This window comes from Apium graveolens, chromosome 5, assembly GCF_009905375.1.
Source record: "Apium graveolens cultivar Ventura chromosome 5, ASM990537v1, whole genome shotgun sequence".
Lineage (NCBI taxonomy): Eukaryota > Viridiplantae > Streptophyta > Magnoliopsida > Apiales > Apiaceae > Apium > Apium graveolens.
The window spans coordinates 104,459,857-104,531,945 of NC_133651.1; the positions used below are offsets into that span (position 1 = coordinate 104,459,857).

The window sequence follows — 72,089 nt, forward strand, 5'->3', positions numbered from 1 at the left end:
GGAGGACAATACATCTCGGTGAAGATTGAGAACCACATGATAATATTGAGCCAGAGTTGGAACAAGATTATGATGTACATCAAAATGTTGAAAGTAATCCTGTTCAGGAAATATAGATTGTTCGCACATCAAGTAGAATTCACCATGAGCCCGGGAAAAAATATGGATGTCTCTTGACTCAAGATGGTGATGTGATGCTTATGGATAATGATAAGCCTCTCACCTACCAAGTAGCTACGAACAATCCATACTCCAAGAGATGGCTGAAGGCCATGAAATATGATATGGAATCCATGTATCAAAATAAAGTATTGACTTTAGTTAATCTACTTGAAGGGGTAAAAGCTATAGGGTGCAAGAGAAGAAAACTGACATGGATGGTAAAGTACAGACCTATAAGGTGTGACTAGTGGTAAAAGGTTTCAAACAAATTCATGGTGCATACTATGATGAGACTTTTACACCAGTTGCTATGGTCAAGTCCATCAGGATTTTGCTAGCAATAACTGCTTACGTTGATTATGAGATTTGGCAAATGGATGTCAAAACCGCTTTCTTATATGGGAGCTTTGAAGAGAATGTAGGATTTTATCTATCACGGAAGCATGGTAAAACAATTTTACACATATAAAATCCATATAATATGCATACAGATCGTAAATAAAATCGAGGGATCGATTTCTAACCTTTAAAAGCGATCCAAGAACAACGAGCGGAGATCCTTAGCAGCTGCTCCTCAAGTGTGAAGCACTCCACCGGTATCCCCCAAGAAAACGATGTAATGAAGGAGGAGGAGGTGGAGAGAATTAGGGTTTTGTAAATCTCTGGGTTGAGGCGAAAATAGGGTTTATAATAGTATATATAGGCAAAATTTTCAGCTGAAAATTTTCCCATAAAATATTTATTATTATTAACCCTTTATTATTCTCATTAATAATTAAAACACCTTTTAATTATTAATCATTTTCCTAAATACTTTAGAAATAATTCTCTCACTTGATTTAATTTCCAAAAATTAAATTCTTAATTAATAATATTAAGAACTTTTTCTTAATTAATTTATAATCAATTAAATCTCATTTAATCAATTATTAAATTTTCCAATTAATTATTTATTTCATAAATAAATAATTATCAACCATTATTAATTAATTCCTCCACCATTAAATCATTCTCTTTTATGGTGTGACCCTGTAGGTTCAATATTAAGTCGGTAGTAGAAATAAATAATAATAAAACTATTTTATCATTATTTATATAAATTCTCTAATTCATTAAATATGATTAATTAATTAATCATATTTATTCTACATCGTGAGAGATACTTCTCAGCATATCGCGACTATCCGGATAATACAAATTCACTGCTTAGAATACCAAGAACCTATTCAGTGAATAGTTACCGTACAATTAATTCCTTCTACCCTGCAATGTCACGATTAAATATAAGGAATGAAACTTGTGTCAAGCCTATCTTATTTAATCACTTACTTTCCCATTCACTATGCTTAGTTCTATTTAATGTAAATCAGAAACTCCTTTCTAATTTCATTCACTCTGGCCAGAGATTTCTGAACTAACATAAGTGGATCAGCATTGAACATTCTCTTCCTTCACTGGAAGGGGTAGATCCTCTATTGATCATACACTATCTTCGTGTACAAATTCCTATACCCAGTAGAGCCCTTATTATTATCCCTGGAGACTATGAACTAAACCAAAGCATAGTTCAGTGTACACAAGATGACTATGATGACCTCAAGTCTAAGGATACTTGTACAACTATCACTATGTGAATAACTGCTGACACGTGAGTGAACTCCATCAGTTGTTCAGCTGTGTGAGTCATGTTCAGTGAACTTATTCTATAATAAGCACCTACATACCAACTATAGTGTCACCACACAAATGTCTATGAGAACAGACATCCTTCATAATGAAGCAAGCATAGTATGTACCGATCTTTGCGGATTATTAATTACCAGTTAGTAATCCTACGACCAGGAACTATTTAAGTTTAGAGTTATCATCTTTTAGGTCTCATTATTATGATCTCATCACAATCCATCAAAAAGCTTTACTCTAAACTGTGGTATATCTTATTTAAACACTTAAAATAGATAGAGCCCGCAATAAAAAACAAAACAAGTCTTTTATTAATAGCAATGAAATCAAAATAGATTACATAAAAGTTATTCCTAAATCCTCATACATGACTGGACTTAGGACATATCTCTTTCAATCTCCCACTTGTACTAAAGCCAATCACTCTGGTATCTAATACCCATCTTGTCTTTATGACGATCAAAGTGACTTTGAGAAAGTGGCTTTGTTAAAGGGTCTGCTATGTTGTTATATGTGTCAACTCTCTCGACGTTGACATCTCCTCTTTCAACAATCTCCCTAATCAGATGAAAGCGCCGCAGGACATGTTTGGAACTTTTATGAGACCTAGGTTCCTTGGCTTGTGCTATTGCTGCGTTGTTATCACAATACAACACAATAGGCTCTTCAACGCTAGGAACAACTCCCAGCTCAGAAACAAATTTCCTCATCTAAACGGCTTCTTTTGCAGCCTCACTTGCAGCTATATATTCTGCTTCCGATGTGGAGTCAACCGTTGTAGACTGTTTGGAACTCTTCCAACTAATCGCACCACCATTCAGAGTAAACACGTACCCTGACATGGATTTTCTATCACTTTTGGATTGAAAACTAGAGTCAGTATAACCCTCTATTTTCAACTCAGATTCACCACCAAAAACAATAAAAATGTCCTGAGTCCTTCGCAAGTACTTAAGGATGTTTTTCACTGCTTTTCTGTGGCCTTCACCTGGATTGGACTGATATCTGCTCGTCACACTAATTGAATAAGCAACATCAGGCCTTGTACACAACATCGCATACATGATAGATCCTATTGCTGAAGCATAAGGAATCTTTATCATACGCTCTCTTTCCTCAGGTGTCTTAGGAGACATTTTTTCGGAAAGGGACACTCTATGGCTCATCGGTATGAGACCTCTTTTGGAGTTTTCCATGCTAAACCTTTTAAGCACTTTCTGGATGTATGTACCCTGGGTAAGACCTATCATTCTTCTAGATCTATCTCTATAGATCTTCATATCGAGAATGTAGGATGCTTCTCCCAAGTCCTTCATGGTGAAGTTCTTTGATAGCCATACTTTGACTGATTGTAGCATCGGTATATCATTTCCTATAAGAAGTATGTCATCCACATACAATACAAGAAATGTTACCGCACTCCCACTAACCTTCTTGTAGACACATGGTTCATCTATGTTTTTGATAAAACCAAACTCTTTGATTGTCTCATCAAAACGGATGTTCCATCTACGAGAAGCTTGCCTTAAACCATATATGGTTCGCAGCAGCTTACACACTAGGTGTTCATTTCCCTTGGAAAGAAAACCCTCTGGTTGTGTCATATACACTTCCTCCTCAAGTTCCCCATTGAGGAAGGCCGTTTTAATGTCCATTTGTCAGATCTCATAGTCGTAGTAAGCAGCAATCGCAAGCAAAATCCGAATTGATTTTAACAGGGCTACAGGCGAAAAAGTTTCATCAAAGTCAATCCCTTGCCTTTGTTTGAATCCTTTTGCCACGAGCCTGGCCTTATAGGTCTCCACCTGGCCATCTGCTCCAATCTTTCTTTTGTATACCCACTTGTACCCAATAGGCTTAACACCTTCAGGCACTTCAACCAGAGTCCATACTTGGTTGGTATACATAGATTCCATTTCGGATTTCATGGCACTATGCCATTTCTCTGAGTCAACACTGCTCATAGCCTCATTATAGGTCACAGGGTCGTCATCATCAATGATTGACAACTCATTGCCATTCTCAATGACAAGGCCATAATACCTCTCATGTTGGCGAGACACTCTCCCTGTCCAACGAATGGGCTGTTCCACAAAAGGTTGTTCAGTCTGAACATGTGTTTCCACTTGATCCGTAGTAGTTTGTGCTTCTTGAACTTCATTAAGTTCAATTTTGCTCCCACTATTTCCTTCAAGGATAAACTCCTTTTCCAAGAAGGTAGCATGTCTGGAGACAAACACCCGATGATCGGTGTAAAAGTAATACCCCAAAGTCTCTTTAGGATATCCCACAAAATTACATTTTACGAATCGAGATTCCAGCTTATCTGGGTCAAATTTCTTGACAAAAGCTGGACATCCCCAAATCTTAACGTGTTTAAGACTCGGTTTCCTTTCTTTCCATATCTCATATGGAGTTTGAGGAACAGATTTGGAAGGCACCTTATTCAGTAAATATGTTGAGGTTTCCAATGCATAACCCCATAGGGATACTGGAAGATTCGCATAGCTCATCATGGACCGAACCATGTCTAACAAAGTTCGATTTCTCCTTTCAGATACCCCATTTAACTGTGGAGTATATGGAGGAGTCCACTGGGAGTCTATACCATTTTCTTTGAGATAATCTAGAAACTCTCCATTTAAGTATTCACCACCTCGATCTGATCGAAGAGTTATAATACTGTGTTTGGTTTGTTTCTCCACTTCATGTTTCTTTGAACTTTTCAAAGGCTTCAGACTTGTGTTTCATCAAATACACATATCCGAATCTAGATCTATCATTAATGAAAGTAATGAAGTACGAAAATTCACCCATGGCTTGCGTAGACATTGGTCCACATACATCTGTGTGTACCAATCCTAGCAAATCTGCAGCCCTCTCTCCATGTCCACTAAATGGAGATTTGGTCATTTTACCCAATAAACAAGACTCACATGTAGGATATGATTCAAAATCAAAGGGGTCAAGTAACCCTTCCTTATGCAATGTCCGCAGTCTATTTTCACTAATATGACCTAGCCTACAGTGCCATAAATAGGTCAGATTTTCATCATCTCGTTTTCTTTTATTAGTTTGTTCAATCTGAAGTAAATCAAGCTCTACGTCACATACATACAGACCATTATTTAAAATATCACGTCCATAAAGAACATTATCTCTAAGGATAGAGCATTCATTATTCTTAATAATAAATGAAAAACCATCCAAATCCAACATAGGAATAGAAACAATATTCCTCACAATAGAGGGAACATAATAACAATTATTCAAAATAATAGTCTCACCCGTAGGCATATGTAAACTAAATGATCCTACAGATATGGCCGCAACCCTTGCTCCATTTCCCATACGTAGAATCACCTCATCTTTTTCAAGAATCCTACTTCCCTTTAGTCCTTGCAACGAATTGCAAATATGAGAACCACATGTGGTATCTAATACCCAAGTAGAAATTTGACCTAGTGACATATTAACTTCGATCATGAACATGCCTGAATCAGAAGTGATAGTCGTACTACCCTTCTTCTTCTTCTTCAATTCTGCAAGGTAAACCTTGTAGTTCCTCTTCCAGTGCCCCAACTTGTTACAGTGAAAACAAACAGCTAAATTAGGACCAGTCAACTTGTGAGCATCTAGTATGCTCCGGAGTGATAGTACAGAAGACATGACGAATATAGTAAATCTGTAAATGATAAACACATAACAACACTTAGCAAATATTCAATTTCATTTCAAAACACTATATGAATCAGGTCTTTATTCATAAGTGTCTCCCACTAGTTTATCTAATTTATTCAACCCCCTAAGTGAAAATTAAGCATTCATAATGCTAGTGGGAATAAGGATCCTACATTCCATCACACAACCTCGGCTGTGGCACAAAACGTCATGTGATGTTCAATAGGCAGACAACTCTTGTCAATTACATCTTATGTTATTCCCTAATATAACTTTAGCCTCTTGAATAATTGAGTCATGGCTGTGGCACGACAAACTCAATATTCTAAGTCAAGTCTAACCCAACATTTCGTACAATTGAATCAGTCTCCAACGGCCCACGGCTGTAGCACGTACCGACCTTTAGATTCTAATTCAACGTACACATCTCTATGTAATAGACAAGTATTTCTTATTTCGAAATCAAAGCCCTCGGCTGTAGCACGAAACGACAATGATTTAAAAATAAGAACCACTTTCTACCATGTTGGAAGGCTATGACCGACACAAGCCCGTTGTGTCATTGGCCAATTACAACTTGATATTATTTAATTTTAGAGGGATTATATTACGTTACAATCATAATCATATTATAAAGAGAATCTTCCTTTTAAATTAAATATTTCAAATAAATAATCGATAATCAGATGATTCCTAGATCGGGTGGAGCATTGTCAAGAGGCGTCACTTAATAACACTTTCTTACAGATAGAAATCTGTTGTTGACGGAATCATCCTTTCTCTCAATATTAAAAATTCATATTCAATTACGTGTTTCATAAACACAAGAATCTCATGATCGTATTCATAATATTTATAATAAGGCAAGAAATGATTCCTATTCTAGATTTTCTAGAGCACGCCTTATATTGATTTAAGTTCACCTAAATCTATCATCGCATGGTAAACATAGGCATATATCTCATATATAAAAATAAATAAACAAGTAAGCATGCAAGCATTTATCATGTCACACATTGATATAATGATGTACTAATTTATTATAGCATTTAAAAGCAATTAAAACAATTAAAACATGCTTTAAAACACTATCAGTAATATAAACAGTTCAAAACTATTATATAAAAAATATTTGACAACTCCATTAGATCCGTCTCGGAAAAACGAATCCAACGATATATTGTACGCCCAAAACGGAGTTACAAAACTCCCAGAAATCAAATTAAAATAAAACAGATGGGCTGTAACGCATTACAGGAACGCGTTACAAGCCCTGTAACGCATTCCGGTAATGCGTTACAACCCTTTTAAGCCATTAAAAGGTGTAACACATTCCGTGAATGCGCCACAGGGTGTAACGCATTCCCGGAATGCGCGACACCCTCTCTTCTGCGTTCGCTGCACGCGCCTGTTCCTTTTCCTGCCTGTCAGCTTCTGCGCCGCCGTACTGCTTTTGCCGTTTTCTTTTTCCGTGCCACCACGATAACAGACTAGCAGTGCTCTTTAATTTTAAAAACACAGCAGCAAAAACCATATACATATACTAATATATTGTATATATATATATATATATATATTTAATTAACCCTCATAAATTTAGGAGTGATATTATTAGCCTCTTGTGTGAGCTAGACTATGAAATGCGTGGCCGCACTCAAATGTTGATTTGATGTGATAGTCTACTCATTGATCAAGAAAACCTGGATTAAACTATGATGAGGATGACATATTACATGCCTCTAGTTTAATCTATAATATGTGGTTAAAGAGATTATATTACATTATACATTATTCACGAAAGGTTTAATCGATCATCGATTTAATTATTATTACTTGGGTAGAAGTGATGTATTACTAGATCCCACTCATTGTTTAAGATTTTAAATTAGATTTAAAATTTGTTGCCAACGTAATAATAACATATAGGTTCACACACAAAAATGCTTGAAGGATTATTTATTTTAAATTGAATTTAAATTAAATTAAATTAAAGTAATTCGAATTATTTATAATATTAATTAAGTTTGACTTAGTTAATTAAATAAATAATGATATTCAAATTTACTAATATTGATTATGAAATTTATTTGTTAAATAATTAAGTTAGACTTAATTATAATATAAATAGGAATTTCGAATTAATAATAACTCCTAATTAGTTAAGAGTTATATATAATTCATTTTTCCACCCTCTATATAATATCTCTTGTGTGGCTGATTTTGTATGCAAGACTTTTACTAAAATCGTAGCCACCAAGAGAGAAGATGGAGAGAGAGTAAGAAAAATAATTTTGTGCCAGTACACATTCAATCCTTGCGTTCAAGCATTCGTGTGGAAACTGATAGAGCATAGATCGTGAGAGCGGGGTGCATGGTGATTGAACAAGCTTTGGATCTTCATTAGTCAACTAATTTTTAAAGCCTCTTAAGGTAAATAATCTGATCTATAAATTAAATATTTATTCTTCGCATGGATCCAATGACGGGTTTTAAAAATTCTGGGTTTTCACATTTTTTTAATTATAGTTTTCGTTGCGTTTTATACCTCGAACAAGTTTATCACCAGTGCGTCATTATGTGGATGATGCACCCACCTCGACTCCATCTCTCTGAAAGTGATATCAGCGGATTCTCCCTTAAATATCTCTGGTGGCCTATCCTCTAGGCTATGAATATTGGTGAGTGGTTGATATCTCGCTTCCCTAGCATGCCTCTCCAATGCTCAATTACTATCGCCAACTAACGGATGTCCTCCAAAGATTGCTCTAATACTCTCAGCTCTTTTTAATTTCACATCTGCTGGTTTCTCATCAACGTCTACTCTTGGGTGACGCCCTTCATCCTTCCCTTTGTCATAGTTTCCCCTGTGTCCCTTTACTCTGTCAATCCATTCTCCTAGGTAGCTAGCCTTGAATAATTCTTCAATCTCATCCTTCAAGTTACGACATTCATGGGTATCATGCCCAGTAGACTCATGGTATTATCAATATTTTTTCTTGTCTTTACTTTTCCATGAAATCAAACGTTCCGGCTTCTTGAAGAGTGCCCTCTCTTTGTTAACCTCAAAAATGTGATCAATAGATGCAGCTAAGGGAGTATAGTTGCTCACCCTTTTTTCATAATTCGATGGTGGGCTCCATTCTTTCTGTGTATTAGTAGCATTCACTCGATAGAGACTTCGAGTGTTCCGTCGAAACTCCGGGGTTGCAGATCTATCTCTTTTTTTAGCTCGCCCCTTCGGATTACTCGCATCATCATTCTTTTTAGTTTCATAAAATGATTGTTCAATTGTCTTGAAGGATTCAGCCTGAGTAAGCACATCAGCAAATAACGCCTGATCCTTCCCTTGTAGGTGTTTCCAGAAATTAGTTCCTACGCGCAATCCAGCTATAAGAAAACTTTTCAGCGTTTCATCTATTGCTCCTCTCACCAAGGTATACTTTACATTGAATCTTTAAAGTATGAAGTTAAACTCTTACCCTCCTTATGCTTGACATTCGACAATATAGTGATTGGTGGAGTATACTTCACAGCCGCTTGGAATTGAGTTAGAAATAGAGTTTTCATTTGATCCCACGATGTGATAACTTCAGTACCAAGTTTATGGAACCACTACTGAGCACCTATTGTTTTGAGTTTTCATTTGCTCCCTCGGGATTCTCCATTATTTTGTGGCCTTTCTTGAGTTTGAGCACCATCCTCACCATGAGGACGTGTCCTAGATCCATTTTCGGTTGTACTATGAGAAGCAACATGAACAATGATAGAGACCCCTCCATCCTTTGAGGGCGCGCCCTCTCTCCTTCCATAAGAGGGAATTCTCCTTTGATGATATCCCAATTTCCTCGATCATTCCTTTGATAACCTCGTCCATAACTTCCAATCCAACCACGTGGAGGGGTATGTTCATATTCGCGGTGCCGTATCCTATCATTCCTTTGGAATATAGGGGGCACACGCATTGTGTCACGGTGGCCTCGCTTCTCCATCGTTTCCTTCTTTTGTCATTCCAACAACAACATCCTCAAGTCATCATCTCCCAACTTTATGCCAAGCCTTCTTTTCAAAGTTGAGAAATCTCTCATTTTCTCATCTTGATTCTGAATATTTTCTACACGATGACGCTCGTCCATGGTACGTCCAGATCTTTGAGGATATGGGGTTACCTGATTGTCAATACGAGGCCTTTCTCTCCCATCGGTATCCTTATTAACAAGCTCCACAATAGGCTCAACATTATCAAAATATTCTAACCGTCACAGAGTGATTCGAGAGTTTCCTCCATTAGCTTGACTACAAATATCTTGAGTGTTCCCTTCAACCATATGAGCTTTCCCCACATCATGGACGTAGCGGGGATAATGACGGCCTCTCCTCATCTTGCGACGCTCTGCAATGTTCAACCTTGAATTGAATCTATTCAATGTATCTCCTATGCGATACACCTGCTCTAAGATATCAGCGTTGCTGATGAGTACATGTGGTGTTCCTCCAACATCCGGAGCTCGCGGAGGATCTACCAAGTTTTTGGGCATGTAAGGTTCATGTTGAGTGTAGCCGAGCCCAACATCTCCTTTATAGTCACTATCACTTCCATCATAAGAACTTCCATCACGATTGTAAGATATCTTTTTCTCCTTAAGACTATGAACTTGATCAACACCCCTCCTTCTAGTGCCAATTTTTTGAAGAAGGCATCTAGTAATAACAAAGTTTGAGGATTTACGCCGGAAACAAGATCTACGATGATGGTTTTTCACCGAAAAATCAAGCGGTGTGTGGTCTTTGTGTGTTATTTGGTGGCTGAGATTGATTAGGGTTAGTGGTGGCCCTTTTTAGCTCTCTACTTCCAACCCATTTTAATGTGCCTATGCACCCTTTATATAAGGATCAAGCCTTAGGTAGTTCTTGGGAATAAGAAACCTAATGGGCTTAGACTTCTTGTTCCAAATCTCGGTAAAAATCCTTCCAGAATCCATTTTCCGCTAGCTTTAGGAATGTCCAACTATGAGGCCCAATCGTGAAGGCCTAAGGCTCGTTCGTAATCGCAAGACTTCACGAATAATGCATCTCCCCACGCAAGGATAACATTCTGCTACAACTATATCCCTTGAGTTACTAACGCATATATAGCCACGACTCATCACAAATGTCGGACACGTTCCTGTCCCCCGAATGAGGATAACCCATCAGATAGCAGGACAAGTGATCCCAAGCTCTTGGGGTGCAAAGTGCAGGATAACTTCAAAGTTCTCCAATGAAGACACCCGTTGAATGCAAGAACAGAGCTCCTAAAACACACACTAATTTTAACCCCGCATCCCCAACGAGGACACCCGTTGAATACATGAGGAGGCCTTCAATCACTAGGCATACCCTTGGAGGCCTTCACGAACATCCCCCTCCTTGACCGAATCAAGGAGGGAATTTTTCAAATGGTACCTGCAACAAATATGTTAGTGAAAATAATCCTTCATTATTCCTCCATGCTTGCCTTGTCCTGAACTTACTTTTGTTTACCTTGTTCTGAATGAGGACATACCCAACTATCCCAATGGATCCAGTTTCATGCCAAGGGTCAGGACGCGTCCTCCCTTTGTGGAATGCTCACATTCTCTGTAACACTCCACTTAAACAAGTAGAGGCTACACAAGCTAAGCCTTATTTATTAATGGAAGTAAAAACAAGTTAAACATAATTTATTAAACTAACAAAAGTTCAAAAGATCTAAAATAAAGTTCTCTAACAAGATCCAAAATAATATGGAAATAAAACATGTCCTTGACTTTATTTTCAACTAGATAAACAAGCTAAAATCTGGGCAGCACTCATCACACCCCCGCTTTACCCCTGACTACCTGTGGAAAGAAATAAATACGAGTGAGCCAAATGCCCAGTACGAATATATCATTAAAAGGTAAAGCAAAAGAATATATTTAATTTTAATAATTAGCCAAGAAGATGAGTAATATGACAGTAATTATTTAGAAGTAAGGAACCAACTAATCCAAACAAAATCAAAGAAATGGCCAAGAACAAGGTGGGTACTAATAAGGGTCTCTTATAAAACCTCTGCTCGCTAGTAAACACCATGCAAAGCATAGTGCAAACAGTTCCTTCTCCGGTTATCCACAAGAAGGATAAGATGAAATGTATAAAACATTTCCCCAAACAAACAAAATGATCATGATCTTAATCATGCCTCATACCCCAGAGACATGCTCGTATACTCATAGCACTGATACGAGTTAGTGCCGAGAGCACCAAAGACTGCAAAAAACTCCATGTGTCTCGTCTGTAATTTACCCACACAGATAAGTTTAAGAGCCCATAACAAATGGTTACCAAGTGTTGCCAATAGTATTGAAAATAAAAGTTGCATGTGACAAATCAAGTATACTGATAGGCAACATGGATCAAAAATGGTTAAGTAACAACATGGATCAAAGATGGCTAAGCAAAAATTAACAAGTGTACATATACAAGATGTACAATTTAACAAAATAAAAATATGATAAGATAAATATGATAGGACAATAAGTAGAGAGAAAGAAAAAAAATATATTTTAAATGCAGAGAGAATGGAGGATACTCGTACCTGGAATTAGTCTAAAATATTTAATAATGCTCACACAACTAGCTCCAAATAAACCTCCAAATCAATCTATAATATCAACAGAAATATAATTTATAAACGCCAAATTCTAAAACCCACTAAAAAAGTAATGCTAACAAAATTATAATATTTTATACAACTACCACAACTAATATAGATGATCACCAACTCAAGCTAGAGTAGTATAAATATATAACTAACAAATAATCTTAATAATTTACAAGCTGGTTTATAAAAATATAAAAGATATTTTATTAATTTATAAAAATAATATAGAAATCTTTAAGTATATAACTTTATAAAAGTAGACAAACTTAAATTATACATTCATTTAACACATTAAATTGTAACAACAATTTAAGAAAATGATAAATATAACATTTATGCTCTCTGTTTAGCAACACATACTGACAAGAATTTATCAAATCCACCTCTGGTACTTTAATACTACACACTACTTACAAAATTTAAATTATTATACCCAAGCATTATATACTATAATTAATAACATATTGGTTATAAAAAAACAATGAGACTAAAGTTTCATATATATTATGCATGGGGAAAATATAATAATGTAATATGATTAACAAATATAAATAATTTATAATTTTAGATAAAAACAACTGATTGTTAATTACTTAACTTAATTAACAAAATACTTTGACTACATATCTCCTGTAAAATAAAATACCATACATATCATTAGTCCCACAAATACATATTTTGTCAATTTTAATAAATCTCAATAAACTAAATCTTGTGAAAATAGATTTTATTTTACAAATATTTTTACATATTAACAAACTAGCATAATATAACATGATAATATTGTGAATAACTCACACACATAACTAGTAAATAATAATTAACAAAACTAACCAGACACTAACAATATTAAAATGTACAATATCATCAACTTAATAAAATGTAAAAACCTGAGAATCATATAATTTCTTAAACCAACTTAATGGCATAAAAATTAAAAACAAAAACAACAGGGAACATGACTAATTAGATTACTACTAATTAAACATCTTGTAGTCAGTACAAATAACAATTAATCAAATAATCAATCAAACATGCATTAAACAATAACCTAACATAATATATAAACACATAAACAAATAATATAATAATTTGATAAAACTTACCTGAATTTAGAGCCTGATATAAGTATGTAAAAAAATGTGTACAAATAGTTATAAACCTGAAAATAAAATGACTAATATTAGTATAAAATGACTAATATCACTATACAATATAAATAATAATAATCTTAAATTACCTAATTAAATTTTAAATAAACCTCATTTCTCTGAAAGTTTTGGCCGACTTTAACCTAGCTATCTTTCTCCTCCTCTTGATCTTTAATAACCCAAAAATCTATTTTTCTTAATCTTTAATAATCCAATATTTTAACAGTGACACTCCAGTTAGCTCTTCTCTGATCCAAAACTTCCTTTCTTATGCACCAACTCTTCTATCTCACTCATAAGTTATGTAATACAATTATTTCCATTTTGTTAGCTGAGCTCTAAGATGAGTTTTTGTGTGAAAGCACTAACAGGGTGACTCTATTTATATAATAAGTAGCTCAACAAACTATGAAACTCTTATCACCCGATTTGACTCATATTCAAATTTTAAACAACTAAAAGATAGCTTACAAAATTCAAATTTTTAAGAGCCAATTATCTACATAAAACATTATCCATAATTTTGAATTCTAAAATCAATTAATAAAATATTTACTAAGTTATTGCACCAACAATGTAACAAATAAAATATGAGATATTATATTCTCCCTTACATTGTGACCCAAACATGTAGGTAATTCATATCCTACGCATTTCATCTTACGAGGGCACATCCTATTCCAGGATGCGTCGTCACTTTACGGGGTGCACCCACTTCCTCTTGCATTGTAATATTACTTCCAAACAATTCGTGTTTCACCAAGTGAGGCGCTTCCTCATCTAGAGCACGTCCACCCCTCATACTTTACGATCTAAAACCTAATCCTGTCATCCTTTTACCAAAAATAAAACAAAACCGAATGCCATTTAAAATGTCATCCCAAATATATTTTTTCCCCTTGACGGCGTACTTCTATACTATTGTGGCTATTTGTGTTCGGTTTCCTACCACGAAAAAAGAGCCTCCCGATACTACATAATGATTAGTAACATGCAAACTGTTGACGGAGGAATTTGGTATCAACAAAGTTTGAGGTTCGTAGCCGGAAACAAGATCTATTATGGCGGTTCTTTGTCGGAAACGTGAACAGTAGTCGGTGGATCCGATGAACAGTATTCGTCGGAAAAGATGAACAGTGTTTGGTGGTGTTGATTATTGGGGGCTCAGATTGCTTAGGGTTAGTGGTGGCTCCTTTGCGCTCTCGCTTCTGACCCCTTGCAATTTGCTTACGTATCCCTATTTATAGGGAATCAAGCCCACATAGTTCTTGGGGAACAAGAAACCTAATGGGCTTAGATTTCTTATCCCGAGGCCCAATGGGAAACCCAATGGAAACCGTCTTCTACTATCTTTAGGAATGTCCGCCGATGAGGCCCAACCACAAAGGCCCAAGGCTCGTCCGCAGCTTCGAGACTTCACGGATAAAGCATCTCCCTGGCCAAGGATAACCCTCCGCTACCAGCTGTTTCTCTAGTCCGCGGACGCAGGTATAGCCGTGGTTCACCCCAAATGTTGGACGCATCCTTGTCCCCCGATAAGGAGCCCCTACCAGATTGCAGGACAAGTGATCCCAAGCTTTTGGGTGCAAAGTGTAGGATACTCCAAAGTCTCCCAACGAGGACACCCGTTGACTACAGGGACAGAGCTCCCAAAGCACACACCAGATTTCACCTCACATCCCCAATGAGGACACCCATTGACTACATGAGGAGGCCTTCAGTCCAGGCATACCCCTGGAGATCTCTGACCACGGACACCGCCTTTCCTGTAGATATGCTACAGGAAGGAGTTCTTCAATAGAGTACCTGCACCAAATAAGTTAGTAATAATAATTCTCCATCTTCCTTGAATCATTCAAAGAACCCGTCCAAGTAACCATGTTGAAGTCCCATCCAAGCTATGTTTCTCACTTAGGGCGCGCCCTAATACCTTAGGGGATAGCTCTAAGAATCAGTTGAATTACTTTCTTCATATACCAATAGGGCGCGCCTCCTTCACCAATGAGGGCGCGCCTTGATTATGTAAGGCGTCAGCATTACTCTTCTCGTATGTATAAGGGGGCGCCTCCCCATATCTGTAGGGCGCGCCTTCTTCCTTTGTGATAAAATAGATGCCTTATCTTTCCTTAATTTTAGGCACCAAAATCCCAATTCTGACCAATTGACCCGATTTTGACGCGAACAAAGTTTATACCAAATTTTGGGCATAACAACTACCCCCCAAATTCCATATGCCATTGAAAATGGGATTGGAATTTTCAACCCCCCTAGCAAACTTGAAAAATTTGTATGAGCATCTACAAAATTGAGGGTATGCCCTTACGAACTTATTCATTCCTCTTTCTTCATCCTGCTCTATTTCTTTTTTTGAACATGACAGGGCGCGCCCCAGATAAAGGCGCGCTTCATGAATCTAGACAACAGCTTCACACCACACAACGTAACATCTTTCACTCTCTACCGCTTCTCTTTTTAGTGACTTTAACCTTTGGTTTGACTAGGGAGGTTTACCACTTATGCACCACATCTCTAAGTTTACATGAGCTAACTCGGCGTAAGAAACAAGAGAAATCATACAAAAGAGTGCACCTCGCGTACCTTGGAAAAGAATAATCTATTTAACAAAGGTTTGGGGGTTTCTTCCAACTTTTTCATCCTAATATTGGTTTCCTATAGGCGCACCTTAAACAGAAAGACCAGTTCTCTGATCTTAGAGGGCGCTCTCTAAGGGAAGGCATAACCAGAATAAAAGACCAGTTCTCTGATCTTCAAATAATAAATAATCTTTGATGAAAGGAGGACGTGTTTTGTTGGTTAAAGTGATCCTTCCATGAACAATACAATACCATTCCATGTTTGATTTCTTTCTCCTTGTCAAATCATAACTCTAAATCATTGATCTCGTCTTTTCCACAAATAGTGTGATTCATTTTAACTCAAAGTCAAAACCTTTACGAACTTCTATAATCATATACTTTAGAGGGCGCGCCCTTTATAGTGGCGGCGTCTTCCTCAAATAAAATTATCTGTGAATTAGAGGGCGCGTCCTCTTTACGAGGACCGTTTTGCTCAAAAAAAGGTGTTCATCCTTGGAGGGCATGTCCTTTATATAAGGCGCGTCTACCTTGATAAAGGTAATCATCCTTGGAGGGAGCTTCCTCTGTAAGAGGCGCGTCTACCTCGATAAGGGTATTCATTTTTGGAGGGCACGTCTTCTGGAAGAGGGGCATCTACCTCGACAAAGAAAATCATCTTGTCGAGGGCGCGTTCACTGTAACAGGAGCATCTACCTCGACAAGGGAAATCATCCTTGGAGGGCGCGTCCACTGTAACAGGAGCATCTACCTCGACAAGGGAAAATCATCTTGTCGAGGGCGCGTCCACTGTAACAGGAGCATCTACCTCGACAAGGGAAAATCATCTTGTCGAGGGCGCGTCCACTGTAACAGGAGCATCTACCTCGACAAGGGAAAATCATCTTGTCCAGGGCGCGTCCACTGTAACAGGAGCATCTACCTCGACAAGGGAAATCATCCTTGGAGGGCGCGTCCACTGTAACAGGAGCATCTACCTCGACAAAGAAAATCATCTTGTCGAGGGCGCGTCCACTGTAACAGGAGCATCTACCTCGACAATGGTGTTCTACAAAATCTTCATGTAATTAAACCAAGTCAAAGATCAATATTCTTAGAAGGCTTCTATCTTCTATAAAGCTCAAGGGATGTCGAAACCATCTCATGTAGAAAACATCTCTTGGGCATCTCACGAAGTGTCATCCAATAAATGGCATCTCACTCTCAATATTTTTTGAGGGCGCGCCTTAAAGAAAGGGCGCGTCTTGAAAGACAAGAAATTAGTTCTAGTCGAGCCATTCTTCAAGTACTGACTATGACTCATCTGATCATCAAGACATCTTCATTGAAAACTTCCATTTTTCTTCGGAGGGTGCGCCCTGGGAGGGCAATTTTCCACTGAATGTTTCACATGCAGAGGGCGCGCCTTAATAGATTGTGATACTGTGCTTCGCAAATCATGAGATTTTTTCCAGATAAGATTTCCTACCTGCAAGAAATACAATTAATATGGAACTTTAAATGTTACCTGGAGGACGCGTCCTAGAGGGACGGACGTGTCCAATCAACGAACTCTCCTGAAATATGTTAGAATTCTCCTGGGCCTCAGATGTCTTCATCAAAGCGCGTTCGAAGTGTTTGTGTGGGTCTCCTCCGTGCTAAATCTCTTTCACAATATTCTTCCTGCACAAGTCCTAGAAACAATTAACGGAAAACACAACAAAACTAGTCGAGAGTTACCTCGTGGAATCATCTTAACGACGATGACTAGCTAATGGTAGTAATGCCTTCTTCTTGAAGTGTTCTCCTCCCGATCCTCCTCAGATTTGCTCTTGGTTAAGTACTCTAAACTAAATAGTGTTCTCAAATATTCTAAATCAAATAGGATTCTTCAGCCTTCTTGTTGGAATAAGATTCTCCAATCTCCTTAATGGAATAAGATTCTTCAATCTTCTAACTATAATAGGATTCCCCAATTTTATATATCGAATAGGATTCTTCAATCTTCAAATTAGAATAGGATACTCCAATCTTCTAATTATTATAGGATACTCCAATCTTCAATACCAAATAGGTTTCTCCCAATCTTCCAAACCAAATAGGGTTCTCCCAATCTTCTAAACCAAATAGGGTTCTCCCAATCTTCTAAACCAAATAGGGTTCTCCCAATCTTCTAAACCAAATAGGATTTTTTGGAAAAAGTCGCAGCTACTGTTTTTCTCTGTTTTTAGACTGCTCAACTTTTATTCTCATAATCATATCATCTCCGAATTAAAGAGAATTCAACAAGCTTCGCGTAGACTGTAAGATCTTTCAAATCTGACTTACGGAACTCGAGATACGGCCCAAACAGTGTAAACAAATCGCTTAATCCATCCAATCCGAATTTTCCATCCAACTTCGCTCCTTCGTGGCTATAGCTGCAAACTTCAACCTCCACGGCTGGATATCATCATCCATGGATCTCCCTCGTGGTCGCGAATACTACACCCAAATCTCCTTCGACCCCCCTGCCGAAAACAGTTATTCACGGATCTCGAGTTATTCATGGATCTCCTCTGTGGCCGTTGTATGCAACTCCTCCGTGGCTATCCTTCAATTCTTGCGTCAAAGAACCTTCATCGTGACGAGACATCTCTTCCTCCTGAGATTTTGATCTTGATTAGCCCCTCCTTCTAGCGCCAATTTGTTGACGGATGAATTTGGTATCAACAAAGTTTGAGGTTCGTAGCCGGAAACAAGATCTGTTATGGCGGTTCTTTGTCGGAAATGTGAACAGTAGTCGGTGGATCCGATGAACAGTATTCGTCGGAAAAGATGAACAGTGTTTGGTGGTGTTGATTATTGGGGGCTGCGATTGCTTAGGGTTAGTGGTGGCTCCTTTGCGCTCTCGCTTCTGACCCCTTGCAATTTGCTTATGTATCCCTATTTATAGGGAATCAAGCCCACGTAGTTCTTGGGGAACAAGAAACCTAATGGGCTTAGATTTCTTATCCCGAGGCCCAATGGGAAACCCACTGGAAACCGTCTTCTACTAGCTTTAGGAATGTCCGCCGATGAGGCCCAACCACAAAGGCCCAAGGCTCGTCCGCGGCTTCGAGACTTCACGGATAAAGAATCTCCCTGGTCAAGGATAACCCTCCGCTACCAGCTGTTTCTCTAGTCCGCGGACGCAGGTATAGCCGTGGTTCACCCCAAATGTTGGACGCATCCTTGTCCCCCGATAGGGAGCCCCTACCAGATTGCAGGACAAGTGATCCCAAGCTTTTGGGTGCAAAGTGCAGGATACTCCAAAGTCTCCCAACGAGGACACCCGTTGACTACAGAGACAGAGCTCCCAAAGCACACACCAGATTTCACCTCACATCCCCAATGAGGACACCCATTGACTACAGGAGGAGGCCTTCAGTCCAGGCATACCCCTGGAGGTCTCTGACTACGGACACCGCCTTTCCTGTAGATATGCTACAGGAAGGAGTTCTTCAATAGAGTACCTGCACCAAATAAGCTAGTAATAATAATTCTCCATCTTCCTTGAATCATTCAAAAAACCCGTCCAAGTAACCATGTTGAAGTCCCATCCAAGTTATGTTTCTCACTTAGGGCGCGCCCTAATACCTTAGGGGATAGCTCTAAGAATCAGTTGAATTACTTTCTTCATATACCAATAGGGCGCGCCTCCTTCACCAATGAGGGTGCGCCTTGATTATGTAAGGCGTGAGCATTACTCTTCTCGTATGCATAAGGGCGCGCCTCCCCATATCTGTAGGGCGTGCCTTCTTCCTTTGTGATAAAATAGATGCCTTATCTTTCCTTAATTTTAGGCATCAAAATTTCAATTCTGACCAATTGACCCGGTTTTGACCCGAACAAAGTTTATATCAAATTTTGGGCATAACACAAACTACAACTACAGAAAAGTTTGCAGAATATTTATGTAGGAGGGTTCGTTACATCACAAAAATAGACCATACTTTCTTCTTTTAATTATGTCTTCTAATAGTAATTTTGCCAAAATACAGGACCACATGATTTATTTGGTGCAACTAACATTTTACTATATGCATTGCTTTACATAAATTAAAGTAGAATTAAACAAACAATAATGGGGCGGTTTAGTCTCTTGGTCCTATTTTTTAATAATTTAACATATATGTTTTACAATTAAAATTATATATTTTAACAAAACTTGAATAAACGAAAATTGAACTGGGACAATAAGAAATAACTACTTATATTCTTTGCTTAGCTTTAAACATATAGATAATGCTAACATGTGTTTCTCCACATGACTAATAAAATATCAGATAGGAAAAGGATTATATACTGATATGCTTTAGACAATAGAGTAGAAAAGAATGATTGTAAGCATTACGTTACAAAAAAGCCTCTAATTATTTGGAGTGCTTGATTTATTGTGTGATATTTTTTACTAGAAAAAGAATAAAGTGAGTAACTAGTTAATATTATTAGCCAAGCACCGTGTCTCCTAATTGAGCGCCTTTAGCATATGATTATGCAGAGTAATCCACTATTGACTATTGTGATTAAAGGCATTAAACCGTTACTAAAAATTGCTCATAGAATATCTATATTATACTAAAAAAACTAATGAGTTGGGTAAGTCGATTTATTTAATTTTACATTAAATCGAATTTAAAGTTCTATCCGAACAAATGAGCGGGTCAATTTATCTCGTTTAAACGAGTCGAATCAAGCCGACTCGTTTAATTAAAAGAAATGAGATTTTGTCCGAATATGACTTATCCGGTGCTTGTTTAACTAAATAAGATGAGCCGATTCGAGTAAAATGAGTTCGAGCCGCTTCCCCGTAATTACTCGTTCATAAAATGACAAGAGATAGTAGTAAAAAAAGGTTGGTTTATCAAGGTTTTCATTCCCCAAAAGATAAAATAATAATAATAAAAAACAATATATCCTCCAATAGTTAAATTATTATTCATAAATATAAATAAACAACACTACTACACACACACACTCTAGTTCAGAGTCTGACTTTGACTATAAAAACCCGGGAAGTTCTGCAACCACCAAACACACACTCTCTCCCCCTCCCATCTCTCTCTCCACACACATCTCTCTCAATCTCTCTCCGTTAGTGTAAAAGGGTGAGTTGATTTTTGTGTAATGGCGGCGATAAAGGGCTTATACGGATCAATAGACGAGTTTCTAACACAGTGTAAACAGTCAGGTGACTCTGCATACACTGCGCTCAGATCACTTCTTGAGCGTCTCGAAGATCCCAAGACCCGAATTGAAGCTCGGATCTTCTTCTCGGGGCTCCAGAAACGATTCCCTTCTAAGGAATCTATTGATGAGTGTCTTGATACTTATCATTTTCGAATCCAGGATATTTTCATTGAGCAGCATCAAGAAGGTTATTGTTTTCTTTATTTGTATTGTTAATTTGTGTTTTTGTGATGTTTTTGTGTAAGCCCTCGTTGGGTTTTGTGGTTATGTGTAAACCCATTTGGTGATTTTGTGAGTAATGTTGATTGAATAGGTTTTGGATGTTTCGATAGGGGGGGGAGAGAGAGAGAATAGTTGTGATTGAATACTTTTTGGATTTCTATAGGAAGTGAAAGAGAGAGAGAAAGAGAGAGAGAGGGAGTCTTAATAGGAAGTGAGAGAGACAATAGTTGTGATTTGATACTTTTTGGATTTCTTAATAGGGAGTGAGAGAGAGAGAGAGAGAGAGAGAGAGAGAGAGAGAGAGTTTTAATAGGGAGTGAGACAGGGAGATGATAGAATAGAGGGGGGGGGGAGATGACAGAATTGGTATTGCAGTTTATGAATTTTAAATTGCTATACTAGTGATATGATAATTTAACTGAAAATTGGTGATGTGGCGGTTTGCTAAAAATGAAACCATTACAGGATTAATGAGGATTTATCTCGTTCTATGCCTACATGCCAATTTGAAGTCTGGACCCATTTTACTGTGTCTGAAATTAGAATTGCCTTATCAATGAACCCATTAGGCTATCAGGGAGCATTTGTCGTGTTTCGAGGATGCACTTCATGATCATTGCACATGGTATTGTTGTTATTAGCTTTTTTTTTGGGGGGGGGGGGTGAGGAGACGGTCTTAAGAAAGCGAGAAATTAGTAAGATCATATAAATTTTAACACCAAATTTACTAGATTTCATGTTAAGACCGTCTCCTAATTTACTCAGTTATGGAAAAAACAAATCCAAAGAGATGCATGTTAGCCCAATGATTGAGTTACACTTTGGTTACGGGGTAGAATAGAAAAAACAAATCCGAAGAGATGCATGTTAGCCCAATGATTGAGTTACACTTTGGTTACGGGGTAGAATACTTTGGTACTTGTTCTCTTCTCTAGGAATACCTGTTATAGAACTGAGAACATCAATACAAGGATCCACTTGCTATATTTTTTGTACTTCCACTTTTTCCTGAAATATGTATGTCTTCACTTTCTCATCTTTTCCTCTTCTGAATTGTATGTTACTCCAGAATTTTTTAAAGTTTACAATACACGGATAAACAACAGAACTTTAACTTTATGCCTTACAGACCAAGTATTTAAAATATTTGGACAAATTATGCACACAGGTCCCCACTTAATATCTGTAATATAAAAGAGTACATGATATTTATAAGAATTGCAATTTTTGGCTTCTACTTCTCAAATCACAATTCTTTCTTTTTTCTTTCCCCCACGTAAATTCATTAGAGTAATATCATATCAATGCTTACTTCCTTTATGTCTGTATTATCATATATTTCACTTAAGTAAAATTTATTGGTATCCTTTTCATGCGTTTATATAATGGCGGCTGCCAATAGGTGGTTGGGTGGAAGTTGAATTGCTTACTCGCCGAGGGGTTAGAGGGGTGGGGGATGGCTTCGGTACTTATAGTTTTTACAAAATTTTGTTATTTACTGTTTTGCTAATTACTTATGTCCATTTCCTAGAAATCTAACAGTATTTTAGTTAAAATATCATACACATTTAATTCAAGTTTAATCATATCTAAATATATATATTTATGAGTGTCTGACCCGAATTAAAAGTAAGGGCGGATATGCCACTGACTGCACAGTGAAGCAGATCTTGGTACCTGGTAGATATATGTAAACCTAAATTCGTACTCTTGAACCTCATGGTTCTGTAACTCTATCATTTATATGTTATATTGCTTATTCCTCATTATTCTTGCAGAACTATTTGTCATGAATAATAATTTATGTGGTGGCCAAGTATTCTTCAATTATTTTCTAACCGTATGTGTTCTATTGGCCGCCTTAAGGATTATAGCGTGTATACAGGTTACCAGAAGACTAAAAAATTGACAATGATGGTAATTCCTAGCATCTTTATGCCGGAGGACTGGTCTTTTACTTTTTATGAGGGACTGAATAGACACCCTTCCTCCATGTTTAAAGACAAGACAGTTGCTGAGCTTGGTTGTGGAAATGGATGGATTTCCATTGCTCTTGCTGATAAGTGGTCTCCTTCAAAGGTTTGCAATTCTTCTTATCCCACTTTTTCTGAGTTGATGCTAGTTTTTTTTCCATCACTACAGTCTGAGAATTGATGCTAAACTTGATGCTATTATGTGTCATATAAATTTTAAAGGCATTGTATACTGTTGATTATTTACTAAAATTACAACATCGTTTCTTTAGCCTGGGTATATATTGTTGGCGATAAAAAATTTAGGTGATTGAATGTTCCACATTTATTTCCTACAGGTATACGGTCTTGATATAAATCCAAGGGCAGTCAAAATTTCTTGGATAAACTTATATTTGAATGCTCTGGATGAGAATGGTCAGCCTATTTATGATGATGAGAAGAAAACTTTACTTGACAGAGTCGAGTTTTATGAGTCTGATCTTCTAGGGTACTGCAGAGATAATCACATAGAACTTGAACGCATTGTTGGTTGTATACCACAGGTATCTTTATTAGTGCGGTGGTTTCAAATGTTCTTTTATACGGTTGTAGATATTTTGTAGTGTATAAACTGTTAATGATTCATACACTTGGTAACTATTGATTGAAAGCCTTATGCTTCATTTACATATTGAGGTACTACTGGGATAGGAAGGAATCTTAGCTCAGCCCTTGGCATGACTGAGTTAAATTTTTACCTTTTCTATTGTTATTTTTAACCCATCATCCTCTCTTTCTCTGATACCTTATCTTTATGTACTTTCATTAATATATTATAAATTACTTTAGTAAAAAAAAATTCCTATAGCGATTAGTCCAGATTTAACATTCACTGTATATCTTTAAACTCAGTTGCTTTTTGCAGATTCTTAATCCGAATCCAGATGCAATGTCCAAGTTGATTACAGAAAATGCAAGTGAAGAATTCTTACATTCTTTAAGTAATTATTGCGCCCTTCAGGTTTGTGAAAACAATCACTCTGGGTCTTCTTGGGGGAATTTATCATTTATCTGGAATATAAGGATATTAACTATCACTATCCTCGTATAAATCTAATACTACTGACTCGACGTAGTCTCTTTTTAGTATCTGCAGTCTATATTGCGACATTCCTGCCAATATCATAAATTGATGTAAAGAGATTTTACCGTGTTTCCTTTTTCTTATCAGGGTTTTGTTGAGGATCAATTTGGCTTGGGTTTAATTGCCAGAGCAGTTGAGGAAGGAATTGCTGTAATCAAGCCTATGGGTATAATGATTTTCAATATGGGAGGCCGTCCAGGACAAGCTGTCTGTAAACGCTTGTTTGAGAGGCGAGGTGTCCGTGTCGACAAGCTTTGGCAGACCAAAATTCTTCAGGCAAGTAAAAAGCTTACAGTGAAAAGAAGTTCTTCACTTGAACTGCAAACCTTATTAACTTTTTTATTGCAGGCTGGAGACACAGATATATCAGCTTTAGTTGAGATTGAAAAAAATAGTCCACACCGTTTTGAGTTTTTCATGGGGCTGGTTGGAGATCAGCCTATATGTGCTCGAACAGCATGGGCATACGGAAAGGCTGGTGGCCGGATTTCTCATGCTTTATCAGTTTACAGCTGTCAGCTTCGTCAACCAAATCAGGTATGAATTCAGATTACTTTGGTCACAGGATTGTGGTAACATTCACCTAGCATTAGATGCTGAGTTTTGCATAACTGAATTGACAGGTGAAGAAAATTTTCGAGTTTCTCAAAAATGGCTTCCAAGAGATCAGCAATTCTTTAGATCTATCTTTCGAAGATGATTCTGTTGCCGATGAGAAGATTCCGTTCCTTGCTTATCTTGCCAGTATGCTGAAAGAAAAATCATTTTTCCCGTATGAACCACCTAGCGGAAGCAAACATTTTCGCAGTCTCATTGCTGGATTTTTGAAAGCTTATCACCATGTTCCTCTAAGTGCAGAGGTTAGTACTTTCGAGCCTTGTTTTTTGTTCAATTTTGGCTTTTTGTTACATTAACTACTTTTCATATATTTTTATGTTTTGCGCTTTAAAGTGTTTTTACTTGGTAGTATCCTTCTTTACATAGTTATTGGGAAAGTTCTATTTGTCCAAGAGGAGAACAAGTTAAAAACACAAACCTTTGCGAGCATTTAATATGCCTGTTTTGACGTAATAATATCGTCTGTATTGCGAACAGTGTCCTAATTTTATTATCTTCAACATTTGGCTAGAATGTTGTTGTGTTTCCTTCCAGAGCTGTGGCTATTGAGAATGCTCTTCGATTATTCTCACCGAGGCTTGCAATAGTTGATGAACATCTGACCCGGTATCTGCCTAGGCAGTGGTTAACATCACTGACAATGGAGGTAATATATTTATATCCCACAATTTTGTTGTTCCTTTTTTATATCTTTGTTACATACAACCCGTCTAAAATTTCTATGAGAAATTATCGAATATATACTATATTACGTATGTATATTATAGATATATGAATATCCTCTTCTGTATTTTTCACAAGTACCGTTCTCCTGATTTTTCTGCAGGAAAAAGAGACTGATAAGCCTTCTGTAGATGCAATCACTGTCATTGATGCACCACGCCAATCAGATTTGATGATAGAACTAATAAGGAAGTTGAAGCCCCAGGTGGTAGTTACTGGGATGGCTGAATATGAGTCTGTTACCAGTTCCGCTTTTGAACATCTCTTAGGCACTACTAAGGAAATAGGTGCTCGTCTTTTCATAGACATATCAGATCAATTTGAGTTATCCAGTCTTCCTGGTTCAAATGGTGTATTGAAATACCTTGCTAAGACAGTACTTCCTCCCCATGCTGCAATTATATGTGGCTTGCTGAAAAATCAGGTACTGTTTTTTCAGTAGGATTTCACGTTAGATGTTAATCTGAAAGATATCCAGTGCTTTCAATTGAGTTCATGAGTTATTATGATTAATTTGTATCACTAGTAAACAGTATGCTATGCATACGTGCATCAGTGTAGAAACTGATTTATTTATCTGTTTATGGTTTACAGGTTTATTCAGATTTGGAAGTTGCTTTCGTCATATCAGAGGAGGAGAGCATCTTTAATGCACTATCCAAAACCATGGAATTGTTACAAGGGAATACTGCACCAATTAGGCAGTACTACTACGGTTGCCTATTTAATGAGCTTTTAGCCTTTCAACTTCCTGATCGACATCCACCTGCAGAGGTTTGTAAAAAAAAAAAACTAATCATACAACTCAAATGACATTGGGAAAATGATTCTTGTGTACTGTGTTATGCTGCATAACTTATGCAGAATTGTCACCAATAGTAAAGACCAAAATTAAAAAAAGAGGCAAGGACAAGGGAAGTAATGAAAAAGTTGCATAATGATATATATGCTTATGCTTCTGTTCATGAAAAATAAAGTTGCACGATTTGTCAAAATTTATCTCTCCTTTTGTTTTATAAACACTTTTTGGTTGTGTCCACTCTTTTGAAGAAATTAATCTGTTACAGCAACCGTTTGTTTAATTCTGTGAACCCCTGTTTTCATCTCGACTTAGTTATGACCTCTAGCCAGTACCTGGCTTTGTTTACACATTTTATTAATGATTACTTTAGGCTGTTGCTTATATGGCAACTCGAAGTTACAACAGATGCTTGGTTGTGCATATATCAATTTAAGTTGTAACTGTTAGAACTCTGTTGTTAACCCCAAACCTTGAATCAAGCAAATTATATGGTTGGAACTATGTTGTTTATTGTACCTGGCACTTTCACTTGACAGTTAATCTCCAGTAAACATATATATTTTATTAGAAGTTGTGTGTTTTGTTATGTAATGAATTTGTATTATGCAGAGGGATGTTGAAACTGTGAAAGCCAGTAACATGATAGGTTTTTCTAGTTCTGCAATCTCAGTTCTCAATCAAGCAGAGTTGTCAATAAGCGACATAGATCATTCTAACCTTATTCACATGGACGTGGAGCAAAGCTTTTTGCCTATGCCTACTCCAGCCAAGGCTGCTGTCTTTGAAAGTTTTGCAAGGCAGAATGTATCGGAAGCTGAAACTGATGTGACCCCTAGTATTAAACAATTTATAAAGACGAGTTATGGTTTTGTTACAGATAGCAACTCTGAGATCATGTACGCAGACTCCCCGCTGGCGCTTTTTACTAAGCTTGTCCTCTGCTGCATAGAAGAAGGTGGAACTTTGTGTTTCCCGTCTGGCTGCAATGGCGATAATGTTTCTGCTGCCAAATTTCTTAACGCGAGTATCAAAACTATACCTACCGCCTCTGAAGTGGGGTTTAAGCTCACAGAAAAGCAACTCACCGGTGCACTGGAGACTGTGAGTAAACCATGGTTGTATGTATCTGGTCCAACGATCAATCCGACTGGCTTGCTTTACAGCGATGAAGAGATACAAAGCATATTATCTGTCTGTGCTAAATTTGGAGCAAGGGTTATACTTGATACTTCATTTTCAGGTCCACAATTCACCTCCAAACCCCATGGCAGCTGGAATTTGGAAACCAGTATAGCAAAGTTGACTTCTGCAAAGTCATCTTTCTGTGTGTCTCTTCTCGGGGGAGTGTTTTTGAAGATGCTTACTGGAGGTCTTACCTTTGGGTTTTTGGTTCTGAACCAGCCGTATTTGGTTGATGTATTTAATAGCTTATCTGGCATAAGCAAACCTCACAACACTACAAGATACACGGCAAAGAAGTTGCTCTCACTTAAAGAGCAGAAAGCAGGAGATTTAATTGGTGAAGTTGCAGAACGTGAAACAATATTGGGAAATAGGTCAAAACGTTTAAAGGAGGTAAGAACTTTTCCTAACTGTGAATATTTAATTTTATTGCATGCTGAATTTGGCTTCAATCTGATTAAAATCTGAATTTGCGTCCTCTGGGGTGGGGCACCTAAAAGGAGCAATTCTAACTTAAGTTACAATTTTTCAACTCTATTTTTAAGAGATATATAGTAAGATATTGGACTATCCTAACAACCCTTCTTTCTGACTGCCCATTGTTGCAAATAACTCGTAAAATAAATCTACATATTGACTGCACTCTAATTTGTTATATCTTGATATTCTCCCCCAGTTATTCTTTACTTGTTTGTACCTTTGACATTGTTATAATTTTTCAAAGCTTGAAAACTGGGCTTTCAAGAGGTGAGCCAGGTGTGAGTTAGCATCTTTCATAAAAAATTAGTGAGGTCACATTTTATTTGACCTTATTTCCTAAAGAGGGATTGCTGACTTATGTATATATGATTATTAGTAGCCACTCATTTTTGGATTGTATTTCTGCACCTCCGTTAAAATGTTTAGTAGTTTTTTTGGACAACCGAAAGCTCAGTTTTTTGTTGAAAACCAAAAATTATGAAGGATTGTATGTGAATACATTATGTACAAACCTTAGAGCATGCTAAATAGGTCTAAGAGGCAATTAGATTGTAGCAGTGGGAGTACATGAAGTAACATTGTATCCCAGAATGACTAGTGCTTATTTTGAAGAATGTCCTTGCCACTGAAAGGCTGCAAGATGAAGGCTATCAATTTTGACTACCAATTTACAAATGTTTTGCTGACATGGATCTGTTTTTTTTGTCTTCAACGTATAGACCCTTGTAAAATGTGGATGGGAGGTAGTTGAAGCCTGTGCTGGAATCTCCATGGTAGCAAAGCCGACTGCTTACTTTGGCAAGGCTATCAAGATTATGAAAGATGCTAATGTGTGGGAAGCCAAGATAGATGATTCAAACGTAAGGGAAGCTATGTTAAGGGCCACAGGGCTATGCATAAATGGTGCATCATGGACTGGGATTCCTGGGTATTGTCGTTTTACAATTGCCTTGGAGGAGAATGATTTTGGTCGTGCCTTGGATTGCATTCTTAGGTTTGACAAACTTATCAAGAACTGAGATCGTATGTTGAAACTTTTATCAAATGTATTGGCTTCGTGACTTTGGTTGGCATAAATAATAGTCTAATGCTGCTGATACGTGGCCCTTCTCAGACTTCAGATATTCATTGAGGTGTTTCTCCTCTGAATTTTCATTGTATACGAAACTGCTAAAGCAGTTATTGTTTCACGCATGTATTTTTGAGAAATTGTAACTTTGCTCAGAACCAAGAATTTGTTAGCAGTTCTTCAACAAGTAACACTGTTGATGTTATAGAAATTTTTTCTCTTCCGGGGTTTGAGCATTTCAACAAAGTAACGATTTTCATATTGTAGAATATTGCCCGTTTGGCAACACACTTATAAGCTACTTATGACTTATAAGTCCGTAACACCTTATCAACGAGTGTTTGTCGACCCAACTTATAAGTTAAATTTATAACTTATAAGCTGATAAGTTAGATGTTAGTAATGACGTATTTTTTCTCAACTTACTTATTTGATTTTTCGCTTATTTATTAACCTCAGTTTTAAAATATATATTTTCAAATGTTAACCAAACTTAAAATTCAAGAATTAAGATAATTATATTAAATAATTTTTTATTTTAGTTCATTTAAGAAAAAAAATTCTGACTTATAAGTAAAATTATCCAAACACTTATTTAACTTCTTAGTATTTTTCTACTTTTCACTTTTAATTCACTTATTCATTTTAAATCGCAAGTTACTTATTTTAAAATTTTCCAAACGGGTAAGTGACAAAGCTGGTATATATATATATATATATATATATATATATATATATATATATATATATATATATATCTCGCAGTAACACTTGAGTAATAGAATCTAATCTCTGCATTCGATACGGTAGCATCTCTATTGTATAGTATTCAGAGTGTATCGTATCGAGAAAGAATCTGTTTAGTAGTCGATGGTAGAAGGAGCTAAAGAGCTATTCGACCATTTCTGAACACCTCATAGCATTTTTGGGGTGTCCACCGATTCGATCATTTCTGTATGATTTGATTTATCGTAAACTCCCCCTTTCAATGGGGTTTCGAAGATAAATTTTTTTTATTGTCCCATAAATTCACCTAGGTAAATACACGAACTTTTTTTGATCATTCCTTTTTTTTTCATATTGTATTAAATTTAAAGAAAAAAAGAACCCCTCTCTCTCTCCACCCTCCTTTCACCTCCACAATCACTGTGATTCGTTATCACCGCGCCACCATAAACTTCGGCGACACGCTTAGGACACCTCCGCCGTCAACAACAATACAGTTCTTATCAAATAAGCCTCGAACCCTCTCTTTTTGTGTTTGAAAAACAATTAGTCCCGTTGAACACCTTCAAAATACAGTTTAGATTCCATATTTGTATTTCTAGTTATATATAGCTCGATTATTTTAGTGTAAGTATCTATCGTTTAAATCTCACTCTCTTTTTATGTTCAAGCTCAATTGTTGTTGCCCAATATATGATAATTGTTTAAGGGGGTTGGATACAATTATCAAACAATTCGATATCAAAAAAGTAAAGTAAGAATAGTTGAATCAAATAACAGTTTATTAAATCTCTGATAAACTATTACAAAACTCTCTCAATAAAATCAATGTTCTTGAGAGCTGCTAGGTTATGAAAATACTCGAGTAATGCACACCCTGAAAGATAACCTATTCAGTATTTATATATCACACAACTACTAAATCAATCTATCAATTACAAGATATGTTAGTATAATTCATCTAGTTTCTATACATATCTAATCAACAACTTTGATCCTATAAATCAGGAACCGATAATATAATACTCCTCAAATGATGAGACTCTATAAATCAGCAGATTCTGATTTATCTTGTAATCCAGTCATATCCAAAAACTCTTCATCCTGATGCAAATCCTGATTGTAAGCAGGTCCTGACGCTTTGGCAAATCCTGACGGACATGATATATACAGATTGACTTTACAAATCCTGATCCCAGCAGATCCTGATTTCTGACTTGGACATTTGTCAACATTTTCCCTCAATTTATGCTTTGTAGAATAAGCCTAAATTTTGTAGTTATATCTTATGCCAAAAATTGAAAGACAAAATGTGGAATACAAGGATTGTAGAGCATACTCAGTTACAGAAACTGATCTTTATGATTCTTGATAAACTCTGAAGTATCTCTGAACAAATGCCTTTACTATTTCATCTATCTTCTTCTAGAGTAGCTGCTTTAGCCTATTCTTCAATTTCCTTTCATATTCAGTTTTTTCAAATAACTAATATGGCAGCTCTCATACTCCTAATTAGAGTTCTCTCTATCATCAACTCATCCAGCATCACATAACATGGCTTTAGACCATCGGGATTCAAAGTTAATTTCCTTGAAGTAAGCACAGTTTCAAATACAGCTGCACCCCTCCTAATGTTCACTTCATGATGTCTGAGGTTTATATATTGTTGGTGAGACTGCGTAGCTGTATGAACAGTTACGTGATAACTCAACACAATAATAATACTAGAACAGGAGAGGTTAATAATACTACGTCTACACAAGAAATTAGGAATCCAGAAGAAGAATGATCAGACACATACAAGAGTCAGAACACAGTATTACAAGTGCAAGTCCATTTGAAGTCATAGAAAGAAGATCATTCAGTGATCAGGCCTCTGTGAAGAATAAACAATCAGAGGACTTGTTATTTTAATACAGTTGAAGATTCAAGTATAGAAATCAAGTGATTCCAGTGGAAAACAATCTATAGAACTCAAGTCAGAATTCATTAACAAGGAACAATCAGAAAGGATAAGGATATTCAATTCAGGGCTAGTCGTTTGTGAACCAGACCAGTGCACTAAGCGTCAGCATTTCAGGATTGATCATTCAAGTCTACAAAAGAAGTGTTAAGTGAATTCAAGATCATACAAAAGAATGTATTCAGAATTGAAGAAAAGAAGAAGGAGTGAAAATATTCTAAGGCATAGAAGTTAATTTTCAACTAGTAGAATTCGACTTGTATGAAGTCGACTAGTGGAAAATTAACTAGTGGAATGTTATTCTACTAGTCGATTTCTGACCTCTCCAAAATCGACTTCTACTTAATTAGAATATTCTCCAAGTGCTACACATGTATAGAATTCGACTTCTATATTCTACTAGTCGAATTTCATCAAGGTCAAATTCGACTACTAAGAAGGAATGCAAATTCGACTACTAGGGACTTGGGTTATTTTGAAATGCAGCAAATTAGAATGCTTGGACCAGAAAAAGCCACGTATTGAATTTGGTTTTAAGTCTACAATAAAACAGTAATCTCAGCATTTATTCAGGAGAGAATTCTTCACCAGCAAACTGAGAAACTTTTATGGAGAGCATTACGAAGCATTCAAGTTCATATTAATTGCTTTGTAACTGTACTGTTATGCTGTTGAAATTTCTGTAGAAGCTAGTCAATTGATTAGATTGTAGCAACATTAAGGTTTATATCAATTGAAATATATTCCTTGAATTGTGTTGTGTTTTTACTTTCCAGCATAAACTAAGAACTTGTTTTGAATCAGAATTAATTGGTGGTATCATATTCAACCCCCCTTCTACGATACCTTTGGACCTAACAATTGGTATCAGAGCAGTTTGATTGACATACAAATCAAGATCCGGAAGTTTAGACCAAAACAAGTTCACTCTTGCAGATTTTTTAATTTTCAAAATTTTCTATTTCTTGAAATTTTTGAATCTTAAATAATTTAATCATGAGTTCTCAAAAAGTTGGAAGTATTAAGGTACCAAAGTTTGACAAAGAAAATTACAATCTATGGAAGAAAAAGATGATTCTCTATCTCAAGGCTGCGAACCCTGATTACATGGAAATTCTGAATGACGGCCCACACATACCTGAAATGGTTGATCCTGATAATGAACGACGTACCATTCCCAAACCAAAATCTGAATGGACTGTAAAGGAAAATGAATTGGTTACCCTAGATGACAGTCTACAGCTGATATTGATAGATGCCATGGACTCTGACATGTGTCACCAAATTCTTGTTTGTGAAAGTGGCAAACATATGTGGGACACAATTAAACTGTTAATGGAAGGTACTGAAGATGTGAGAGAGAATCACCTAGACATGTTAACTACTCAATATGAAGCCTTCAGGTCTCTCCCGGGTGAAGGTGTAACCTCAGTTTATGAAAGACTGAATAGGCTGTTAAATGAAATGAGTCTTCATGGAAAGAAGTATGCACAACATGAAATCAACAGAAAGTTTTTGTTGACACTCCCTTCACATCTGGACAACAAGGCAGAAACAGTTTGTGAACGAGTGGACTTCAAGACCATGAAACCGGAAAAGGTGTATGGAAGAATGAAGACTCATGAGATGGAGTTAGACCAGAAGAGGATCATATATGGGAACAAATCCAGTGATGCCAAAAATGCTGAGTTGCTGAGAACAACTGCACCGGTTGCAAGCAAGCATGAAGACCTGGATATCACTGTTGAGAAGGCCAAGTCTCAAACAAATGTGCTTTTTGAGGCTGAAGTGGATGATGGAAATCTGACCGGGGATCCTAGTGACTACTACACCATGGAAGAATTAAAACAGATGGAAGATCCCACAATGGCAAATCTAGCAGGGATGTTTAGCAATATGAGATTCAGAAGGAAGAAAGGTTTCAGGGGAGCAGGGAGTAGTAGCAGAGGGCAGAGATCCAACTCATACTCCAGTTCTGGATATAAAACTGGAATGGTAGACAGAAACAAATTCAAATGCTATAACTGTGCTGAGGTTGGACACTTTGCCAGTGAATGCAGGAAGCCTCAATAATCAAAAGACAAGGGCAAAGGGGTTCTGAAAAGGAATTCAGGGAAATCCAAAAAGTATCCATTCAAGTCCTACATTGCTGAAGGAAAAAGCTGGGATGATACAGATGATGAAGAGGAAGAATATGGAAATCTTGCATTGATGGCAGAATCAACTCCTCAGGTATCTATATCACCCCCTGCTAAAATTTGTGATAATGCTGACTGTATAGCTTTTAAAGAACTTGCTCAAGTATATTCTGATAAACTTTCCTATGATAGACCTAATGTAGAATGTAGTGACAAGTTATGTGCTGAAAACTACAATGTGCTTAGGTTAAGATATAGGAATTGTTGCTTATCCCTAAGATGTTCAGAAGGTACTGCTAGTGACTTAAAGAAAGAACTAGAAAAGATCAAAACTGAAAATGATAAGCTAGTTCTCACCAATGTTGCTATAGAAGACCTTAAAACAAGAAATCAATATCTGGAACTTAGAGATAAGATGTGACGTCCTCAATCTCGGGGTTAGTAAATGAGGACTCACACACCTCTAATCTAGTAATTAAATATGCATAAACCCCGATTAACTACTAACAGGATCAACAGGATAAAGTATGAGACAAGATTACAACTACCAATCATAAAATATAACTTACAAGCCCAAAATATTATTAAATAACCAATATCGATTCCGGCTGGGAACCGACAGATAACCCATTGTATCTTTATACACTCCTTTCTAGGCGCGAGCTCACTCATAAATACCACTACTTGCTCTGGCAACCGGAAGCCCTCAACACGGTATGGACCACCAGGTATGCTCTTACGAGCAGTGCGCCTAAGCCTGACCATCTTCTTGCTTAACTGCCATGGTTAGATTAAGACAAAACAAATGGGTATAAAACTCAGCAAGTAACTATATAGCAGTTCTACAATATCAAATTACAATATGCTTTATCAAACTAGGGCATTCTACTTTATTTAACCTAGGTGGCCGATTTCCATCTTTTTGGGTTAAGGAAAGGTTTCTGAAGAATAGTATGGGGCTTTCAAGGAACAAGGCTCAAAGCAGGACGAAAGCCGACATTCATCACAAATCATTATAGGATCAAAATAGATCTTTCGATAGAGGAAAACAACAGTAATTCAAGATATAGAATCAATCATATGATCAACAATTTCAAGAATCAGGGTTCTCGAGCTTTAAGCTCCACAATGACATAATCAACTCTTTTCAAAGCAATATAAACCATTTTCATTTTCAAAATCAATTTACTGAACAAAAGTTTCAGTTCCCTTTTTAAATAATCACTTGGAACCCTTGATTGGATCACTTTATCTTTCCATTTCATTATATACGGGTGATCAGCCCGTATCGACCTCCATTCCGGTCTTTAAGGTACCAATCGGCATAATTTCAGCCTTAAGTTGGACTAGCCCCGCTAGCCTCTTACCATGACTGGACTTGTCCCACTAGCCTCTTACGTCCCAATCCAATCCATCAGGAATTCATTTGGAAAACCTTGAGTTGGAAACACAAATAGGTTTTCTAAAATCCATTTTATCATTACCAAGCATTTGAAATCATTCGGACTCTTTCAAGTCGAAACTCATTTTTAAATCAGATTTTTAAGGAAACAAAGTTCAGGGAGTGATTCAAAGATACGCCAGGAACAATTCACAAGAATTCTGTATCAAGGATAACAAGGCGCTAAATTAGAAGGATCATCATTGATTTAGGGATCAATAGGGTGATCAAGAGAAATAGGGCACCATTAAACAGGGGTGACAAGAATAATCAAAAGGTTCAATATGATTCATGGCTTAATAGGTAACTTGAACAGAAAAGACAGATTATCAAAGGGTGAAATCAATAGGCTTATCAATAACAGGTTATCAAGAACAAGGGTACTTCAAATCAATATCAGGGTTTCATAAAACAAGGGTTTCATATTTAAACAGTTCAATACTCTACATGGTATGAACAACATTCTCTTTATAACCATTTACACAAGTAATCAGAGTTACTTGCCTGAATTTGCTTTCCTGAAGGTTGAACTACTGCCACCTAGTAAATCCTTTCATTTCCTAGTCTGAATGCCCTCACACTCCGAATCTACAATAAAACAAAAATCTTAATCAGATTCTCAACTCTCGTTCCCGGAACGATCACTCTATACGATAACTCGATTATATCTTTGACTCGAGCATACGAATATAGCTTATACATATAAGTACATAGCACATAGCATATCTCTTTTTCGTAACTTTATATCCTTATATACCTAACAATCGAAGCACACTTGCTTATTCTTAGCTATTTCTCAAACCACACTATTATAACTCGTACGAGTACAAGATTTATTCACAACCAAACATTTACGTTCATAACTATCACTTATATCTTTTAAAATCAATCAACTTAGTTCCCTTTTTCTTTTGTTCCTTAATTCGGACCACATACTATAATCAAGCAAATAAATTCATAGATATTCACTTATACACCTTCAATCATCCTTTTGATCATAAAAACCAAGTTTTTGACTTTTAATCCCTATGGCCTATTCGGCCTTATCACACAAAATCAACCAAATACTCACTTTAATTCACATAAATACATAACTCATTCAAAACCATTAAAGAATCATTCTCCTTTCTTTTAATCATCAAAATTCGAACCATAATTATAGATATACAATCAAATTTCTCAAAATTACACCATGCATCCTTAATCATAGCATAATCCAACAATTAAACTAACATCTCTTTTTATCAACCATAATTCGAACTAAATCATACATACATGCTCGCATGCAATTCAATTTCAACTCATCATTATAACAAACACTTCATTCTTATCAATTAAACCAACTAAATTTCTTAACACAATCCAAGAATTCGAATTTCACCTAAATCACAACATGCATCCATTTATTCATCAAATTATCCCTTTTTAACTCAATTCCCATTCGGCAAAATCTCAAATTTACATCTCAAGGACAAATCGATGACATGCATATCTTGATCTTCTTTTGAAACTAACATACAATCACTTTTAGGCCATATAAACTTAGTGTTTACCAAGATTAACTCACAAAATCAAATTCCTCTTCTTATTAGCACAAAATTCGAACCTAAACTTAGCATGCAACAACAATTTCATTCCTTTTTAATCTAATAACCATCCATAATCACTTTAAACAAGTTAACTCAAATTAATATCTTCAAAGATCAAAACCATTTGGGTTTTTCAAGAATGACACATGCAATAATCAAAATAAGTGTTTGGTATAGTAGAGCTCAGTTTTTAACATCATGGCTCACCACCGGTTCACCGGAGTTCATCACCGGTGGCGGTGGCATCTCGGTGGTGCCCTCATTCGAGGGTGTCCAACCACGAAGCCCCCGATTTCCATCAATTACGCAAAATAACTAACATGCACATCTTCTCTATCATTTGTTTACAAAGAATCAAGCTTAAACAAGATGACATCAACAACAATAACAAGAACCATGTGGTTCTCGGGTGAACACACGCACCGAGCACACACAACACACACACATCGACATGCAAGTGGGTATACACACATGCACACACTTCTACCTACACATAAGTGTTTAGCAAGAAGATTTAGGGATGATTGGTGAGTTTGATCAAAGAAAAGGGAGGTATACAGAGAGAGATTGAAGAAAGCCGAGAGAGAGAGTGTTCGAGTGAGAGAAGGAGAGAAAAGAGAGAAGAGAGAAAAATGAAGTCACGGGAGCAAGAAGAAGAAAGAAAAAGAAGGGAGTGAGGTTATATAGCACTCAAAAACAAGGGCAATTTGGTAATCTTCTAATTCCTTTTTCACTCTTACTTGTCCCATCTTTTTACTAAAATAAAACAAAGACTAAATATAAAATATATCTCTCTCGGGAAGTCAAGAATTATTGAAAATGACATTTTTAACACGTAGGCCTCGAAATTAGCTTTTTATCCATTACTCATAATAAGAATTTGAGAGAACGGTTGATTTTATATGAATTTCGCAAACTTGCTTTAATCATAACATTTTCCACATAAATTTAATTTAAAAATGCGAAGATCAACAATTAAATTCACTCATCATTTTTAAAAAGTCTCTAGGGCCATTACGAAGATAACAGAACAAATCCCATATTTCTATCTTACTCGAATGATTTTATAAAAATGCGCGAAGGTTAATTAAACCTTTATTTAAATCACGTAATTCGTTTAAAATTCACAAAATTGACACAAAACACATAGTCATGCACATAGTCAAACAATCACACATATATAGTCACATAACGACTCAGATCTGTTCATAGAATCTATCCCTCTTTATTCTTTATCCTCTTTTACGCGTACCGGGTCACGTTCAGCCTGACGGCCCGACGCTCAGCATTTCGATTACGCTTCTCATTATTTTTACCAATCAACACGTCACTTAGGATATAATACTTTATTTACACATTCATTTCATTTAATCACACATAATTCACATTTTATATTCTTTAATTCCATATTAGGACGGGTTCCGTTCTACCTGACGGCCCGACACCACAGCTTAACTTCTAAGCTGACTCTTTAAATTGGAACGTTTTTATTCACGCACCTAAACTCTAGTATACAGATAAGACAATTAATCATCACTTAGTCACATAATTATAATCACATCTCATAACTCATACTTTATTGACTTAATTACGACGCAAAATTCTCAGTCGTCACATAAGAAACATGTTGAGACTATAGAAGGAAAGGATGGGAAGATAAAGGAATTAAAAACTAAGCTTCAGGCTTATGCTAATTCTGCTAATCTTGCAAAGGAACTCATACCTAGTCAAGTTGTAAGTGGAAAACTTGGAATTGAACTAGATTATGATGAACTTAGGAAATCTAGTAAGAAACATGTGGTGGATAATGAACATGTAATAAAAGTTGTTAATCCACCAGATACATCACATGTTCTGAAGAATGCTAAGAAACCTTTGTTCAAGAAGGCATCTTCTGAACCTTTTGATGAGGAGAATTTGTTCATTCATCATGAGATGCCTTTTAAAGATCTTGAAAAGATAAAAGATAGAAATGCTAAGAAATCTGATAAACAAGCATCCCCTGAAAGTGAACAAACTACTGCAGGACTAGGTTTTAGTTCCACCACTAAATCTAGTAAGAATAGAAATGGCAGAACAGGAAAGGATGGCCCTAGAAAGGTGTGTAATAACTGTGGATCCACTGGACACCTATCTCATGCATGTAAAAAGGTTAAAGTGGATAAAGTAAAAAATGTTAATATGCATACCATGCCTAGTGTTCCTAAATCTTCCAAGTGTGATAAGCCTGCTTGCATGTCATGTGTTGTTTCATTCATGAAAACGTATCTTGATTACACACACTCACACAATGCATGCCATGATCATGATAATCATATACATAAGAACAAGAGTAAGTCAAAGACTGCAAGCCCTCCTAGTGCTAGGAAAGAGGCTACCTTCATCAAGACCAAAAACAAAGCTAATGGTCCTTCCAAGGGTGTTAAGGACACAGTCAATGACAATGTAAAGCATGCTGAATCTGTTAAGAATGTTAAGAAATCTACTAGATATGCATATGTTCCTAAGTACCCTGGACCCAACATGGTTTGGGTACCAAAGAAATATTAATCTCCTTTGTATACAGGGCATAAAGAAGAAGAAGGTCATGTAGATTCTGGACAGTGGATGTTCGAGGCATATGACTGGAGATAGAGCCCTGCTATCAAAGGTGGTTGAGAAAGATGGCCCAGTGGTTACCTTTGGAGATGACAACAAAGGTTATACAACGGGATATGGCTGTTTGGAAATTGGAAATGTCATCATAGAAGAAATCTCTCTGGTTGATGGTCTTATGCATAATCTTCTAAGCATAAGTCAATTCTGTGACAAAGGATGTGATGTGTTGTTCAAGAAGGAGAAGTGTTTGATCACTAATCAGAAGAATGAAAGGCTTGCTCTCAATGGAGTAAGAAAAGGTGATCTGTTTGTAGCTGACTGGAATTCTGCAGAAGATGGTCAAGTAATATATTTCTACAGTAAAGCATCTGTAAATGACAGCTGTCTATGGCATATGAAGCTCTCCCACTTGAATTTCAAGACAATGAATTCTCTAATGAAAAGAGTGTTGGTGAGAGGATTACCTGAGATGGAATTCAGCCCTGAAGGGCTATGTGAATCATGTGAAAATGGAAAATCAAAGAAAGCATCACATAAGAAGAAGACAGTATCTGATATAGCTGAACCACCGCAACTCCTTCACATGGATTTGTTTGAACCAATGAATGTCATGTCTATGTCAAGAAAGAAATATGGATTAGTGATAGTGGATGATTTTTCTATATACACATGGGTGTTATTCTTGCATTCAAAGGATGAAGCACCTGACATGATTATTGATCATATCAAAAAGATTGAAGTAGAAGATGGGGTGCCTGTGAGATGCATAAGGTCTGACAATGGAACAGAATTCAGGAATGCAAAGTTAAATGACTTCTGTGTGGAAAAGGGCATCTCAAGACTGTACTCAGCACCAAGGACTCCTCAGCAAAATGGGGTAGTTGAAAGGAAGAATCATACTTTGGTTGAAGCTGCTAGAACTATGTTGAATGAAGCAACTTCCTTGTTGGAGAATCAAGGCACAAATCATCTTATTAGACAGTTCTGCATCAAAGGACAAAAATGTCAATTCAATGAAGGATTAGTGTCTCATCTGAAGCAGAAAGATTGAGAAGCTTGCTTTTCTTAGAGTAAGGAAAGGAAATGCTCGTGGCTAGACTGGAAACTCTGAAAAGGCGGAGTCAATGGTTTCTAATGTAAAGCTTCATCTGACAAAAGTTTAGCTATGGCATTAGAAGCTCTCATCCTTGCACATCAACACAAGGAACTCTTGTGTAAAAAGGGTTTAGTGAGAGGAATGCCTCATCTGGAATTCAGAAGGATGGTAAATGTGAGACATGTCAAAAAGAGGAGTCAAAGACAACATCACATCAAAAAAAGGATATACCTTAGTGATGGTGGTTGACTACTCTTATTAAACAAAGTTGTTGTTCGTGCGTTCTCAAGACAAGACATCACAGATGGTGATTGATCACATCAAAGAAGATCAAGCTGGAAGCTACTGTAAAAGAAATGATCTTGTGGACAGATAATGGGACTGAATTCAGGAAAAAGTTCTGATTAATATCTGTAACATCAGGAATATTCTGAGACATATTCAGCACTGGGAGCTCCGTTTCATTATGGAGTGGTACAAAGGAAGAACCGAAACTTGATTAAAGCTACAAGGGAAATATCAAGCTAATCAAGACCTTCTAAATACCAAAGGGCTGAAGCAGTCAATACAGTTTTCAACAAGTTAGATCAAGCCTTGATCATGATGTATACATGAAGATCACTAATGAGTTAATGGCCAATAGGAGCAAACACTGGATAACCTCAAAGTGTTCGGAGAGAATGTTCTACATTGTGAGGATATTCTTCATGGCTACTCAGTGGAGTCTACAACCTACAGGGCATTTGTGGTTGATCAATAGAAGATGATTGAATGTCTAAGTGCACAATTCAACAACTCCATGCTCCAAGCTGTTAAAGGATAAATTAATGGTATTGATGATTCATATCCAAGCAGTGGAATGACAGTGTATAATACAACTCATTATCTCAATGAAGCCAGTCATCAAGGGTAAGGATTTTCAGGAAATCCCAACAACAGCTTAGGGGGAGCAAAAGAAGGATCAACTAGTCAGACACAACACCACATTGAATATTAGAGAACATTAAAGAACAAATCTGCTGAGACAAAGGGTTTGATGTCAATATTATTCCCAGAGTCTAGTTCTTAAGTGATCCAGATGGTGGAGTAATGATTAGCAGGGCTACTGAGTGTGAATGATTATTTCTCTAGTTTTCTATCTGAAGAAGAAACTAAGAAAGTTACAGAAGCTCTGATAGATCCAGATTGATTGGGTGATTGCAAAGCAAGATGAGCTCAATCAGTCAGCAAGCAGATTGTAGGGAAGCTGGTATCCAAACCAAATGATAATATTGTAAGTGGTACAAGGATAACCAGAAGTCAAACTGGATGACAATGGCATTGTTACGAGGGACAAGGTCAAACTGGATGCTAGGTTATTATCAGGAAGCAGTATCTAACAGATGGCACCAATGATGAGACTTGAGGATATTACGACATATCAGGCACCTGATGCACATTATAATTGGAATTGGACTCTAGTAGATGTGTACAAGTGCACTCCTAGTTGGTGAGTCAAAATAGGAAGTCAATGCATCACAGTTCATCGACTTAATATAAGATAAGGATTTGACTTAGCAGTAGCAGATCAATTGGACTCTGTATATCTCTTCTTCACAAGCTCACTTCAGGTTGGCATAATAAGTTTAAGATAAGGATTTGACTTAGAAGGCTCAGTACCATGTGCTGAACCTGAAACAACAGAACAAGGAACATCTAAATCTCTATTTTCTTTTAAAGTGATCTCATCACTTCTTACACATATATTACTGTTGAGAGTAATATTTTGCTCACTTTTGTCACTCAATTCTACCTCTCCTTTTGCTAGTACAGGAGACCGCCTCTTAGAAATTCTGTTTTTCACTATATCTTTTCCCTCATTCTCACTTGAAAGGCTCAGTTCACTCACAAATGAAGAAATAAGATATGGAAAAGAAGAGTGGTCTGGAATCATATAAATAAGAGTGTCCTCATACAAAGGTCTACTCATAATCATACTAACAGATATAGTAAAAGATTGAGTAAAAGTTGTACCTATAGTGATTGGTTCCATGGGTAGAAAAGATAAAGGAGTCACCAAGATAGCTCCAATATTGTTCTTGGCAGTAACAAGTTCAAATTCATGATCAGGATTTGGAATGTCAGGAATAGCTTCATCAGGATCGGGAACAGCTGTGTCAGGATTTGACCCTTTGTCAAGATTTGTAAGCTTGTCTGCATCAGTACTTTGAACTGATGGTTCTTGTGTGACTAGAGGTTGTGAAGCTGCTATAACCTTGTGAGTTGAGGGTTCTTGTGGGCTTCCCTCAAAGATAGAATCATTGATCACAACATCCAATTTAGATGAATGCTTCTGATGAGCTTCCTTCATTTGAATAGAATGTCAGTATCCACAGATCAGGACCACCTTGAGTAATGTCAGAAATTATCCTTTGAGCTGAAACGTCTGTACTCTCACTTTGAGAGAGTGGTTCTTGTGGGACAAGAGTTTGAACAACTACACTTTCACTTTGAGAAAGTGGTTCTTGTGTGTTGTGCTCCTTCTGTGGAGATTGCAACTTAGACTTCTTTGTCATGAAGATTTCAGTAACTTCAGCCTTTCTCTTCCCAGATTGATCAAGACCAATTTTCTTGGGTAGCTCTCTCACCCTCTCACCTGAGACTTAATAAATTTAGCTAGAGGTGAGTCAGGATTTTGATTGATCAAGAACTCTGGTATGACCTCATTAGGAATTGATGATGTTGCCTCCCAAACACCATGTACCTGCATATAAAATCTCATCTTCAATCCAAGCTACCTAATTGCTTTTTCTCAGCATTAGTAAGCTATCCCTACGGTGTTCTCTTTGCCTTTCAGTGTATTCAACGTAGTATTTCTTGGCATAAACTTTGACAAAATAAATAGAATTATGATACCAAGTGTAAGTTTAAATCAAGCGCGCACACATATACTATGTGTTTAGAGGAACAAAGATAAGACAAGCACTGATTTTCTTATTCAGTTAAAAGAATAGATTTTAGAATAAATATATAACTAGTACTAAGTGGACTGCTAATAAAATTCTTAAAATTACTCCATCACTCTAACTTGCCAGTGACTCTCCAACAATCACTCAATTTACTGTAACTACTTCTAGCTGACTGATTCCACAAACTTAATCCCGTATGTCAGGTATTATTTATTTAAAACAAGACATAACAAAGCTTAGATTAAAACACCAACATATTTCGTAAGGAGAGTCACTGCAGGCAGCAGACCAAAAGCTTTTCTAAGTGCTAGTTTGAGTAAAATGTACAAGCAAAGCTTACAACAAAGCATTAAGCATGCGCTTCACTTATCGGATCATGCAACAATAACGACTCATGAGAATGGGATGTTATGCTTGCGAGTAACGAGAAAGGCCCAATTATGTTATTATAATGCTGTTTTGCAGCAAATTTTGTGACAAAAGTTAAGCCCAACATGACTCACACAAGCATAATTGTTCCAGAATAAACGTTAATCTGAATGTGAAGTAGGTTGTATCCTATTCTATCTCGACTCTAATGCATTACTATAAAAAGAAAAAATTGTTCAATAATAACATATGTCTAAGAAAAAGAGAAAATTGCATTTTACACCCTTTTATTTTGTTTCAAAAATAAATGTGTATCAATAGTATTGGAAACTAGTTTGCACCACTCAACTTCAACCTGCCAATTTAGGTAGAATGGGAATTTCAGTAAAATATTAACTAAACTAATTTTTTTCATTTTCAGATTATATTAAAAATTGAATTTATTATTATAGCTATAAAATAATATCTTTAAATTTTTTGAATAATATTATATAGTTGAGTTTTGAATTTTAGTAATATTATTAATGCCAAAAATTATATAATTCTACCAAAATTAAATTCAAAATAATTCTTTTTATATATATTATATATATTTAATTTAATGTAATTATTTCATTTTAAAGTCTTTGATGTCGTTATGATTTTAAAGTACATTTAATGAAAATATTCTGATCAATATTAAAATTTAATATACAAGAAATCATTTTTATAAATATTTTAACTTATTTTTGAAATTCCAACTAAAATTTATTTACATTTTAAAATAAAGTTCTCTTTTTACCCCTTATTATTTTAATTATAATCTGCAAAAGGGTGCATACTGAATTAGTAAGTTGAAGTTGAGGGGTGCAAGTTGTATTTCCGAAAATTTTGGTAGGAAATTATTTTTTCAACTTTGTTTGAGGGTGCAAAGTGCATTTATCTCCTAAAAGCAATAACCGGATGTATACCCTTATATCAGAATACTCTTAAGTTTTAACAATCGACAGGCGATCTAATAATAGATATGGTCCCATATGTAATAATAATTAGACTGTAGTCCTATATTATGTATTTATGTATCCGATTTAATTTTGATTTTTTAATATAAAATAAATAGTCGTAGTCTTGTGATAGTCGTAGTCTAACCTTCGTTAATATGCAAGCAATGGCCTCCATTGAATACCAAAAAAAGCTTACAACAAAGCATTAAGCTTTTGGTCCTTTTCCTTCACCAGCTTCTTTGAATAAACTTTATTTCTGTGTAATTCAATATGCGGTTAATTAAAATACATTTCAACTAAATTATCATGGTGTTTGTGATTAAATTAGAGAAATTCATTATTTAGAGAGATTGTGGACAATCACCTAAATATATCGATATAAACAAGGTTTACATTTTTACGTGGAGTGTTCAAAAATTATAATGGACAAATAGGCTAATTACTTGCGAATTGGACAAAGCCCTCAACAGCTGATGATGAAAGTTGAAATAAAAGCCCAAAAGTAGTAAAGGTTTGAGTTGCCTATGCATAACTAAACCGTCCTAATTTACTTCAAATCATTACTTAACATTAACATTATCATAAGCGATCTAGTCTATTTGTCCCGGACCTAACTTGTATTGTCGTCATTCCCCCAAAAGTTTGCCTAAAACACCACACTTCATAGTGTAAACATTTAATTATCACCCTAAAGTGTGCATGCACGTGTAATTATTATAATACACTAGCTGTAGGTTATTTATAAGGCGTTGAGATTTTCCCTTCACTCCAATATTAAAACATTGGCCTTCCCGGGAATATAAGCCTAAAAATCTATACTATACTATAATAACTGGTGTATAATTTCTAATTTGGTTAATCCCTCATTTTGGTTATCACTTTCCATTTGTCGGATCTTTTTCATCAAATAATCAGATCCGTTAGATCCTAATACTAAAAAAATACACTAAGTTCTCAGGTTCAAATTCCGTTAACAACAAACATTTATAATATTATTTATAAAGATGTATATAAATTTTCAGGTTTGAATCTGACCAACAACAAATATTTACATTATTATTTATGTATAATATCTCATAAATAATATACTATTTATACTATTTGAACTTAACTTAAAATTATACATAGTAAAGTATAATTATATAATCATTATTTAGTATTTAATTATTTATATAGAATTTTAAGAAAATTATATAAAATAGGAATGAAAATATATAAATACTAATCGAGACCCGTGCATCGCACGACTATTAAGCTAGTATGAGTAATGTTAGAGATACAAATAAGGATAAAAAAATTATTGTAAAATGACTTGTCATGACTGATGTGCAAGTACGAAATATTTTAAATCATATTACGAGGTTTATTTTCATTTATAAAATAATAGTTTGACACATGATTTTTTTAATTAATTTGAAAGCCAGGTTTATTTCTCTAATATTTTCCGAAAAAATAAAATATAAGAATATAATACTTGTTGGGATTTAATCTAAAATTATTTGTTTTAGTTGTTATTATTTAATAAAATAGTTATGATGTGGAGTGTTTTATTTACATGACTTGGTCTAGAAAGTTTTTAGGAAGTTTGAATAAGGTCTGAGTAGTGGATACGTGTTAGTAGTCGTGTCAGTAGTTGTGTATGTTTTCATGCCACCTTGTTAGGAATCAGTTTTTATTTATTAACGTTGTAACCATCTTTTTTATCATAATACATTTTGTTTTCCCAGTTTTACAAGAGTAAACACCTTTGTCTGTATATTTTTATTGTAGTGTTCAGTTTCTACATTTGGTAGTGTTCAGTTTCTACATTTGGTATCCGAGCTCCAGATGCTGTATGCCCAAATATCAACCTAAACACACAAATGTAACCATGGAGATAACAAGACAAAAAAAGGCTCTGTGGGTTTAAGCTATCCAAGTCTAACGAAAAGTAACTATACAACATGGTCCCTGAAAATGAAAGTTTTCATTAAGGCTCAAGGTGTTTGGGGTACAATCGAAGGAGACCCAAAGACTGTTGTTGATGAGAGGACGGTACATATAGCTCTTGTAGCTATATACCAAGGCGTGCCAGAAGAAGTACTACTGACTATTGCTGAGAAAAAAACCGCAAAGAAAGCTTGGGAAGCCATTAAAACCATGTATGTAGGAGCAGAACGAGTGAAGGAGGCTAATGTACAAACGTTAAAGGGAGAGTTTGAGTCTTTTACCATGAAGGAGACAGATAACATCGGTGATTTTTGTATGAAGTTGAGCGGGATATCAACCAACATATAGGTTCTTGGGGAAGTGATGTAGGAGTCAAGCGTTGTGAGAAAGATCCTACGTGTAGTCCCTGATAAATTTCTCCAGATAGCTTCAAATATCGAACAGTTCAGAGACATGAAAGCTATGACGGTTGAAGAGTTAGTGGGTCGTCTTAAAGCTCACGAGGAGAGGATGAAGGGCAGGTCTGAGAGTGCAGACATACAACAACTTCTCTTGGCATCTCAGAATCAAAAACTAGAGGTGTTTATTTCCGTGACAAGAGTAGGATCAGGTGTTACAACTGTAACACCTTGGGACACTATGCATCAGAATGTAGCAAATCACGACAGGAAAGAGAGAAGAGGCAAGAAGTAAACATGGCAGTCGTCGAGGATGATGAACCAGCGTTATTATAGCCATACTGGCTCAGATTATTAGCCATACGGGCTCAGATTATTAGCCATACGGGCTCAGTCGAATAAGCCATACGGGCTGGAAGAATTGCATAAGACAAGTTTAGATTATGGGAGAAATTGTTGGAATTTAATCTAAACTTATTTGTTTTAGTTGTTATTATTTAATAAAATAGTTATTATGTGCAGTGTTTTATTTACATGACTTGGTCATGCAGCAGTAAAAAGTTTTTAGGAAGTTTGAATAAGGTCTCAGTAGTGGATACATGTTAGTAGTCGTGTCAGTAGTTGTGTTTGTTTTCATGCCACCTTGTTAGGCATCAGTTTGTATTTATTAACGTTGTAACCATCTTTTTTATCATCACTGATAATACATTTTGTTTTCCCAGTTTTACAAGAGTAAACACCTTTGTCTGTATATTTATATTGCATTGTTCAGTTTCTACAATTGTTGGGATTTTAATCTAAATTATATGTTTAAGTAATTGTTTTATTTATTTGAATAAGTTAACATGTTTTATTTATAAGTAGCAGTAGGATTAGTTCGTGGAAGTAGTAGTCAGTTAGGTTTATTAGTGGAGAAATAATAGGAAGGAGTTGCTGGTTTTATGCTACCACTTGTTATTTTAGTTCTATTTAAACTATCACCTGTAATCTTTTATTTGATGAGAAGAATATACAAGTTTATTTTCTCCAGTGAACACCAAATATACATGTACATATATAAATTATAGTTTTATATCTCTACACTTGGTATCCAAGCCTATGGTCCTGCATGGTGGCTATGCTCTTGTTGAATATGAAAACCCATGTACTTATTGTTAGTTATGAGAGCGGTCCTTTTGCTGGACACATAAGTGCATACGACACTCATTCTTCCTCTAGATATGGTAATTTGAGTTATCAAAATAAGCTTTAGTGTGCTTCAGGTATCTCAAGTTGTGATGCAGGTTTAGGTGGTTCTCTATTGGGGGTGCAGCTCTGCACATGAGTCAATTTCCAAGTGGTGCCAGATGGGCAAATAGGAGATATGGTGGACCTGATAAATCTTATGGGAATCAAGCTGCATATGTTGCAGTTGAAGATTGGCTTAGGAGTAAGCATAGGAGTAAGCGATTCCTATGCTAGTGGAGAGCTAAAATCTTGTGGTGGTGAGGTGGCGGATTCTTGAGAGATAACTATGATGATGAACCAGCTTTCTTACAGACAGAGGTAGCGTGCCAAACGGGCAAATAAGACATGTCAGACGGGCAAATAAAAGGCCAGACGGACTGTGTTGAAGTGCCAAACAGACAGAAAAGTTGAAAGCCACACGGGCTAAGTTAAAAGCCATATGTGCTGTTGGTATTTGTTGAGGAAACCTTAGATTAAGGGAGAGATTGTTGATATTTTAATCTAAATTATATGTTTAAGTTATTGTTTTATTTATTTGAATAAGTCAACATGTTTTATTTATAAGTAATAGGATTAGTATGTGGATTAGTAGTGGAAGTAGTAGTCAGTTAGGTTTATTAGTGGAGAAATAATAGGAAGGGTTTGTTGATTTTATACTACCACTTGTTATTTTAGTTATATTTAAACTATCATCTCTAATCTTTTATTTGATGAGAAGAATATACAAGTTTATTTTCTCGGGTGAATACCAAATATACATGTACATATATAAATTAGAGTTTTATATCTCTACAATACTTACGATAACACAGTATCATATGTATACTTTTTGTTGTTAAGTTAAATTTTAAAAATATATATTTTCAAAAACTCAAACAGGTTATCTCTTATATCTCTCAGCAGGCCAGCTTAGATGAAAAGAAATAGCCTTTTTCAGACAAATTTACTGTTCCTTGATAAATGACATAACATGTTTGCATGACATGACTTGTAAATTTATTTGCCGGGTACTAGGTTATCCTGACAATTCATAAGAAAATATGAAGTTATTTTTTCTTAATTTTGTTTGAAACACAATTCTGATTTCTACGGATATTAGGGCAAAACATAAAGCATTTTACACTCCGACAAAGGGGAATAAATCTAATGTTATGATAAGTTAAGTATATATTCATGCAACAATATAAAGTTGCATATTCAAATATTATTCAAAGCAGGCAAATGCTTTTTTACTTTTCAAAATGTTTTGCAAGTGGAATCAGAAAACGAGAGCAAGAGAAATTGAAAGATGCTCATAGAGCAAAAGGAACGTTGAAGTCATTGAAGGTGTATACACTTAGAAGGTAGGGTTCTTGACATGCTATTATTATTTATTTATATTTATGATTTTTTATAGCTGCGGGAGTTCGTTCCTAATTTTTAAAGTGAATAAAGAGTATACATTTCCGTATTAATTTGATAACTCCATCCTTTAAGATTTTCATCCATCCACTGTAAGGACCCGTTGATAAATGGTTGACAATAATCGTTTGCCATGTTATATAATTCATAATTGGGTTTGTTGTAAAGGAAATATTGCTTTGAATCTCATGCCTTTAGCAGGAGGAATGTTTGGTTTGTGGACCTTGCAAGTCTCAACTCCAGACAAAATTTATAAAGCTATGGGAATGTTCCCAATGCTTACTCTCCATTTCTTTCTCTTACTCTCCGTCTCTCTGACTTTACACAACTGGACATGTGTTTATGCATTGCATTGCAGACACTCACACACAGATATGCAGCAGATATGTCTGCAGTCTACAACAATCGGTTACTGCTGATTTCACCTGCTACTGTATTGCATTTAACTAGAGTAACTGTGGCATAATTCTGTTTATTCACATGTATCAATAGGCACACATCCCCCAGTGTACAGATGATCAAATTTAATACAATGCCGGGCGCAGAACACAAATATGGACATATATAGGTTCATTTATTTAGGGATGATCGTTAGACCATTGATTATTGCTGCATCATAACACCAGTATTTATGTTTCGACTTGGATGAAAATGACTTGAGTTATAATTGTTTTGCACAAAAATGGTCAATATATTATAATAGGAATTGGTATGACTCATGTATAATTTTTTGCCACCCAATTGCATTAACTTAGTTATTTTTAACGGAAGTTAGGATTTTTATAAACTAAAGATGTAATTGCACGAATATGCTCTGAAGTATAATTTTTTAACACAAAAATGGTCTATCAAAGAATTAAAAATCAAAGAGTATCTACAAATTAAATCAATCACGGAATTAAAAACTAAAGAGCAACTACAAATTTTTATATAGTTATGTCCGTGGCCCGAAGAAAAAAACGGTTTTGTTGATTTCTCCTATGAAGTTGAGTGCATGACGGTGTGTATTTCTTGGCTTTTTCTGTATAATCTTAAAGTCTCTATTTAGTTTAATCTATCTATATTGGCTTTATATTGAAATATTTTGGTGTTTTTTTACATCATACTCATTAGCTTATACTGCTTATTAAAAATGTACCAATTTTGTATGAGTTGTCTCGTTCCTAAGACGTGCTCTCTAACTATCACTTCTAGATGTTGCCTAGCATAAAATTTTGAATCTTACAATTCGATATGGAGTTTGGATTCATGATATATTAGTACACCAGTATTCTTCATTTGTATCTTAATTATTTTTTTCATATTATCAGTCTGTATATGGATATAAGAAATTGCATAATTCTAAGTAAGAAATGGCTGATATGCATGTTTTTAACACTTATTTTATGTGGATACTACAGTTTTGGAAGGCAAATGGTCAATGTTCTCTCGTTCATGGTGAAACTGCATTACCGTAACCATATTGACTTCTCACTTATGAGTCCCTTTGGTGGTGGTCGAAATGGCAGAGTTAAGCGAAGGAACCATAAGGCAGTTTCAAAAAAAAACTAGTGGCGGAGATGGATACGAAGAAGATGAAGATTTAGGCGTTAAGTTTAATATACTTCCGAATGCTTATGTTTGAAATATGATTTATTATTTTCCGTTTTCGTTTTGTCCCACAAATATAAATTAAGGTACTATTTTTTGTCTTGGCTCTGTCCCGAAAAAAATGTAGATTAAGGTGTGATTTTGTAGTTTTACAAAAGGAGAGGGTTTACCTTTATAAAAATAAGTTTAATTCTGCTAATTTGTAGCTGCTATTTGGTTTTAATTCCGTAATTGATTTATTTTATAAATGCTCTTTGATTTTTAATCCTTTGATTGATTATTTTTGTGCAAAAATATTATAATTTGGCCATCTTCGTGCAATTACATCTTTAATTTATGAAAACCGTAACATCCGTTAAAGATAACTAATAGAATGCAATCGGTGAATAAAAAATTATACCTGAGACGTACGGACTAGCCATTTTATGTAAAGAAATTATAACTCATACTATTTTCATGCAATTAAGTCTTATGTTTATAAAATGAAGTATAATATTGGTTTTTGATATGAGGGCTCGTCATTCTTAGCTGGTTTCTTGGATATAATTACAAGAACTCCTGGATCTAGATTGATATTTACAATCATTACTTTGTGGCACATTCTTAGCTGATTTAAATTTCCTTTCTCCTATGTTAAGGGATTGTTTTTTCTTGTACGTTATTATAGGAGTAACTCTCTTCGTCATAGTATTTGTGTACCCTCTTTATTTTTGTTTCTTGGTTTGATTTCATACAAATTGGAGTTGAATTTGGTTTTATTATAATATTAGATTTGAATACACGATTTCAGATTTGGATTTAGATGTGGTTTGGTCTTAGATATGGATACAATTAATGTTGGAAGTCAGTTTTACTTTAATTTGGATACAATTGATATTATTTAAATAAATAATAATAATATCCTAATATCGGTTAATTGCATTTGTAAATACCCAAAATCAAAACTTTATGTAATAAATTAAAAGAAATACATTAAAAACTATTATTTTAATCTGGGTCCAAATTTGGACCGATCAATAATGTCGGTCCAAATTTGGACCGAGATTTAGGCTACTGTTGGGCAAATTTGGACCGAAATCGTCCAAATTTGGACCTTTAGGCCACTCTTGAAGTTGGCCTTATAAGCACAGAATCTGCAGTTTGCAGTTCCCAGTCGTGTGTTATGAGTAACTAGAGTAATGTAGATATAGGCGTTTGCATATAAAACTGAGAAAACAAGAATGGGAGAATGTAAACTAATCTCATTTACTGATGCTGAAAATAAATATGCAATAACAAAAGACCTACTACAAACCCGGAACTACCACTCCCAATGCTAGAGTCCTAGAAATACTCAGAAGCGTCGTGGACTGTCTCAACACACACGATCTAGATGACAATCAAACAAACATTTTATTTTAGAGTTTAGATTAGATCAACAAGGATTTTGTTTTTGTTGCTGCACTCTGTCTTTCTTGAATGTCAAGTTTGTTGCAGATTTATTGGGAGTTTATAGTTCATTTCTGGAGAGTCTACATATGGATTGTATTCTTTGGCCTCGTTGGATTTTTTCTTAGTTTTCATTTCGAATTTGACAAAAGTTAATTATAATTTTCCGCTTTAGTTGTATTGTTGATGAGAATTAGGGATTTGTCCTTAGGGTTATATTATGCCACCCCCACAACATTAAAGAAGAAGCATGTGACAAAGTACTATACGTTATTTGACTTAGATTAACTCCAGTATATTTGCTGGATCTTTTTCTTTTTAGAGTACAATACAAGAGTCCCCCACCTCTAACCTGTTTAGGATAGGCAGCAAGTCCTTTTGAATAGTACTTTGCAAAGAACTGCATCCAAAAATGTTGTCATGTAACTTCACCACATGGAAGCCAGGATCAACTTCTTAGCCAAGACGCATGATTTCGAAGGCTATTATAAGATTAAACTTAATGTTACACTTAATTATGTTTTGTACTTTATATATATTTATTTCGAACTTTCTGGACAAGAAAATGAGAGGAAACACATGCTGTTGAGATTAAAATGTGTCTTTCAAGCACTACAGTTCAAGGTTGTTGATTCGCTAATTTCATTAATTTTCATAAAAATACTGCCCTTAGAGGAGAGAAGTTAAGTATGCATCATTCTAAAGTAAATTAGTTCTCTAAGTGAAAATATTTTTATAAAAATCAGGTAGGTAATTCAAACTTTGAACTCATAATAATAGGGTTGTAAATGAACAAAATTGTTTGAAAAAAATCAAATAGTAGTTTGTTTAGGTGAACTTAGTTAGGCTATTATTTTAAAACGAGGTGATTTTAAACACGAAAATTACTAGGTTAATAAACCAAGTGAGCTTAGTATTTTATTTGTTTTGACTGCGCCAGTTTAGCTCGGAATTGGTTGGAGATGAATTCAGAAATTGGTTCGAGATGAGCTGGAACTCTGCTTAACTGGACTCAAGGCGCCCGGGTTCACATAAAATTTGCATTAATCACAAATGATAAAGTATTAGAGCATTTTCAACCATGATAGCTAAAATGATTAGTCAAATGAGGATTATCTAAAATTTTATTGAACCTATAAGACCATGCACTCCAGTGATATTAGCTATAATCATTAGTTATATTAAAAATATTATTCTTTTCCTATTTTTCAGATTTATATGTATAAATATAAACTTTAAATAATAAAATAAATTTAGTTAATACTTAATTCAATACATGAAAAAATATAATTGTAAGTTAATAATTATTACAACTGAAAATATAATAACATATAAATATAACAAAAATATTTTTAATAAAAAGTTACTAATATGTATTGTATTATATATTTATATTTATATATATATATATGATTTGTTAAAAATAATTAAAAAAATTTGTTAATAAGAGAACAATATTTTCATACTTAATATTATATAAATTAAAAATATTATATATAAAATAATAATTTTAATATTTATGTATTAAATATTATATAAATATATGTATGTATTAATGTGTATGTGTATGTATTAATGTGTAGATTTAGATTTAAACATGAATTAAATCTGACCTGGAAGATATAGCTAATGCTTATATATTCAACAAATATAGAAGATCAAATCAAGGATATCTAAATTTTTTCCTAACATGTGATGTGGTTGAAGTGCTGTTTGAGTGTCACATAGGATTTTTAGCTAACAGCATGTTATGATCGCAGATGCTCTTATATATGAATAACTTAAATATTTTTATGTACAGAGTCAATACACACTAAAATGAATATTAATAAAGTATCAAATAATAATAATAACTATTAATATATTATCTCATTGTTTACTAATAATATAATGTTTTTAAAACTTATATATATGGGTGTGACACTAGAATATAAAAATTTGAAATTGATCTTAATATAATTTATAAAATTATATAGTGTACTTAACATTTGGTCAAATGAAAAATATATACCAATTATTACTGAGCATCCCATTTTTTTTCGAATTAGTCTCTAGTAATAAAAAAGACTAATCTGTCATTGGAAAATTTTCTGAAATGAATTGTACGTAACATAAATATTGAAGATGTCAAATTTATAATACAATAAAAACAGAAGCTATATGAAAATAATGCTACAGGAGAATGGTGATCAGAATCTTGAAAATTGTGATAGAAGCTGGGTCACAAAAACTGAATTTAATATTCCTGGGGTGTGGCCCCATGTTCTTCACAAACACAAGGTCCATAATTAAATTTCAGAGCTTGTTCTCTCTCGTGAGCAAGAAACAAAAAATCTTTTAGTGAGACAGTAACACAGCACTATCAAAAGTAAACAAGAATCATACCATGGTGTTTCTGATCTTATCAAGTCCTCTGCACCCATTCAAAATAACCACAATATTATTGATTTCAGTTAAACCGACACCTTTGCAACTATTTGCATGAATTAGGTTCTATGCAGCCCTTAATTTTTGGTGTTATATACGTTTTATAATTAAAATATTATGTGACAATAAAAATTTGGTGCAGAGGTTAAGCCTAGTTCCACTAGACTAGTGATATACGCTGGTAATTAATTAGCAAAGCAAAAGAAGACAAAATTAAGTATTATATGAAATTTTCATAATATATTATTTTGTGAATTATTTCACACATATATATATGTATATATACCATCATTTTAATAAAAATTTTGTAAAACACATGCCCATAATTGAACATTTAATTGACTTTGCAGTGTCAATTACTACATTTTCTAGAACTTTACAAAGGCAGTTACACAAGGGTGAAGTGTGGAATAAAGGCGGGGATAAATGAAGGATAAAGACAGCAATTTAGATATAAGTTCACGTTCATGAATATAGGATTGATTAGTTATTACCTTTTGGTAAATAAGTTTATGAATCCACCCATATAATCTGTATATAAATAACAGCAACAAGAGATTTGGTCAAGTTTCAAATTTGTGTCAGTGCGTCTTAAGTTGGTTTATCTACCAATTCCCATCAAAATAAATTCAATATAGGGCGAATTTCCGACAGTTTCAGAATAAAATGACCCACAAAAATGACTTGTTAGTTAAACTAATGTTAACCCTTTTATTCATTTGAGCTTCACAATTGTCACTGTTGTAGAGTCTGTTTATTTCATTAATTCTTTCACAAAATTCAAAGTCAAAACGCATATCGTGAAATCTTTATAAATTAATTACACATATTTTCAATTAACATTTTGGTCTAAAAGCATAAATGTTGTCATGATTAATTAATTAACTCGTCAAAATTAGTAAAATTTATTAATTTCAATATTATTAATTTTTAGAAGTTTTATGTACACACAGTTGAATCTCGATTAGGTAATGATCAATAAAATAATATATAACATCACTAAGATAATATCTTTTTCTTGTAGTGGAAACGGTAGGATATATTTTTACACTCGATTAAAGAAAAAACTTAAAATATTATTTCTTTTATTTTAAAGGGGTTTAAATATAAATAAAAATATTTACCTAAATGATAGTCATGGATTTATTCTGGATCACCTAAATGATATTTCGGGTTTTTGCAGTGAGGGACGAAGGGCACACACTAATTTCGTGCATGATGATTTGTTAAAATTTTATTGATAGAAATTTTTTTGCATGCATGGGTCTATCATTATTAATAAGCTATTTACCAATAAAATTTTGACAACTAATCGAGTATGGATTCTGTTAGGAATTCTCATTTCGCGTCTTTGCGTAAATAAAACCTAAAAATGATCACATACAATAATATGAACCTATCAATAATAATCAAAACAGATGAATACCAAGATTTATATGTGAAAAACTCGTTAAGATACAGAGGTAAAAATCACGGGACCAACTCCTTCGAATATTTTCACTATAATGATAATAATGATTACAATATTCTCTCTCAGGTTTACGAAGTAACACTTGATGTACAACCGAATAGTAATACACAGATTCTCTATATCTTCGATACTGGACTAAATAACTCAGTGAACACCCCTTGTTGCAGCCGCAACACCTCGATGAACTCTTACCGCTGTAGATCCCGAAGATTACAGCCCGACCAATTGCTCACACTAACTCACCCGAAATGAAAGAAGAAAGAAGCCCGAGGGCCCCCTATTTTAACCTGCCAGAAACTACCGCAAGGTAAGTTTCCTACTAGATGGACTATCTCGCAGCTATACACTTAAGAACTGAGGGAGAGAAAAGAGTAAATGCATTTTGTGAAGTGGGGGATGGGATGAAGGTATTTATAGGAAGAGCCGATGGCATGCTTGGATAATTAATGGGTAAAGTAAGGGTAAATAAGTAAGAGGGAAGGTGGGAGAAAAGTGGGATAAGATGAACCAGTGTGTTTGAAAAGTTTGGTGGGGGACCCACAACTAACAATCTCCCCCCTTCAGAAGTCACAACGCTTTTCCATGCTTGCGCCCCGTTTGCAGAGCTCCAACTTTTGTTGCAGAACCACCTCGGTTATCATATCCGACAGATTCTTATCTGTGTGTATCTTCTCTATCTATATCACCACGTCTTTGAACTGTTCACGAAACCAATGGTAACATACATTATTATTCTTAGTACGACTATGACAAGTAGCATTCTTGCTCCAATCAATAACACTCTGACTATTAGAATATAACTTAAAGTTATCCTTTTTCAGACCTAGTTCTTATGGAAACCGCTCACTACAAGAAAATGATCAATAGACATCACCTCATAGACATCGATGTCATTAAGGACCGATGTTAAAAATGTTTTTAACATTTGTTTGTTCCAAAATGATTTTAAAGACCGTTTTTTACATCAGTTAAAATCAAAATTGATATTTAAACTACTTTTTAAAAAACACGCGGAAAACAACCTCTTAACAAAAATATTCTCCCCTCTTTTGCTAATAACATGTCCGCCCTTAAACATTTCACTGCTTCTTTCTTCTCTCTCACCCGACTCTCTCATTCATCTCCTTCTCTTTCCCGATTCTCTCTCACTCACTCACTCTTAGCCTTCTATATTAAAACCCTAACTTATACTACCTTAATTAGAGCTGTAGGTTTGAAACCCCTAATTTGAATCCAATATTTCAAGTAATCGAACCCTAATTTTCAACTGAAACTGTGGCGCCCTCCAAACCCGGGTCAGAAGTTTGGGGTCCACAACACAAACACAATATATCAACCTGTATATGAAATATTAATTGCAATGACCCTGCTCTATGTAACCATGGATCGCAACAGGTTTAAGTATGAAAACAAGCCACAACCTTAATTTTTATTACAACGTACCAAATCCCAACTAATTTAATTTACAACTGATAATAAAATTATTCTTACAATCTTACTATCTCACTACCTCCATAAGCTTCTGTTAGCTCGATCCAACTCAAACTGGAATCCTAGCTCGTACATTGAACTGGGAAACCTCGCTATCAACCGTATTCCTTTTTAACTGTAGAATACATAAAAAGATTCGCAAGAGTGAGCTAACTAGCTCAGCAAGTCATAATAACAATAATTGAGGTTAAACAATGATCAAGTGAGATGATTCTGATGAATCAAGTTTCTTTTTAATTAATCATTAGAATTGGGATATTCATTTTAAGTTATAAAACCAAGGTTAGGCTGCTGATTAGTCACGCACTAACCCCGAGCAAAGCACACAGTACTGCTCTAATTACTGGATCCAAGGCACACATTGGCCTAATTTGACCACGAATCTGGTCTGACCACGAATCTGGTCCACATAAGAAAACTATCCAATTCTAAAATAATTAAGTGTAATAAACGATGTAATTCATTAAGCAAGATCATAATCCACATTGATAAAGCATTTGTACAAAACCGTAATGCGTTTCATGAGTGTCATAAGGGTATATCAAGGTATATACGAGAAACAGTTTTCAACCTGTAAAAGGATCAGGTATTAGACAAATAATGGTTTTTCAAGGTATAGTTCTTTGAGGTTTTAAAGAATGGTTGCAGTATATAAGTTTCTGTGTTTTCAAACAATTTTTGTTTCAGTGTTTGGTGTTCGGTAGTTATACCTTTGGGGAGTAGTATTATATTGGTGTGATTTGATATCTGAGGATCAACAAAGGATGGTTTACAAAGAATAAGGCTTGCGGCTCAAGATCAAGAAAGAATCAGGGTTCAAGGATAAGTAGTTTAAAACACTTGCATTATAAAACAGGAGTTATGTTTAATAATAGCAACATGTTATGAAACAGTTTGAAAACATTGGTAATATGTCTTGAAGAAAAGTTCAGAAATACTTGCCTTACAAGGCTTTACAACTATTACTGATCAACTCTGAGCTGACTCTGCTATTCAGGCTCTAACTTCCAACCACTAGATCCCTTTGGATTCGACTTTGACACTCAGGTCTTTCTGTCGAAACTCTACTGAGCTCGTCAACTGACCACTAGATTATCTTTAGTCCATCGTCCACTTTCAGGTTCTTGACTATAACCTACAGGGTCGAAATACCCTACGTTAGACGTCTAGGTATGCTTGACATATCCTCGATACTAATTCTTATCCAAAGATATTCAAACCCGACTCGTAATTATTCATATTCGAATAACACAGACAACAATTAGGGTTCACATTCTCGAAATTGATCCAGTATTCGTTTTTAGAAAATACGTATATTCGTCATTTTACGAAATTAGGGTTACTGTGTCTTGGACAAAACATACAACACAACATACAATCAGGTTCTGTATAAAACATACATATATGTATTTACTTATACTCGCTCGACGTTCCGATAATCCTCGGATACGTTCCCGTATTTCCGTAGTTTGATTTTCCCGGAAATCGGGCAGCTTCCCCTTTGTTTATCGGACTGCCCGTCGAAACATCAATCGACGTTAAACCAACAATAATCAAATTCATAACTACAATTCCAACCACCATTCCAACCACCAGTTCAATTCAACAATCAATCCAATCACAATTCGTCAACTAACTTACGTACTCGACTTTAATGTAAAATCAAATTCTCGTTTCAACGATAATCTCACAAACTAATAATATTTATTTTAAAATATTAGGACTTAGAATAAACATCATAGTCCACCGTTGACTCACCGAAGTTCATCGTCAACGGCGGTAAAATTACGGGTACCCGATAAATTTCGGGTTTCCAACGTAATTTCACCGATTACAAAATAAATTCCCGCACGAATTATACTATCATGAAATCAGTCAACAATATTCCTGCACAGAACAACGAAAATTTCAAACAATCGAACCAAGCATAGACAGGAACCCACAACACAGACCCTTTCCTGCACGCGCTCACGCGCCAAAAACAGAAAGTAAAATAACACAACCGCGAGTCGCCGAAGACGGAAACACAGAGAAGCACAACAACAGTAACACCACCATATCACTTAATTGTACCTATACACGCGTATATACACACACGCATATACGCACAATCGACCAAGAACAAAACCGAAGCTAGCACCCAGGAACTGATAGAGCGGCTGGAACCTCACCAGAAACGGGTAATCGGGAAGCGACGAGAAGGGGAGCAGAAAATTGAGAGAGGAAAATAGAGAGGTAACGAGAGAAGAGAGGAGAGAGTGGAGATGTACAGGTGACAAAAACAGGGGAGGAACTGTGTTTGCTGTTGTTTTTGTTTTGTTTTTGTTTTTCCTTTTTTTTATTTATTCCACCAATGCAGCACTGCCACGATTCACAATGGCTGAAGAAAAATCGACACGTATCAGTCCCTAAGCTACTAATTAGACACGTGTCCTGCCCCTTCCTGAAAATCTGGTTTTTGCCTCGAAATTTGAAATATAACGAATTAAGTTGCATTTAAAACAGACTCTGAAAATCACAAAAATAATCTTAAAATGTTATAAATATCCCGAAGTAAATAAAAACGTAAATTTTGAAATTTTAAAATGATTTTTAAAATGCACTTTATATCCGCTTTTATCAATGAAGCGAAACAACGAGCGCGTGAAATTAATCCCGAAAATTTCCAAAATAATTTTAAAATTCTCGGAATATTCCAAACTTATATAAATATGAGTTTCATAATTTTTGAAGAATTTTAGAATTAAATATGGATTTTACAAATAAAAGCATTTAGAAAATCATCTAAAGATAAATAATTAATAAAATATTGATTTCTTAATTTTATAAAATCCTAAAAATAATTATTGTAATTATAAAATCATAAAAATAATTTTTGAAACATTCCCCATATTTATGCAAATAAATTTGCACCAAATCCACTTTTGAAAATGAAAACAATCCAATACGATTCCATAATTAATCACACGAACAACCCGGTATATTATAAATTACACCTATATAATAAGCAACCAACACAGAGCGGTCAAAACCAATACACATATTTTATTTAATAATTTCCGTAATAATCACATATTTAAATAATTCAAAAACACACGAGTCGTTATAGAAACGGCCAATTTGATGCAAGTTTTGGTCGATTTGTGCAAAGGAGATTGAACATTGGTCAATTTGTGCAAAGGAGGTTGAACCTAGCTCGAATCCACTGTAATTAGTAAGTGTAATTCTAATTTCTTTTCAAAATTCAATTTTCGGTTTTTAATTCTTTCTTTTTGTGAAATGGGTTGCTTGATTTTGGTTCTTGATTGTTTTGTTGATGTGGGTTTTTTGTTGTTTTTATATTTAGGGTTTTGAAATCTAATGTGGGGTTTTGATGGAGGAGTAGACTATTCATTTGAATGTGTAGGAGAGACAACAGTGATAAGCAAAACTTTACAGTCTTGTTGTGATGTAATTATTCTGATGAAGTTGGGAGTAGAAAGCTTAAGATATTGATAACTGGTGGGGGTATTGGAGGGCTTGTTTTAGCATTGGGAGCTAAGAAGAGAGGGTTTGATGTCAAGGTTTTTGAGAAAGATCTTAGTGCAGTGAGAGGTGAAGGTTTGCATCGCGGTCCAATTCAACTTCCGAGCAGTACATTGGCAGTGTTGGAATCCATTGATCAGGATGTCGCTGCAAGAATTATGGAGGAGACACGAATATTTATTAAGGGAGGAATAATGTTATTTGCTAACTTGTTCTTTATAAAACTTATAGTTAAGACACGTAAAGATGCGAAGCGGATGGCGATGATAGATTAAATTGCTGCTACTAAAGCAAGAGTTGAGAAACTGAAAAGAGTGGTAAAAGAGCAAAATGCCAGGAAAGATGAGTATGCTGAGATAATATCTCAACAATCTAAAGGTAGTTTTTACTTGGTAGAATTTATCATCGATGCTGTTCACTAACAGATTTTGATGAAAACTCACTAAAACTACTGTTCCTTATTCTCGCCTTTTACATATTTTATAAAATTTAATCATTAATATTTTCAAGGTCGGATAGTTAAAATAATTATTGTAATGTATCAGGACATCTTAATAGAAAATTCCAGGAAAAAACATTGACCTCTAAACTATAGTGACAAGAGATGCACTATAACGTACATGAATTGTCAAACACTCCTCGGCACTCATATATTGAACTTTGTCTTTAGGAGTATGATTTCACCTTAGATATATGTTATAGTCTCCAGCTGATATATGAATTATGATGCTGTTTAGTTGTGCTATTTCCATGAAAAATAAATTGGTTTCAGTAATCTGTTAACTGGCAGCAATGTATTTCCATTAAAAATTCGCTTTCTTCTTAATATACTTATTTACCCCTGTTATATATATCATATAACTACTCGTTTTATGTTTGCCTTACTTCTACTTCCTTTGTTGTGAAGTTCTTCCAGCATGTGAAGAAAAGTGCAAAAAGGACTCTAAATGTAGAGAAGAAGTAGAAGAGGCTAGGTACAATAGGGTTCTTGGTTTTCGTATTGAATCCGTACATGGTATGTTTATCTATTAAATCTGGTTCTGTCAATCTTGTGGAAATTGTTTTTTACTATATTCCTTCTTGTTTCTTTAGGAATAAAATTTATTTTTAACAATATCAACCCAAATAATCCCAAGGAAGAATATCATTTTAACAAGAATATATTATGATAGCGGATGCAATGTCATCAACAGGGCTTGCTGCACTTAATTACGAATACATAAATTTAGGTGAGTAAGTTAGATATGAATGATGGTAATAATTCTCTTGATAAATATGATAATCTAATATTTCAATTCATCTTAGATGATTGTTGGGCTGAACTTAATAGAGATTATCAGGTTAGTTCTTCAATTCTGCGAGTGAACTTGTACAGGATCAGACTCTGCTTTATTTGAGCTCAGTTTGTGAAGCTAAATCTTAATTTCATAGGGAAATTTGGTTCCTCATAAAAAAAATTCCTTCCGAAATCAAATCACTTGCAAATTATGCTCACAGCAAAGGCTTGAAGCTCGGAATTAACTCTGATGCTAGGTAATATTATGATCCATCAGATTAATTTACTACAATTAAACAAAAATATGTGTATGCGCACTTAAAAATATCAATAATAAGATACAGTTGTTTTTGCATTATTAAATTTTCTGAATATTGTATTCTTCAGAACTCAAACATGTAGCAAAACTATGCCTGGGTCACTGGGCTTTGAGGAACAAGATGCAAAGACTTTTGCTTCATGGGTATGCATACATAATTTATGTACATAAAATGATAAAGTAATGATTCTAAGCCACTCCTGGATTCAAATTTATACAAAAATTATATGCAGGGAATTGATTATCTGAAGTATGATAACTGTAATAACAATATATAGATGCTAAACAGAGGTAATAATTAAACACAACATTTTCCATATAATGTACAAGGGAAATATATCAAATTTTGTCTTGACTATATACATTATAATGTCTAAAGCTTTGCTAAATTCTGGAAGATCCATCTTTTATTCCCTATGCGAATGGTGAGTTACAAATTCCTCAGTAGTTATGTAGTTGCTCTTTATAATGCATTTTCAATTAATTTTGTATTCATTTTTTTTCTTTAAGCATTTGTTTAACATTTTTCATATGTTTGATTACATGAAGGGGCCAAGAGGACCCTGCTACATGGGCACCAGCCTTTGGAAACAGTTGGAGAACTACCAGAGATATATCTGATGGTTGAGAAGCATATCGATGGAAGAAAGAAATGAGTATAATGTTTGCAGAACTACCGGTGGAATATGATCTGCTTCAACATAGAAGACTAGTAGGAAATTTTTTTTTTGACTTGATAATGTTTAGATTTAGAATTATATATGTTTTTAATTTTGTCAAGATGCATATTGGTATACTTTGTATTAGTTTGATAATAATAATGAAAGTTGTGGTTATTTAGATGTGATTCATTTTTCTAGTTTTAGTTTTTGGTATTTTAATGTGCATATATATATGTATTAAATATATGTAATATGTAACCATAGACATCAGTTAATGACGGATGTCTTATTATGTCTAATACATCGTTTCAATTCATGAAAGCGTTGTTGTATAGGCACAATTTATATCATTTCTTGTTTTTCACATCGATTACTAACCATGTCTTAGTATATCTAATACATCAGTTATTTATCTAAAAAATGATGTATAATGTTATTTTTCACATCGGTCCAGAACCGATATGAAAAACAAGAACTTTTTACTACACCCACATAGACATCGGTTTTTTGCATCTTTCACAACAGTTAATAACCGATGTCTATTGATGTTTTTCTTGTAGTGGCTTGAACCGAACCAGTTCCTTGTCCGCTTCAAAAGTATCAATATACTTTGACTTGGTTGTTGATAGTGCAACACACTTTTGCAACTAGGAGTGTCATGCTACAACTTCCATCTCAAAAGTGAAAAGCATCCCTAACGTGGACTTCATTTCATCTGGATGTCCTGCCTTGTCGGCATTTATAAATCTTCCAAGACCGGATCACCGTCTCTGTACTTCAAGCCTAATCCGAAAGTGCCTTTAAGATATCTGAGAATTCACTTCACTGCTTCTCAGTGCTTTCTTCCAAGATTTGATGGATATCTACTCACAACTCCAACAGCATGAGAAATATTTGTCCTTGTACAAATCAATGCATATATATCAGACTCCCCACTGCCGATGAGTAGAGAACTTCTCCATATCCTCCTTTTCCTTGTCTTTTGACGGACACATTCTCTTATACAGCTTCAAATGTCCCCCTAACGGTATGCTAACAGGTTTAGCATTACCCATATTGAACCTTTTCAAGACCAAATCAACATAACCTTGTTGTGACAACCATAATTTTCGAGATGTTTAGTCACGAACAATCTTCATCCATAAGAATTGTCTTGCTGGACCCAAGTCTTTCATATCAAAGAACTTGGACAAATCATTTTTCAGCTTTCAGATCATGTTAGCATCTTGTGAAGGGTTTCGTGCCATAAACGCAATGAAAATGATGAAAAATTTATTTTTCTCGGAATAAAATCGAAACCCTATGCAGGATCCATGCGAAAATAGATATTTAATTCGTAGTATGAATCTTTACCTTAAAGAAGCTTTAAGAGTTCATTAATGGAGGATTAATAGAGTTCCAAACCTTGTTGAATCACCACTTATCCCCCTCTCACGATCTACGCTCTACGCTATCCACACGAACGCTTTTCTTGAAGGATTGATGTGTACTAGCACCTGAAAACTCCATCTCTACCTCTCTTCCTCTTTCTCCTTGAACGGCTAGGGTTTTGTAAACCATGTATCCATATTTATAAATCAGCCCTCAAAGAGTTTATATAGAGAGAAGAATGAGTTTTTTTAATTATAATCTAATTATAATTAATACTAATCCGAAATCCCAATTTATTATTTAATTAAGTCACACTTAATTAATTAATAACTTATTTCGAAATTAGTTTAAGTAATTTTTTTATTTTATTTATTTAATTAATTAAGTCATACTTAATTAATATCATAAATAAAATAAATTACTTATTTAATTTAAATTAATAATTTAAATTATTTCTCCTTCAAGCGTTCTTTGTGTGTGACCCTGTAGGTTATTATTACGTTGGAAATAATTTTAATATCTCATATTAAAATTATAAATAATGAGCGGCATCTAGTAATACATCATTGCTACCCAAATAATAATAATTAAATCGGTGATTTGATTAAACCTTTCGTGATAATGTGAAATGTAATATAATCCCTTTAACCAAATATTACAGATTAAACTAGAGGCATGTAATGTGTCATTCTCGTTATAGTTTAATCCAAGTTTCCTTGATCAATGAGTAGACTATCATATCAAATCAACATTTGAACGTGACCACGCATTTCATAGTCTAGCTCACACAAGAGGCCAATTATATTACTCCTAAAATAGGAGGCTTAAATCCCATCTAAATCATTCATATATCTCATACGATTCATAATATACCCAATGTCCACTTTTTTCATTATCCGGTCAATGATAACTTTTAATGGAATCAAGTATATTAATTCTGGTATAGAAATATAATGACTTCAGGTCTAAGGACCATTACATCATTATCATTGTGAGAATAACTTATGACACTATAAACATGTAGTATCTCACAACGGGTAAATCCAACACCATGTATCCAATACATGTACCTGTTTTTTTACTTTAGTATTACCATACCTATGATCATTGAAATGTGATCATCAGTCAACAAATATACTAGTCTTAATGTATTATTATTGTCCCCTATAATAATACTCAACTAGGGACCTTTAGGAATATTGATATTATTCTCATAATCTCATTTCTAAGTCACGTACTTAGAGATATAGAATTGCATATCATATTTCAAGGACATTTATTAATTTAATAATTATATCGCAATAAATTAAGAATTAATAAATTATAAAAGAAATAATCAATAGAACATAAATATTAAAAATCCAAATGTCTTAAAGTAAAACATCAAAGTGTTGTCTCTAGGGCACAAACACTAACAATCTCCCACTTGCACTAGAGCCAATCACCCATGTATCTAATACTTATAGAACTAGTATGACCATCGTGCTTCTACTGCGACAAAGCCTTAGTCAGTGGGTCTGCAAATATTATCATTACTATGCACTTTACATATATATCTCCTTGATCTTTAATCTCATTATTAAGGTGATATCGCCTAAGGACATTTTTAAACAGACTCCTTGGCTGTTTCGAAAGCATCAATATATTCGGCTTCCATTATAGAATCATCAATGTTCTTATTGTGAACTATTCCAGCTAACATCACTTATATTTAGACAAAAGACAAAACAGACATAAACACATAATCATCCTTGTCTGTCCAAAAATTAGGTTCAGAAACGAGCATCAGTGTAACCCTTTACAACTAGTTCCATATCTTCTCCATACACCAAAAATAAATTTCTAGTCCTCTTTAAGTACTTAAAAATATTCTTGAAAACTATCCAGTGACCCTCACCTGGATTAGACTGACATCTGCTTGTCATGCTCAAAGCATACGAAACATCAGGATAAATATATATCATTGTACACATTATAGATACAATTGTTGAAGCATATGGAACTTTCTCAAACGGCCCTTATCATCTAATGATTTATAGGGCAATTATCTTTTGAGATCACTATCTCATGAGACATCGAAATATATCATTTCTTTGTCTCCTGCATCCTAAAATGATACAATACTTTATCAATATATGTACTCCGACTAGGTCGATTAATCTCTTCAATCTATCTCAATAGATCTTGATCCCAAATATATAAGTAGCATCGCCTAAGTCTTTCATCGAGAAACTATTTCTCAACCAAGTCTTAACAGCTTGTAGAGAAGGTATGTCATTCCATATTATTATATGTCATCTACATATAATAATAGGAATGTCACATGGCTCCCACTAACCTTCTTTTAAACACACAGTTCATCTTCATTTTGATTAAAGCCAAACTCTTTGACTGTTTAACAAAATAAATATTCCATCTCCTTGAGGCTCGCTTCAATCTATAAATAGATAGAGATAACTTACAGACCATCTTAGCAAACTTTGGATCGACAAAACCCTCAGGTTATATCATATATACATCCTCTACAAGGCTCTTATATAAGAAAGTAGTTTTGACATCAATTTGCCAAATATCATAGTCAAAGTAAGCATCTATTGCTAGAAAAATCCTGATGGACTTGACCATAGCAACTGGTGAAAAAGTCTCATTATAATCTATACCAAGAATTTTTTTGAAGCCTTTTGCCACTAGTCACACCTTATAGGTCTGTACTTTACCATCCATGTCAGTTTTCTTCTTTAAAACCCACTTGCACCCTATAGGTTTTACCCCTTCGAGTGGATCAACTAAAGTCAATACTTTATTTTGATACATGGATTTCATCTCGGATTTCATGGTCTCAAGCCATCTCTCGGAGTCTGGACTGTTCATAGCATCTTGGTAGGTGAGAGGCTCATCATTATCCGTAAGCATTACATCACCATCTTAAGTCAAGAGAAATTCATAATATCTCTCAGGCTCATGGTGAATCCTACTAGATCTACGAGCAACCTGTGTTTCCTGAACATGATTAATTTCAACATTTTGATGTACATCCTGATCTCGTTCCAACTCTGGTTCAATGTTATCATGTGGTTCTAGATCTTCATCGAGATGTATTATCCTCCCACTGATTTTCTTATAAAGTAGTTCTCCCTCAAGAAATACAGCAGTCCGAGCAATAAACACTTTGTTCTCAGAAGGATTATAAAAACTATACCCTTTAGTCTCACTTGGGTGTCCCATAAAATAACATATATCTAACTTTGGTACAAGCTTTTCAGAGGATAAATATTTCATAAATGCTTCACGTCCCAAAATTTTCATAAATGACATGCTATGACGTTTCTCACTCCATATCTCATATGGAGTCTTTTGAACCGCTTTTGTCAGAACTCAGTTAAGTGTATATATAGCCGTTTCTAAAGCATAACCCTGAAAACTGTTTGAAAGATCCGCTTGACTCATCATCAATCTCACTATGTCCAACAAGGTACGATTTATCCTCTCAGAATATCTATTCAATTAAGGTGTTCCAGAAGGAGTAAGTTGTGATACAATATCACACTCCTTCAAGAAACTCTTGAATTTGATGTTTGAGTATTCTCCTCCACGATCTGATCGTAAAACTTATATACTTTCCCCTATTTGCTTTTCTACTTCGGCCTTATATTCTTTGAACATTTCAAAAGAATCGGATTTGTTCTTCATAAGAACAACATATCCATATCTACTGAAATTATTAGTAAATGTTATAAAGTAGTATAAGCCACCCATTGCCATCATACCCATTCGACCACATACATCATTATGTATAAGTCCTAATTGTTCGGCGGCCCTTTCACCTGATCAGGTAAAAGAAACTTTAGTCATTTGGCCAATGAGACAAAGTTCGCATCTTTTGTATGATCAAAATCAAACTTATCCAAGTATATATCTGTATGTAACTCAGAAATACATTTCACATTTATATAGCCTAAACGACAATGCCAGAGATAATGTTTAATTTGAGTCATCGTAGGGCATATAAATTGTTAATTAATTGTGCAACATTACAAGTCTTATCAATTAAATAGAATAAACAACTGTTGTTTATTTAATAAAATGAAATACCTTTCTTGTCCAGATAAGAAATTGGTATATGTTACTGCTAAAAGAAGGCACGTAATAATAATTTACCATGTTCTCAACTTCGCCTTATGAGAAAAATTAGGCACCAAGTTCCTCCAACTAGTGCAATAACTTTTGCTCAAATTCCAACCTGATACCTGAATCTTGACCATTGTTGGTCTTTTTCATTAGATCTTCCAAATAAGCTTGACAATTTAACTTCCAATCATCCTGTTATTACCATAGAAGTGATAATTGTCTTCTTTAGCAACACCACTAATAGTCTTAAAAGGCCTCCTTGGGATTGGACTTTGGTTTGGCACTGAACAAAATCAAATCTTAACCTCGCATGTTCACTTTGCTTTCCCATTTGCATTCCATGTGTACACCATCAATATGGACGTAGTTCATTCCTTTACCATGTTATTTTCAGCTGTTCTAAACATGCCTAACAACTAAGTGAGTGTTTTGTCTCTCTCATTCCTTTTATTCTTAACAAATTGAGAATGGAAGTTGTTCAAAGATTGTTTGATCAAATCAAGCTGAGTCTCTAGACCATTCTTGAAACCCAAAATATCAAGGTACATATATCTATCATCCTTAGAACATGTGGTCCAACCGGATATCATTCTCCCAATAATGCAAAAGTATGGTGTTTTATAATTGTCTAATCTTTCTGATGAGCCTATCCTTCAAACATCATTTAAAGGTACTCAATCACATCATAAGAATCACTATGCTCTCTTTGCTTCTAAAGCTCAGCACTCATAATTATTACAAGCATAAGACATGAAACATCATTTGCATAATCAATTTGCTTCTGGTAAGAATTTTGTTCAGCACATATTTCATTCTCAGGTAGAAGAAATAAGGGAAGGGTTTGAGTGACATCCTTGAACCTGAGGACAATCTTCAAGTTCCCTTATCAGTTGAGGAAATTATTTCATGTCAGCTTGTCCTTCTTAAGGACTATTACATAGAGGAGTCATTTGTGTTATTTCTCATTTGATATCTACAATATTAAAGTGCATAAAATGAATTAGTCTACAGATGATCATTAAATTATGTTCAAGTGATTATTCATATATATTCACAATATATATTTCCCACTATTTTTATCAAATCAATTTCCCTAACTATTAATTCAGAAAGAATATCTTCATCCTTTCTAGTGAACCAATATCCATACTTCACTATGTGTTAGGTCAGCTTTGGCTTTTCTCCTAAAACATGATTATTTAGGTAGACAATATTTGTCAATTATATCAACTATATAACTCTTGGATAGCTTGGTAAAATAATGTTTGTTCATATTTATCTAATAAATCTCACCAAACTCTATACCTCTAAGTGCACAATACTATTATGGTAACTTAGTTAAGTCAAACCCAATAGTCAAAAGTATCAATATACTTCAAAACATCTCCCGCGATAGATGGCAGTACTTCGCTTTGGCGAACCCACTCCTTATCGATCTAGTGGTTAACACATTTGAGTCATTGGAAGGCATCTGATAAACTTAATATTAACTTTAGGGTTTTGTTAATTTAAAACGATCATGATCCTATCATATAGAGATTCCAAATTTTTCCATGAATAAAATACTTCAAATCAATATTCGTCAATGGTTTGATTTCCAAGTAGTGAGGGAGTCACAATGGTCTCTCTTAAAACCCACAACCTTACAAGTTCAATGAACTCGCTTTTGATAAAATCTCCCTATTATGGAAATAAAGAAGATTAGTATTTTATTTCATGTTTCATAAACATGAGAATCTAATAATCGTTTGTTCATTATAAAATCTTAAATCGTTACATATTTTATCTTGTTTAGCAAGCATGACATTGGTGTCGTATCTAATACATACATCCTAATCTAATTAAGCATGCATCATTAAACTACTCTACACATACATTCATCATATGAGCATATATATGTAAAGTGCATTAAAGTAAACGTGGTTGGTTATGGCTTTATCCTATGTGATCTTCATCAAGCTAATGACAAAGATCTAGGGTCAATCTAAGGTGGAAAATAAATATAAGCTAACTATTACATGTCTTCTTTCTTGAGTTGTCTCTTCCTTGTATTGCTTCCTTGGATGACCTCCATGTGATATTACCCTTCCTTGATATTAAATCTTAATCTCTTCATGTACATTACAAGATTAGAATATAAAAACTAATCTAATGAAATTACAAGAAGAACTCGAGTTACATTCGAGATTTATAATTACAAGATCAAACGACATGCAAGTCGTATTAAAAAAAACAAAACAATTAAACTAAGGTCATAAGCCATAACCATCCACCA

The 72,089-nt window shown here is 34.9% G+C and overlaps 2 protein-coding genes and 1 pseudogene across 2 annotated transcripts; all 3 read left to right on the forward strand.

The window, feature by feature from the left end:
- The first annotated feature begins 20,941 nt into the window (after positions 1 to 20,941).
- On the forward strand, positions 20,942 to 29,543 carry LOC141724343 (methionine S-methyltransferase). The gene is made up of 12 exons (XM_074526460.1): positions 20,942 to 21,312; positions 23,233 to 23,426; positions 23,659 to 23,865; positions 24,228 to 24,323; positions 24,534 to 24,722; positions 24,795 to 24,983; positions 25,070 to 25,306; positions 25,576 to 25,710; positions 25,891 to 26,211; positions 26,382 to 26,561; positions 27,199 to 28,164; positions 28,971 to 29,543. Exons 1-12 carry the CDS (start codon positions 21,063 to 21,065, stop codon positions 29,268 to 29,270), a joined length of 3,264 nt encoding a protein of 1,087 aa, XP_074382561.1. The 5' UTR covers positions 20,942 to 21,062; the 3' UTR covers positions 29,271 to 29,543.
- A 3,462-nt stretch (positions 29,544 to 33,005) lies between these two features.
- LOC141660290 (uncharacterized) lies at positions 33,006 to 34,082 on the forward strand. The gene has a single exon (XM_074467264.1). The coding sequence runs from the start codon at positions 33,006 to 33,008 to the stop codon at positions 34,080 to 34,082; it is 1,077 nt and encodes a 358-aa protein (XP_074323365.1).
- A 29,141-nt stretch (positions 34,083 to 63,223) lies between these two features.
- On the forward strand, positions 63,224 to 64,281 carry LOC141660291 (alpha-galactosidase-like; annotated as a pseudogene).
- Positions 64,282 to 72,089: the final 7,808 nt, after the last annotated feature.

Coding starts and splice junctions, on each gene's coding strand:
- LOC141724343 (XM_074526460.1), top strand. CDS start 21,063: ATGGCGGCGATAAAGGGCTTATACGGATCAATAGACGAGTTTCTAACA. Junction 23,427..23,658: donor ATAAGTGGTCTCCTTCAAAG/GTTTGCAATTCT, acceptor TATTTCCTACAG/GTATACGGTCTTGATATAAA. Junction 23,866..24,227: donor TTGTTGGTTGTATACCACAG/GTATCTTTATTA, acceptor TGCTTTTTGCAG/ATTCTTAATCCGAATCCAGA.
- LOC141660290 (XM_074467264.1), top strand. CDS start 33,006: ATGAGTTCTCAAAAAGTTGGAAGTATTAAGGTACCAAAGTTTGACAAA.